The 50,984-nt window shown below is 33.3% G+C and overlaps 2 protein-coding genes across 7 annotated transcripts; one reads left to right on the top strand and one right to left on the bottom strand.

Annotated features, from left to right (window-relative positions):
- Window positions 1-8,914: 8,914 nt before the first annotated feature.
- LOC111375894 (small nuclear ribonucleoprotein-associated protein B'-like) lies at window positions 8,915-26,944 on the top strand. Of its 4 annotated transcripts, XR_002699375.1 has the most exons (4): window positions 8,915-9,908; window positions 11,059-11,151; window positions 25,431-25,540; window positions 26,756-26,944. XR_002699375.1 is itself a non-coding variant. In XM_022998808.1 (2 exons), exon 1 carries the CDS (start codon window positions 9,027-9,029, stop codon window positions 9,888-9,890), a length of 864 nt encoding a protein of 287 aa, XP_022854576.1. In that variant the 5' UTR covers window positions 8,915-9,026; the 3' UTR covers window positions 9,891-9,908; window positions 26,756-26,943. The 4 variants fall into 4 exon arrangements, 2 of the variants coding, with proteins under 2 accessions (XP_022854576.1, XP_022854575.1); XR_002699376.1 differs by lacking the exon at window positions 25,431-25,540 and having other exon boundaries at window positions 26,756-26,943; XM_022998808.1 differs by lacking the exons at window positions 11,059-11,151; window positions 25,431-25,540 and having other exon boundaries at window positions 26,756-26,943.
- Window positions 26,945-27,392: 448 nt separating this feature from the next.
- On the bottom strand, window positions 27,393-34,648 carry LOC111375893 (GDP-Man:Man(3)GlcNAc(2)-PP-Dol alpha-1,2-mannosyltransferase-like). 3 transcript variants are annotated; one of them, XM_022998805.1, is made up of 8 exons: window positions 34,322-34,646; window positions 33,881-34,245; window positions 31,159-31,445; window positions 30,441-30,627; window positions 30,014-30,082; window positions 29,715-29,908; window positions 28,055-28,164; window positions 27,393-27,954 (listed from the first exon to the last, which is right to left on the bottom strand). In XM_022998805.1, the coding sequence occupies exons 2-8, from the start codon at window positions 34,184-34,186 to the stop codon at window positions 27,710-27,712; spliced, it is 1,398 nt and encodes a 465-aa protein (XP_022854573.1). In that variant the 5' UTR covers window positions 34,187-34,245; window positions 34,322-34,646; the 3' UTR covers window positions 27,393-27,709. The 3 variants fall into 3 exon arrangements, 2 of the variants coding, with proteins under 2 accessions (XP_022854573.1, XP_022854574.1); XR_002699374.1 differs by having other exon boundaries at window positions 27,415-27,954; window positions 28,055-28,189; window positions 34,322-34,648; XM_022998806.1 differs by lacking the exons at window positions 33,881-34,245; window positions 34,322-34,646 and adding an exon at window positions 31,686-31,826.
- Window positions 34,649-50,984: the final 16,336 nt, after the last annotated feature.

Here is a 50,984-nt window from a genome sequence, read left to right as displayed (position 1 = left end):
TTGATATTTTAATTGCTTATTTTAATTTTTTTTCTAACAGTTAATTTAGTTATTTATTTTTAATGAAGTTTTAAAACTTATTTTAATTATTTACAAATGTTTAATTATATATTTAAATTGTTTATATATATCTTATTTAATATTTCATTTTTTAAAATTAATTTAGTAACACTTGTTTTTAAATACTTATTTTAATATTTTAATTATTTTTCTAACACTTAATTTAGTTTTTTAATTTTAATGAATGTTTAAATACTAATTTTAATTCTTTACGCATAATGCTTATTTCAAATTTACAAATTTATTTTAATTGCTTTGCACAAAAATAATTTGATTAATATTTTAATTTTCAAATTTAATTGCGTATTCCTTTTTTTTTCAAATGTTTATATATATATATGTTATTTAATATTTAATTATTTCTTTAATTATTTTACTATCACTTATTTTGATATTTTAATTGCTTATTTTAATTTTTTTTCTAACAGTTAATTTAGTTATTTATTTTTAATGAAGTTTTAAAACTTATTTTAATTATTTACATATGTTTAATTATATATTTAAATTCTTTATATATATCTTATTTAATATTTCATTTTTTAAAATTGATTTAGTAACACTTATTTTTAAATGCTTATTTTAATATTTTAATTATTTTTCTAACACTTAATTTAGTTTTTTAATTTTAATGAATGTTTAAATACTAATTTTAATTCTTTACTCATAATGCTTATTTCATATTTACAAATTTATTTTAATTGCTTTTCAAAAAATTAATTTTTTGGCTAATTTACTTTTCAAATTTAATTGCTTATTTTTATTATTTTACAAATGTTTAAATATTTTTTAAAATTCTTTAGATATATTAATTATTTAATATTATATTATTTCTTTTAATTTTTTTACTATTACTTAATATAAAATAATTAATTAATCTAAATTAGCAACTAATAAATATTTCGATAAATAATATAACATTTACATCTTATATTTACTAATAATTTTAAATACATAATAAACATTCAAATTAAGCAATTCAAATAAATAATTACATATTAGAGAACACAATATAAGCCATTAATAATTATTTAATTAACTTCAATAATTACCGAAAAAAAAAGAAAAAAAACCCAATGCTTAACCGACGGCCCAGTCAACTGGGTCAACTGGGCTGACCGGCCCAGCTTCCCAGTTGACTGGGCGCCCAGGTGCCCAGTTGGGCACCAGGCGCCCAGACGGCCCAGTTAACTGGGCGTCTAGGGCCCAGACGGCGTGCCCGGTCGTCCAGCCTTGCCATCCAAACCATTTCCGATCGAGGATATCGCCAGAAAACTCCATTTTCGGCAATCTCCATTCCTTCCCAAACAATAACAACCCAAATTCCACATTTACACAAGGATTTCTCAACAAATATGTATAAAATCATACTTTTTTCCAAAAATAAAAATATAAATATGATTTTTTTTGTATAAATTTCTTACCTTCTTCAGAGGGAAATGGCCAAGTGGGTCTCATGTTTTTCCTTATTTGTCGGTGACTGGGTCGACTGTACTACAGTATTTTCCAGTCTCGGCTTCGGCTTCGGCTTCTGCTTCTTCTTCAAGTGAGGGTAAAATTGGGTTTGTCTTCATTTTTTTTGGTTTTCACTGTTTTTAATAATTTTGCCTTTTTTTTTTCATTGGTCAAAGGCCATTTTGGAAAACTGGCCAGGTCAACGGGCCAACAGCCACTAATTCCTCCATGTTACTACCCGACATTGCGTTGGGCCTCTAGGAATGGTTCATGCTTGGCAAATAATTCTGACAAGTGGAAATTATACCACACCCCTATTATTTAATATATATTCAAAAATTACTGTTTAACATTTTTTTTATACCATAAATACCGTAAAATTTATAGTGTAAACGAAGTATGAAAAGTTACTTTACTCCTATAGGGTAATCATTTAGCTAGCCAAATTTATTCCACCAAACAAGCCATTTATTGAAGTTGATCACTTTCAAACCCCAAAAATGAAGTCTCTTAATATTCCTTTCGAATCACCTCCATCGAAAATCCTTCTCCAAAAATCCTTAAACTCGAATAAAAAATTGACCCTTCTCAAATATCAAGCGAGTAAAACAGGTGACAAAATCAATCCCATGGTGCAGATACCAACAACTGGGATTTGAGGAGTACCATGTTGCAGCTAGCAATAATTGAATTTTGAAGAATATATATATATATATAAACGAGCATGTCATTGAAACTTATAGTCCCTGCAGGTTCAGCAGGCAATTTGGTTTTTGTCAAGATATTCCTAATAATCTAAAAAAAGAGCTTCACACCGGAACCTTGAAGGAAGTTATCCAGCTATGGCTTTCTTGTACTCGCTTATGCACTAGTTCTAAAGTAGTGATAAGAAGATTCAGGGGTACAATCCCATATAAACCTTGGGAACATCTCTTTTCACGTGTTAATCGTTATTCATATTTATCTACGTGCATATCAGCTGTCCTATGCAATTACCATTTTGATTGTCTGTCTCAATTTTCCAAGCAGATGCTCGTATAGTTATCTCATGACACATTGTGTTTAGTTAATGGTAATGTACAGAACTTTTCATTCATTTTTAAAATAAGTTGGACTGGTATTTCTTTGGGTTGGTAGTAATGGAATGCTTTCATTATCTAAAATGAAGAACATTTCTCCCTTTTTTAGGGTTAGTCCGCTCACTATCTAGCTCGAAATAAAAGCATACCCCTCGATTTATTTTTTCTTTTTCCAGAAACAGGATTGTTATTTCAATGGTGCAAAACTGGATTAAACAAGAAAATGCACACTTATGAATGTTTAAAATATTCAGCATGAGAAAAAGTTCTTTCATATTGCAGCATTTATCTCCACAATGTGTTGTATTTGTTTGTTAAATTAGAAGCTGCTACGGAATTTTTCAGACTCTCAATAATGTTTTATTTTATTCAACCATGAATGCGGATTATGTTTCATAAAGTTTGCTGAGTAAGTATAAACGGGAAAATTGATGAAATGAGACAAAACTTCGATCCAAAGGCATATCAAAATATAACTCGACCTGTAAAATACTCCAATATGGTTTTGAGAAGTTGATTAAAGCCTACAATATGAGTTTTGACCTTGTACTGTGCAACTTCAGGAGTAACAAGGAGTTGAAGGGCGTTGTTATTGAATAGAGCTGTTGGAATAGTTGTTATGATGTTAAGTTACTTGTATGAACTAACATGTTTTTACAGATTCAGTTTATTCTCGAGGTCCTGAATTGTAGTTTTTATTTAGAGTCTGTTTGGGAGTGATTTTGAGAATTGATTTTTTGACCGTTAGAAAAAAAGTGGGATCCACTTGTGGGAGAAGAAATCAAATATGACAGCTGGAATAGTGAAATAACGATCAAAAAATTAATTTTTTGAGAGAAAAAATCGCTCCTAAACAGGCCCTTAAGTTTCAAAAACATGTTATGGTGTTTCTACATACTTTAATGATAGTTTCAGGCTTTTGATCCTCTTGCTTCATTTCCATATGACTCTAAGCTAGGTGTTTATTCATAATGATGGATTTGTTTTTTTGTACAACCTCTTCCACCAACCCCCCCAACGTAAAGTTTCGTCATGTGTCGCGAAATCAAATATTTTGAAATACACTAATATAAATCCAACCTTGAGACGTTTATATGATGCATTTTTCTCAATTTTCTTATACTGCGTAGTAATAGTACGGTTTTACATTCGGCGGCGGCCCGAGCCGACGAGCCCGATTGCCATCCCTAACCACACATTTCAAAAACTTCTATCACAATTTACTAAAAAATCTAATTTTAATCCCTACTAAACATACATTAATATAAAGGTGTTCTTTCTAGCAATATGTTCATTTATACTTTTTTAGCCATCATGAGTGTGATCACTCACGAGTAAACATCACAACAAAATAGCATAAATTTTTTATTTTTATTTTTATCGCTCATCCAACTATGCACCAATCCATAATATTATTATTATATTTCGAAATCAAACATTACAAGCATAAACTCATTACAATTGACACTAGCGCGCACCCGCGCACAGGGAGAGAGAGAGAGGATTCCTAAAAACACTGCTTGTCAATTCATAATTCAATGTTTCATTCAAAAAATCAAATACATACTTGAATTGAAAGGTAACTGCATTTTATTCTTGAATAATATTTAAACGTAAAAAGGTTTTAAAAAGTCTCACACGTTTGAAATAAAATGATAATAAAAATGTTAAAAACACTAAAAATCGTTCTTTTCATCAATGTAATCATCATCTAAATCAAATGGTGACATGTGAATGCTGAAAATCAAAATTATTTATTGACATATCAGCCGTAGAAAGGGGTGCATCAATGTAATGAAATCACTGGAAAGCACTTTACTTTGATGCAATCAATCTAGATTCCCTTGGAGCAAAATGTTGCATGCCCAAGAAAAATATTATTTTATAACAAAATAAACAACATAATTTAATTACACACCAAATATGTTTTCCACAGCTGATCTCTCTTGTTCACTGCCACTCCACATCTAGCACTCAATTCTCTCACTTCCTCTTAATTCTCACTCATACTCTACCATTTCTCTCTACACTACAAAATACAAGTGCTGATCCATATTTATTGGAATGCACGTCAGATCCTTCTTCTTCTACACAATTCATATGGTGGTGGAATAAATAATATAGCAAGCATTCTAGTTTCTTCTACTATGTCGATGGATGATTCTAGCACCTTCCAAAATTTGTTGCATTTTCCTATTTATTTTCTCCATGGTAGTGGGTGACCTTATTAGAAAATTATGGAGATTTTCATCTTCAAGGGTATTGTATCTTCACAGAATTCAAAGATAAGAATTTTGTCACCTACAGATGCAATGGTAGCGTTATGTGTTATAGTATAGTATGTTGATGAATCTTAAATGATATATTTCAAAGATTAACACATCACGTATTCACATATGTAGTCATTCAATTTATAAACGGAGCCAACAAAAGCAAAGATTAACACATCATGTTACGACTTTTCCAATGAGGCTCTAAGCATTACTAAATGACAGTTGCACAGCAAGAGAACTTAGACCCGCATTCCACATCATTCTACACATGTAGTAATTTGGTAGAGCCCCCATGGCCGAGCCCCATGGATGAGGCCCCACGGCTGAGCCACCATGGTCAAGCCCTATTGGCCGAACCCCAATGGGAGCCGAGCCCTCATGAATGAGACGAGGAAGGTAGAGGCATCTTAGGGAAGATCTTCATACAAAATCTTGTAATAAGTGAGTAATGTGACAACTCACTGCATAGACGACTTAACTCAATCAGTAAGTCAAGTCTAGTCTTACATGTCAAGCCTAAGACTGCAAATGGTCATAACATTAAATGCACTTGAGCCTAAGTCTGACTGATTGATACTTATGACAAGAGGCTCTAGCTGCTAAGATGAGGCCACATGTCTCTTCATGCAACGGCTCTTACTCACCCTCTTTTACTATAAAAGCTCACATTTGGTTTTATTTCAAAGGTAATGCAAGCTTAGACTTTGATACTATAACTTCACTCTTTGCATTATTTATTTACTCCCAATACTGACCCCCTTTTTATATTAGAGGCTTACGTTAAAAGCCCCCCCCCCCCACTCATATATTTCTTCCCAAAACTGACTTAATCGTCGAAGTGTGCGCGACTGGCTCCACCCTACCGGAGAAAGCCACGTATGGCTAACGATTTGTCTTAGTGTGCAAAAATACGGCTTGTTTGGACGTAAAAGATCTTGAGATCTATTGGCCACATTGGAGATACATTTTTGAGATCAACACATCACATATATAGTCATTTGTGATTGGCATCGCATCTTATGGCGACAACAATGAAACCCCAAAAAAATATATAATCTGTCACAATTGTTTTCACACTTTGAATTGTAAGTAACATTACAGAAAGAACATCTTAGATTAGGGAAAATTTGAATAAATGGAGGCCCAGAATTGATTCAATAATACTTTTCAAGATCCCCAAACTCAACAGCAGTATGTGCTTCCGTGAGGTGATAAGCACCTTCTATACACATACCAAAAGCTGGAAAAAGTTGGATATTAGTTGTGAAGCAATATCTCCAATTTCGACACATACCAAATATAGCAGATCTTGATTTCAGCCAAAGACGAATTTGGGTACCTTTTGCCCATTAAGAATTATAAATTTTGTATTGATTTTGGAGAGTAATTAATTGATAAGTTGAATGTTAAAGTGATTTGAAAAAACATCAGTTATATCATTTTTTGAAATCTAATTTTGAAATGTAGCATTTTTAAATTATTTATCTTAATAGTATTTTCTGGATTAAAAATGTGACATAGTATTATCTGTTTTTTATTTCGTAATGATGCAAACACGAAATTTTTCGTTCATACAAAACCCTTTGACTGAAGTCGGATGTTTCATGGGCCGTTAGATGCTTATTTAGTTCCTGTTTGACACTCATTAAATTACTTTATAGTTTGATACAAGATTATTTTTAATTACTTATTCATACAATAAAATATTCTAAACGTACCAAAAATTTTTTCCTATTTTTTAACCACATATTCTCCTAAATATACTATTCAAAACACTTTTTTTCCTAATTAATGAGAATAAAAAAAAGCTCTTATTTACCCCGTGCATGCAGCTCATATGACAACTCACAAAATGTATAACATTTTACCGTGTAAGGAAATAATGTCCTAAACACGTTTAATAGAAATTTAATTAAAAAAAGTTTGACTTATATTAACGTTGACTTCCTATCAGTTGTACCAAGCATATATGGAAGCATAAATGGGAGAGAAGAAAGTTTAGTGTGTATTGGTTTGTTGTTTTCAGTTTTTTAAAAACACCGAAAACGTGTTTGAACTGATATATTTTCGAAAAATGTATTTTCAAAAATAAAGTTAAACTTATAACATAAAACTCAATACGCATTTTTGAAAGATATAACTCAAGTTATCGGGAATTTTGAGACCTCACTTGGAGGTTTCTGAAAGATGAAGGATGTTTTGGAGCTATAGGAAAGTTAGAGGACTTACTAGAGGTATCTGAAAGATGAAGGATGTATTTATAGTTATAGGAAAGTTAGAGGACTTACTTGAGGTATCTAAAAATTGAAGGATGTAATTTGAATTATTAGAAAGTTGACGGTTGCAATAAAAGTTATCAGAAAGCTAGAAAATGTAATCAGAGGCATCTAAAGGTTGAATGAGCTAGATGATTTAATTAGAGGCATCCAAAAGTTGAAGGATGTAATTTGAGTTATAAGAAACTTTGAGGCCTTATTTGGAGGCTTCTGAAAGATAAAGGATGTATGCAGAGTTATCTAAAATTTAGAGGACTTAATATGAGGTATCTGAAAGCTAAAGGATGTAATTTAAGTTATTAGAAAGTTTGAGTCCTCAGGTTTTTGAAGGATAAAGGATGTATATAGACTTATCTCAAAGATGGAGGATTAAGTTAGAGGGTGTTTGAATGTTGAGAGTGTTTTCGGAGTTAGCCTAAACTTGGAGTCCTTATTTTGAAGGTATAAAAAGAAGAGGGATGTACTTGGAGTAATTCGAAAGTTAGAGGCTATATTTGGATTTTCCTGAAAGATGAAGAATGTATTTAGAGTTACTAGAAAGTCAGAGGACTTATATGGAGGCTCTTGAATGTTAAGGATATAGTTCATATTATCAAAAGTCGACAATGTTTTTAAAAGTGGACTGAACCAATCAATTCAAACAGGGAAATCGTGAATTGGCTTAAAATCCAGTCCGGGCACACTACAATAATCGAAAGAGGAAAACCCGATCAACAAACCATACAGTCGGGCGATTTATACATAGATAGAAAAATTGTTCACGGTTTGACTGGTTCCCATGCACTATGTTTATCAAAAATTTTAACTCGTTTCAAGTTCATAAATTACAGCCACGGGCCCGTACTATACTTTTTTGAGTTGGTGATGAGCACTCCTTTTTAAAAACATGTCTCTCTCCACATTTGCATTCGATTACTGATGTGGGACAAAGACTTCCAATTGCAAAACAAACAAATGGATTTATTTGAATAAAGACTATAGCAAATTATTTCAATTTTTGAAGTTTTAAAATAAATTATATTATAATGCATCTAATTAAAAAACGTAGATTAAATTTGCTTTGAATAAGTAAAGCTAAAATAAATATATTATTGTTGTAATACTTGGGCTTATTTTTTTAAATTTAATTTTGGTATCTATTATTGTTCCAAAACCTTTTTTTTTTAATTATTATATAATAAAAACATAGGTCATTGTTCAAAACTTATTGTTGTCAAAATAAATTAAAATGTTTAAAAAAATATATTTATTACTTTCGGTTTGATTTCGGTTGAATCTTTTGACCCTTGACCCTTTCTCTTTTTCGAGTCGATGTCCGATCCAGTTTTAAAAATATTGAAAGTTGGTGACCTCATTTGGAGGTTTTTGAAAGATGAAGGATGTATTTAGAGTCACCCAAATGTTTAGGGCCTTAATTGGATGTAACCAAAATTTGTGGATGCAATTCGAGTTAAGCAAAAGAAAGAGGCCTCATTTGGAGGTTTTTTAACATTGAATGTTGTATTTGGACTTAGCAGAAAGTTAGAGCACTCATTTGTTACAATTCAAAAGTTTAAGGATATAATTTAAGTTGGCCAAAAGTTGGATGCCTCATTTGGAGGTCTCTGAAAGATGAGGGATGTAATGTTTGTTAGCTGATAGTTTGATGCCTCATTTGGAGGATTCTGAAAGATGAAGGATGTATTTGGAATTATCTGAAACTTTACCGGAAAGTTGGAGGACTTATTTGGAGGCTTCTGCCCGCCTGTTTCATTTTAGCAAGCAGTGTTTTGAAAAGGAAATATAAAACCACTTTCCCCAAAACCCTACTCTCAGTCTCGCTCCTTCCTGTCTCCCGGAATACAGGTTAGAGAGGGAAAAGTGAGCTCAATTTTGAATCTGCAACAATGTCGATGTCTAGGAGTTCGAAGATGCTCCATTATATAAACTATCGGATGCGTGTTACGATCCAGGATGGGCGTCAGCTCATCGGAAAATTCATGGCCTTCGATCGGCACATGAATTTGGTACTTGGAGACTGCGAAGAGTTTCGTAAACTTCCACCTATTAAAGGATCCAAGGAGGAGCGCGAGGACCGCCGCACCCTTGGCCTTGTTCTTCTTCGTGGAGAGGAGGTCATTTCGATAACTGTCGAGGGCCCACCTCCCCCCGATGAGTCCCGTGTAAAGGCCGCTGGTGCAAACGCTGTTCCGGGACCAGGGATTGGTCGGGCCGCTGGCCGGGGTGTGCCGACTGGCCCGCTTGTGCAGGCCCAACCTGGGCTTTCTGGGCCTGTAAGAGGAGTAGGCGGACCAGCGCCTGGAATGATGCAGCCGCAGATCTCGCGCCCGCCGCAGATTTCCATGCCTCCGATTTCTTATCCTCCCCAGCAGCAGGCATCTGGGGTTCAGGCTCCTGTCCTAAGGCCTCCGTCTATGCCGCCCCCTGGTGGTTTCCCTCCGAGGCCTGGGATGCCGGGTGCATCGATGCCGCCTCCACCTCAGTTTAGGCCGGGGCCGCCTGGTCAGTTTCCGCCTTCACAGTTTGGGCAGAGGCCGATGGGTCCTCCCCCACCTCAGATGATGAGGGGTCCTCCACCTCCCGGAGCGCCTATGAGACCTGGAATGCCTGGCGCCCCGCCTCCTGGACAGATGCCGCCACGCCCAGGCATGCCGCCGCCACCTCCTGGCGGACAAGTTCACATGTTTGGTCCCCCCAGACCTGGAATGCCTCCTCCACCCAATGCACCTTCTCAGAATCAGCAACAGTAGTAATAAAAACTGTCTTAGGTAAGTAATTTAAATCCTACAAGGACTTCCTATTATAATGTATTAAGTGGTATAATATTATTTTGTTAGTTCTTGAGAACGATCTCAACAATAGTTGTTCTTATTATTGTTATTCATTGCTTATGGTCTAGTAAAAAAGTTAATTGATGTCTTTTTCTATATTAATATATTCCATTGTATCAGTAAATTGTTGATATGTTATTGTTGTGATTTAAATCTGAAATTGAGTATAACTAGTTGAATAAATTAGCTGCAGTCATGTGCTGTTTACTTGTAGTTTAGGTACGTAAAATAATATATGTATCTCAGATATATGAAGCTATATGTTGAACATTAGAGCATGAATGCCATTGTTACCTGCTTGTTTGATTGCGACTACAATAACACACAGACATCGTATAGGCAACAATTATTAGACGGTCAAAATTGAAGTGTTTGATTGAAGTTGGTTTGTGATGTTATCAGATAAGTTTTTCAGGTTATGTTGATTCTACTAACTTGAATGGAAAGAATAGAACGTTGCTCAACTAGACATTATTTTCATAACTGGCCCACAATCTGGATTTCGGGAATAGGAGCAGAGACATCTAATATTATGTCAAAAGATAAAAGGTAGTTAGCTCATTTTGCAGTGAGTTCTTAGAGTAGAGACTAGTCTTAAGGGTTTTGTGGGCAGTGCAGAAATTGATTAGAGAAAAGCAATCATTACAGTGTAAAGTGGCTGTCTTAAGAAAAATGAGCCATTGTATGGAACAAGAAATAATGTGGCTCTTCGGATTTTTATTCCTTTTTTTTTTTTTTTTTTTTTCAATTTGTTGAATTGGTCATTCCAAGTTGCATTTCTAAGAAAACTCTTTCAATAAAGAAGAAATTTTTTGAAACATTCTTATGTTCTCCAAATGTTAAAAGACAATGTATCAGCAATTAGAGGTAGCATTGCTGATATTCATCAAGCCCACTGAAAATAATATTGTTATCTCTCTTTTCCATTTTATAGGCATTCTTAGAACTTCTTTAATCTTGTTCCACCATTTATCATTTGCAAGACCATATCTTTTATTGAATTGGAGGCATTTATGACCATTTTAGCTTGTATATGTTGCACTTCTTTGTTGATCCATTAAACTTAATCTATCTCTCTTTGTTTCAGAAATATACAGATAAGATAAGGAGAATTGGCTGAATGATTGAAGAAAATTGAAATTAAATTGTATTGATTTCTCACACCATAAGCTGTACAGAGGTATGTGTATATATATATGCCAAAGACTATTCTAGAAGAATATTTACATGCAATACAGATTTACATAACAAATTCTCTAACTAATACTGAGTTTCTCTTCCTTCTCAAGAGAGTTCTTATTCTGTTATTTTTGTGTAGTGGTTAATTCCCAATGTGTCCTTCCTTTGCTGACTGTGTTGTTGAGTCTACTGTCTTTCTAATTCAGCAGCTTTGTCACCTTCCAATAGCCTCCTGCAAGATGGAGAGTATATGTTTATTAGTCCCATCTTGAGCATACACAAATAAAAACTTTGAGAGTTCAAGGCTTTGGTTAGAATGTCTGCAATATGTGACCTGCAAGGAACATGTTTGGTAACAATCTGTCCATCTTGAATTTTATCACGAACTAAATGACAATCAAGTTCTATGTGTTTGGTCCTTTCGTGAAAAACTGAATTGGCAGCTATATGAACAGCTGATTTGTTGTCACAATATAGGAAAGCTGCTTGGGGATGAGCTATCTTTAGATCTTCAAATAAGTACCTGAACCATGTTAATTCACAGCACAAATCTGCCATAGCTCTGTATTTTGCCTCCGAAGATGATCTTGAAACATGTTGCTTCTTTGATTTCCAAGACACCAATGATTTTCCAATTAACACACAATAACCTGTCACTGAACGCCTGGTATTAGGACAAGCTCCCCAATCCGAATCGCTATATCCATGTAACTGTAACGTTGAATTTGTTGGATAGAATACTCCTTGACCTGGGGCTCTCTTGATATATCTAAGGACTTTGTGCGCTGCATGGAGATGTGGAATTCTAGGACTTTCCATTAATGGCTTAACAATTGGACCGAGTATGAAATATCAGGTCTAGTTATTGTTAGATTCAATAATCTGCCAACCAATCTTCTATAAAGTCCAGGTTCAAAGAGTAGTTCCCCTTCATCTTTGATCAACTTCACATTTTGGTCCAATGGTATCCTTGCAGGGGTTGAACCAATTGTTCCTTAATCATTCAAGATATCAAGAGCATATTTCCTTTGGCATACATAAATGCCTTCTGCAGACCTGGCTACTTCTATTCCAAGAAAGTACTTTAGTTTATCAAGATCCTTGATCCTAAATTTGTCATGAAGAGAAATTTTAAGATGGTTTATCATACTAATACAATTTCCAACCACAATTAAATCATCAACATATACTAGAACTGCAGTAAAGGAAGCACCATTACTCTTAGTGAATAAACTATAATCTGCATTTGATTGAATATACCTTTGTTCGATGATAACTTTGGAAAGTTTGGCATACCATTGGTGTGATGCTTGCTTCAAACCATACAAGCTCTTTTTGAGCTTACAAACTTTCTTGCTTTCAGCTTTAAAGTAACTAGGGGGAATCTCCATATAGACCTCTTCTTCTAATTCACCGTGTAAGAATGTGTTATTGACATCAAACTGAAAAAGATGCCATCCTCTTATGGCTGCCACTGCTAGCAACGTTGTGACTGTGGCAAGTTTGGCAACGGGTGAGAATGTCTCGTGATAATCAATTCCTTCTTGTTGCGTGTATCCTTTAGCAACAAGTCTTGCTTTAAATCTTTCTATGCTCCCATCAACATTGAACTTTACTTTGTATACCCATTTACAACCTATTGCTTTCTTGCCAGGAGGTAGGTCAACTAAAACCCAAGTGTCATTAAGTTCAAGAGCTTCAATCTCAGTTTTCATGGCTGCATTCCACTCAGGGAAATTTTGGGCTTCTTGGTAATTTCTAGGTTCAGATTGAGAAGTGATAGAGGTAACGAAAGCTTTATGTGAATCTGATAATTTCTCATAAGAAACACAAGTGTTAAGAGGATAGTAATTACCTAAAGAGTTTTGTTCCTTCAGCTTGTCCAACCTTTGAGATGGGTGAAGGGAGGTGGCTTGATGGCATATGAAGTCCTGGAGATATGCTACTGAAAACAGTGAAGTGTTACACAGGAAATCCAGATTGACCCTTTGACATTTAAAAATTTATATCTCAGGCCACAATTATCCAAATTGAGTAATTCCTGCGGCCATATTTAGAAAACTCAAAGAGGAACACAGAAATATTTTGAGTCTCAAATGGATACTTATAGAGTTGGAAATAACGTTTTGAAGTTGACCCCAAAACCGTTTCGTTTCTGCCTCTTTCATCACTTGCAAGAAAACACTATAAAAATGTCTCTTAACATAACATAAAAGATATGATTACTAAATTTACTTTTAATGCCATATTACATCATGTCATGTACATGTTTTTATATAAAACCATAATAAAAACAGATGGAAAGCAGTCATCGAACAAAACATATAAAATGAAACTTTCGATGCAAAATATCTTTGTCCTTAACTCATCATCACTTATGCTAGCTAACTTCTATCAACCCAACGATTATGGATCTGAAAATTTAGAATAGAATACTATGAGTATAAGGAATACTCAGTAAGATACCATGCTTGGATTTTATCATGTTAATACTACATAAAAGAATGCAATCAAACACATACTTGCACCTTTCGGCTTGCCGGTGCCCTTCGGACTCGTCCTAAGGCATAAATAGATATCTAACTTTGTGGACTTGTCCATCATATGCTTATTATGGCTTTTCATGCATAACTTAAGTATAAATATTACCATGAAATCATACCCCTTAAGCATGGAAAGTATCTTACCGTAAAACTTGAAGAAATTTCGATTGAAATATGAATTGAAAGTGCTAGGCTTTACTTCCTTTTCGTTTCCTTCCTTCTTGTTGGTTTTTTCTCTCTATTTGTGTGTATAAATGTTTTGCAAAGTGAAGGAAATCTTTTTCTATGGCAATGAGCATATATATATATATAAGGATAAGGATAATGGATTGATCTTTGTTTTTTTTTTTTTAAATCTCCACCGTCTCACCTTCTCTTTTACCTCCATTCTTTTTTTTTGCTTCTACACATGTTTGGCCTATTGCATAAGTGTATGGTAATGATAAATGACAAGTGGGTTGATTATAGGGTAATAAGTAGCCACAAATTCTAGATTTACTGTCCTTCATCATCGAGCAAACTAGCAACTGACTTCCAACCAACGATCAAGGTAAATTTTTTTTTTAAATTTTATGAGTTTTCTTATACAACGAACTGCTATATCTATGGCTGGATATAGGAATACTTTGAATCAAGTCATGGTTGAGATTATGAAGTCATAAACACTTATATCTAAATATTTATTAGAGTCTTGTAGAGAGTAACATAATTAATCAATTTTTGTCCTAGTTATGACACGAACGGTAAGAACCCCCACAAGGACAGAAGCTTGTGGTTTTGCGAAGAAGCGGGACATATTATTGGCATTTTACTATAATTATCGTATGCATCCGCTCCATAGCCTCGAACAACATCTTGATCTGTTAGACTGTATTATTGAGATGTTATGGAAGATACACCATAGCTTAAGGGATAAGGTGAAGATACAGAGGTTATATGAAACTGTTCCAGAACCTTGGGCCTCAGTCATAAATGAGATTGTGTTATGGTCTGACGATGACCTTTCGTATGAGGACCTTATATATTTGTTTCGAGAAAGTTATGGAACTAGTCGTGATTTACAGCGAAACTTTAAGAAGACTATAACCTTATCCATGAATATCAGTTTACGAGCTACCAATTCTAGGCTAGATAAGGGACCGTTGGCTAAGTGCTTTTCAAGAGTTCTAGATGAAAGTTTTCCCGTACCATTACCAGATAGTTCGGAGCAAAGCACGTTAGAAGAAGACCCAGAGGAAGACCCCGATGAGGATCCAGAAGAAATAGAAGATTAGACACCATCTTATCTAGATATCTTTGTTTTTGGAATAGGATAGGATGTAGTATGTATCTCTGCTTTTGAATGTATGTACCATACCTCAACATGGTTTTTGTTTGTGAAAAATAATAATGTATATATATGAAGGAAAGTTGCCTTGGCCTTCGGATTTTTTTTTCTCAAATTAGTATTTCGTTCTGAAGTAATCCTAACTGGATGAACATTTTTTTTCATTCAAAGGAAATGCCTCCAAAGCGCAACCACGGCAATGCTAATGCTAGTTCTAGTGGTGGCGAAGTTAATGTTGCAAACTTTGCACGAGAACTGCTTGCTGTAATGCGAGAGTTGGGACAGCAACAACAGGCACCACCTTTGACTGGGCAACGAACCCTAAATCAACAAATACCAGTTGATTATCAGGAACCCAACCAACTAACTATTCAACCTCAAATAGTACCTAACTCGAGGGATCGAACTGCAATGGTAGAGCAGTTTCGTAAAATGAACCCTCCATCGTTCGAGGGAGTATGGATCCCTTAGCAGTTGAGGATTGGTTACGAGAACTAGAACGTATTTTTAATTTTATAAGATGCGAAGATGCTGAAAGAGTAACATTTTCAGTGTTTATGTTAAAGAAGGGGGTTAGCCATTGGTGGGACATGACTACCAGGTCATTAACACCTGTTGAAGAACAAGCTATAACTTGGGCGAGGTTTAAGGAACTTGTAGAAGAAAAATTCTTCCCGGCAGCTGTGAAAGATCAAAAGGAGATGGAGTTCCTCAGACTCCAGCAGGGAACCGTGACCCTCGTGGAAGATGAACGCAAATTTGAGGAATTATCAAGGTTTGCTCCACATCTAGTGGATACTGAGGAAAAGCGGGCTAGAAGATTTGAACGTGGACTTCAACCTTATATTCGTGACATAGTGTCAGTTCTCGAGCTAAGCACTTATCGAGAGGTCCTGAAGCGAGCCCAGACTATTTCTTATCAAAGAACTCAAAACGTTGGAAATCCTTACCAAGTTCAAAATTTCTCAGGTAAGAGAAAGTGGAACTTTGATAGATAGAATATCGGTAAAGGAAAAGGGAATAATGCACCAAAGAAAGGAAAGACGGATATAGTAGGAGTTAGTGGTGAAAAGCGTTGTCCTAAGTGCGATAGACCTCACAAAGGAGAATGTCTATTGGGAAAAAATGTTTATTTCAAGAATGGGAAATCAGGACATTTCGCTAAAGAATGTCTCCAGAATCAGACACAGAAGGCTGGAGATGATAAAAAAGGAAAAGCAAGAGTTTTCTCCTTATCCAGGCAAGAAGCAGAACGAGACCCTAATGTCCTCGCAGGTATCATCTCTGTTTCCAATATTCCTGCATTTGTACTTATAGATTCTGGAGCTACACATTCGTTCATTTCTTCTTCTTTTGTTGCAAAGTCTAAAGTGGAATGTGAATTCCTTCCGTATGCTTTAGAAATATTTCTCCCATCTGGAAAGATACTTGTCGCTAACCAAATAACTAGAGATCTTAGGATGGAAATTGATGGTAGAGGTATAGCCGTAGATCTAATTCCATTAACGATAAAAGACTTTGATGTTATCCTTGGTATGGACTGGTTGTCTAAAAGCCATGCAACTATTCATTGTACCGAGAGAATGGTGGTTTTTTGAAGACCAGGCGAGGAAGAGTTCCGTTTTGTTGGAACTGAGGCAAATCCATCGTCTCATATAGTGTCAACAACTCAGAGTGAAAGGATGACGAGAAAGGAATTAGGTCAAAGATTTCTAGTATCGATGACCGATATTAAACAAGATAAGTTGTCAGTTGAGGATGTTCAAATAGTTCGACACTATAAAGATATTTTTCTAGAAGACCTTTTAGGCCTACCACCAGATAGGCAAGTAGAGTTTACCATCGATTTGGTACCAGGAGCAACACCTATTTCAAAGGCTCCATATCGTATGGCACCGTTGGAACTACAAGAGCTGAAGGTACAGTTGAAGGAGCTTCTTGATAAGGGTTTCATTAGACCAAGTGTATCACCTTGGGGTGCACCTGTGTTATTTGTGAAAAAGAAGGATGGAACAATGAGGCTGTGCATTGACTATCGAGAATTGAATCGCCTCATTATCAAAAATAAATATCCACTTCCAAGAATAGAAGATTTGTTTGACCAGCTTAAGGGGGCTACAGTATTTTCAAAGATCGATCTAAGATCAGGATATCACCAATTGAAAATTAAGCCAGATGATATCCCTAAGACGGCTTTTAGGACGCGTTATGGTCATTATGAATTTTTGGTGATGCCTTTTGGATTGACTAATGCCCCGGCAGTATTTATGGATCTAATGAACAGAGTGTTCCATGAATATTTAGACTAATTTGTTATAGTTTTCATTGATGACATCTTAATCTATTCGAAGAATAATGAGGAACACGAGAAACATCTAATGACTGTTTTAGAAACTCTAAGAAAAGAGAAGTTTTATGTCAAATTCAAGAAATGTGAATTCTGGTTGGATAAAATAAGTTTTCTGGGGCACGTAATCACAGCACGATGAATTGAAGTAGATCCAACTAAAGTGGAAGCAGTAAATAATTGGGTAAGACCAACCAATGTTAGAGAAATACGTAGTTTCTTGGGATTGGCTGGTTACTATAGAAGATTTATCGAGGGATTTTCTAAAATAGCAGGACCATTGACCCAATTGACTCGAAAAGGGATAAAATTTCAATGGACAGAGAAATGTGAACAAAGCTTCCAAGAGCTGAAACGAACATTAGTCACAGCTCCAGTGTTAACAATACCTGACGGACCAGAAGGATTCGTTATATATATTGATGCTTCGAAACAAGGCATATGATGTGTTCTAATGCAAAAAGGAAAGGTGATAGTCTACGCTTCCAGACAATTGAAACAATATGAACAAAACTACCCAACCCATGATCTAGAATTGGCTGCGGTAGTTCATGCCCTCAAGATATGACGTCATTACTTATATGGAAATAAGTGTGACATTTATACTGATCATAAGAGTTTGAAGTACTTTTTCACCCAAAAGGAATTAAATATGAGGCAGAGAAGATGGCTAGAGCTAGTAAAGAATTATGATTGTACTATCCTTTACCATCCTGGTAAAGCTAATGTAGTAGCAGATGCCCTTAGCAGAAAGACAGTTGGACAATTAGCAGTACTAATCACTATGCAGGATCAGTTGTTAAGGGATTTCGACAACTTACATCTAAAAGTAATTGTTCCACCAATCCAAACTATCACCAGGATAGTGGCTCTAACGATTCGACCAATACTTAGAGATCGAATAAGATTAGCACAAGATGGTGACACTTTCTTGCAAAAGATCAAATCTGAAGTTGGTACTAGGAAGCGAAAGGATTTTGAATTAGGTAGTGATAAAACTTTACTCTTTAAGGGGAGGTTGTGTGTGCCGAAAGATGAGGGATTGAGGAAAGAAATTCTTGAAGAAGCACACTTAACTCCATATATTGCCCATCCAGGATGTACAAAAATGTATTGTGATCTAAGGAGTATGTTTTGGTGGAGAAATATGAAACGGTGCATAGGTCTTTTTATCAGGAGGTGTATGACTTGTCAACAAGTGAAAGCCGAACATCAAAGGCCATTTGGATTGTTGGAACCATTAACAATTCCACAATGGAAATGGGAGCATATAACTATGGATTTTGTCATGGGTTTTCCAAAATCAGCTAGGGGAAATGATGCTATGTGGGTTATAGTGGATCGGTTAACAAAGTCAGCTTATTTTCTACCTGTAAGAATGAATTTTAGTATGGATCAATACGCGCAGTTATACATCAAAGAGGTCATCCCTTTCCATGGTATCCCAACCTCAATTGTATCGGATAGAGATCCAAGATTTAGCTCAAAATTTTGGAAAAGTTTGCAAGAAGCTATGGGAACCAAGTTAAATTTCAGCACAGCTTTTCATCCACAAACTGATGGACAATCGAAGAGGACTATACAGACTTTGGAGGATATGTTGCGTGCATGCGTCCTTGATTTAGGGGGCAGTTGGGAAAATTATGTACCACTGGTAGAGTTTGCCTATAATAATAGCTATCAAGTTACGATAAAGATGGCACCTTACGAAGCTCTTTATGATAGAAGATGTAGAGCTCCCCTGTATTGGGATGAAGTAGGTGAACGAAGAGTTTTAGAACCCGAAATAATTGAAGAAACTAGTTGAGCGGTTGATAAAATAAAGGCTAGAATTAAGGCAGCCCAGGACCGACAAAAAAGTTATGCCGATAAAAGGAGAAAAGATTTGACATTTAATGTTAGTGATAAAGTTTTCTTAAAAGTGGCACCGATGAAGGGAGTTCTTCGTTTTGGGAAGAAAGGAAAACTTCGACCAAGATTCATAGGTCCTTTTGAAATTTTACAGAAAGTTGGAAATGCAGCCTATCGAATCGCTCTACCACCAGATTTGTCAGCAATTCATGATGTGTTCCACGTGTCAATGCTTCGACAATATGTGTCAAATCAAAGTCATGTGGTTAGTTACCAACCATTGGATATCAAACAAAACATGACATATGAGGAAAAACCAGTAGCAATATTGGATCGCAGAATCTAACAATTAAGGACAAAAGAAATTCCATTAGTGAGAGTTCAATGGAGGAACCATAATGTTGAAGAATCAACTTGGGAAAGAGAAGAGGAAATCAAGACCAAGTATCTAGAACTTTTCAACTAAGTTCAACTTTGGTGCATTATTCCCTTTTCCTTTACTGTTATTCTATCTATCAAAGTTCCACTTTCTCTTACCTGATAAATTTTGAACTTGGTAAGGATTTCCAACGTTTTGAGTTCTTTGATAAGAAATAGTCTGGGCTCGCTTCAGGACTTCTCGATAAGTGTTTAGCTTGAGAACTGACACTATGTCACGAATATAAGGTTGAAGTCCACGTTCAAATCTTCTAGCCCGCTTTTCCTCAGTATCCACTAGATGTGGAGCAAACCTTGATAATTCCTCAAATTTGCGTTCATATTCCACGAGGGTCACGGTTCCCTGCTGGAGTCTGAGGAACTCCATCTCCTTTTGATCTTTCACAGCTGCCGGGAAGAATTTTTCTTCTACAAGTTCCTTAAACCTCGCCCAAGTTATAGCTTGTTCTTCAACAGGTGTTAATGACCTGGTAGTCATGTCCCACCAATGGCTAGCCCCCTTCTTTAACATAAACACTGAAAATATTACTCTTTCAGCATCTTCGCATCTTATAAATTTAAAGATACGTTCAAGTTCTCGTAACCAATCCTCAACTGCTAAGGGATCCATACTCCCCTCGAACGATGGAGGGTTCATTTTACAAAACTGCTCTATCATTGCAGTTCGATCCCTCGAGTTATGTACTATTTGAGGTTGAATAGTTAGTTGGTTGGGTTCCTGATAATCAACTGGTATTTGTTGATTTAGGGTTCGTTGCCCAGTCAAAGGTGGTGCCTGTTGTTGCTGTCCCAACTCCCGCATTACAGCAATCAGTTCTCGTGCAAAGTTTGCAACATTAACTTCGCCACCACTAGAACTAGCATTAGCATTGCCGTAGTTGCGCTTTGGAGGCATTTCCTTTGAATGAAAAAAAATGTTCATCCAGTTAGGATTACTTCAGAACGAAATACTAATTTGAGAAAAAAATCCGAAGGCCAAGGCAACTTTCCTTCATATATATACATTATTATTTTTCACAAACAAAAACCATGTTGAGGTATGGTACATACATTCAAAAGCAGAGGTACATACTACATCCTATCCTATTCCAAAAACAAAGATATCTAGATAAGATGGTGTCTAATCTTCTATTTCTTCTGGATCCTCATCGGGGTCTTCCTCTGGGTCTTCTTCTAACGTGCTTTGCTCCGAACTATCTGGTAATGGTACGGGAAAACTTTCATCTAGAACTCTCGAAAAGCACTTAGCCAACGATCCCTTATCTAGCCTAGAATTGGTAGCTCGTAAACTGGTATTCATGGATAAGGTTATAGTCTTCTTAAAGTTTCGCTGTAAATCACGACTAGTTCCATAATTTTCTCGAAGCAAATATCTAAGGTCTTCATACGAAAGGTCATCGTCAGACCATAGCACAATCTCATTTATGACTGAGGCCCAAGGTTCTGGAACAGTTTCATATAACCTCTGTATCTTCACCTTATCCCTTAAGCTATGGTGTATCTTCCATAACATCTCAATAATACAGTCTAACAGATCAAGATGTTGTTCGAGGCTATGGAGCGGATGCATACGATAATTATAGTAAAATGCCAATAATATGTCCCGCTTTTTCGCAAAACCACAAGCTTCTGTCCTTGTGGGGGTTCTTACCGTTCGTGCCATAACTAGGACAAAAATTGATTAATTATGTTACTCTCTACAAGGCTCTAATAAATATTTAGATATAAGTGTTTATGACTTCATAATCTCAACCATGACTTGATTCAAAGTATTCCTATATCCAGCCATAGATATAGCAGTTCGTTGCATAAGAAAACTCATAAAATTAAAATTTTTTTTTTACCTTGATCATTGGTTGAAAGTCAGTTGCTAGTTTGCTCGATGATGAAGGACAGTAAATCTAGAATTTGTGGCCACTTATTACCCTATAATCAACCCACTTGTCATTTATCATTACCATACACTTATACAATAGGCCAAACATGTGTAGAAGCCAAAAAAAAAAAAAGAATGGAGGTAAAAGAAAAGGTGAGGCGGTGGAGATTAAAAAAAAAAAAAAAACAAAGATCAATCCATTATCCTTATATATATATATATATCCATGTCCATTGTTATAGAAAAAGATTTCCTTCACTTTGCAAAACATTTATACACACAAATAGAGAGAAAAAACCGACAAGAAGGAAGGAAAGGAAAAGGAAGTAAAGCCTAACACTTTCAATTCATATTTCAATCGAAATTTCTTCAAATTTTACGGTAAGATACTTTTCATACTTAAGGGGTATAATTTCATGGTAATATTTATACTTAAGTTATGCATGAAAAGCCATAATAAGCATATGGTGGACAAGTCCACAAAGTTAGATATCTATTTATGCCTTAGGACAAGTCCGAAGGGCACCGGCAAGCCGGAAGGTGCAAGTATGTGTTTGATTGCATTCTTTTGTGTAGTATTAACATGATAAAATTCAAGCATGGTATCTTACTGAGTATTCCTTATACTCATAGTATTCTATTCTAAATTTTCAGATCCATGATCGTTGGTTGATGGAAGTTAGCTAGCATAAGTGATGATGGGTTAAGGACAGATGTTTTGCATCGAAAGTTTCATTTTATATGTTTTGTTCGATGACTGCTTTCCATCTGTTTTTATTATGGTGTTATATAAAAACATGTACATGACATGATGTAATATGATATTAAAAGTAAATTTAGTAATCAAACCTTTTTTGTTATGTTAAGAGACATTTTTATAGTGTTTTCTTGCAAGTGATGAAAGAGGCAGAAACGAAAAAGTTTTGGGGTCAACTTCAAAACGTTATTTCCAACTCTATAAGTATCCATTTGAGACTCTAAAAATATTTCTGTGTTCCTCTTTGAGTTTTCTAAACATGGCCGCAGGAATTACTCAATTTGGATATTTGTGACTTGAGATATAAATTTTTAAATGTCAAAGGGTCAATCTGGATTTCCCGTGTAACACTTCGTTGTTTTCAGTAAAACGTCCATACCACATGATCTTGGAAAATTTTCATATTTTAACCTAAAAAACTACTTAAAATTATCTTTCTAATGCCGCAAATTTCATGTGAAACGGAGTTGGAATGAATTTTATAAAAATTGTCAAACTTGTTGCCCCAACTAACCTTGGTAGTGCCAAGTCCGTATATGTAAAGTATAATTTCTTGTCGACATGCACTTCTACCGGCTATTGAATTTTATAAGAACTATTTTACTAAATTGAAAATAAGTTTCCAACATGTAATACTTCTATTTAATAGTATTTACATGTACCAAAGGCAGAAGCTATTATGTTTAGTACGTGATCCTCGAAGCTTAAGTTCGGTGTGTCACAGTGAAAGGTCGAGGTTCGGTTGAAGGGTGGCACCACCGCCAGACAACAATCCCAGCCACCGCAGAGTACAGGTTCAGTTTGTTCTAGGGTCCAAATAGCAGCAGCTGCTCTACCAAGCTAGCTTAATGCACATTCATGTGATCCTTAGACAAGAAGAGTTGTTGAGGTCTAGATTATCAGTGTTAGTGTCAGGTTGGGATTTATCATGGTCAGAATTTTGTAAAAAATCTTCCATGGGTTGAACGGTTTGGTAATTTGTTTCTGGCATATCAATGTCATGACTAGTGTTTGGGAATGTGGTAATTGTTTCATTGTGAATTATGAGATCTTGAGTGGAGCTGATATTGTTTTGATCTGTTTTTGATGGAATTTTCTTTGAAAGGAAAAATATTCTCATAAAACACTACATTTCTAGAGACGAAAATTTTCTTGGTTTCGAGGTCTAGTAGAGTATATCCCTTGACTCCAAATGGATAGCCTATGAACACGCATCTCTTTGCTCTAGGATCAAATTTGTGTCTTCCATTGACAATGGTGGTTGGAAAGGCAAGACAGCCAAATACTTTGAGATGATTGTAAAGTGGTCTTTCGTTGAATAAGATCTGATAAGGGCTTTTGTTTTTCAATATGGATGGAGGAGTCCTATTTATGAGATACACTGCGGTTAAAACACAATGGTCTCAATATTTCAATGGGATTCCACTTTGAAGTTTCAAGGCCTTAGCTATGTTAAGAATGTGCTGATGCTTTCTTTCAACAATAGCATTTTGTTGGGGTGTTTCAATACAAGTTTTGTGGTGTATAATGCCTTTTTTAAGGTAAAATTCCTTCATATTGAACTCCCCACCATTATCCGTTCTAATGATTTTAATTTTAGCTTCAAATTGTGTTTCAACCATAGCACAAAAGCCTTGCAGTGCACTGGTAGCGTCAGATTTTAGTTTTAAGGTATATACCCAAGTGCGTCTGCTAAAATCATCCACAATGGTTAAGAAATATTTAGAACCATTACTACCAATTTCATTACAAGGACCCCAAATGTCACAATGTAGTAATTCAAAACACTTACTAGTTTTGTGAGTGCTCTTAGGAAAAGGTAACTTGTTCATTTTAGATAAAGGATATATAGAGCAAAACTTATTACTGGGGGACTTTGAAAATTGAACATCACCATCTACACTAAAGATAGAGTAAAAAGTGTGTCCTAATCTGTAATGCCAAACATCAAAACTTTGGGTATTAGAGGTCACTGAAGCGGAGATTGGAAACTGGTTATGTAACTTACCTAAGTAATCTGATAAGGCTGAAGAAGAAACGTCCTTGAGCATCATATGATAAAGCCCTTCCTTCACTTCACCCATGCCAATCGTTTTCCAAGCTGAAAGGTCCTGGATGAAACAATAACGAGAGAAGAAGATCAAGCGCAGAAAGAACATCTTCAAGTATCATAACATCAGTGACTTTAACTGTTCCTATGTGGGTAACTGGGACCGTGTTAACATTTGGTAGAGCAATAGATTACGCAACTTCAGCATAAATGAAGTGGAGCAGATCATATGATCTGTTGCTCCTGTATCAAGAATCCAAGGAATGTCCATTATGTTAGATTGCTTTGATTTAACAACTGACATGCATAGAGATATACCAGAGAGTTGATGTATGTTTTCATCAGTAGAAGTGGAGGCAATAATGTTTTGAGCATTATTGACTGAGTGGGTTTGAGAGTTGTTGACTGGTTTGAGGAGAGCCATTAGCTGAGAAATCTGTTCTTGACTTAAGTACACCTGAGATTTGTTGTTCCCAACCTCGTGTGCAGGAGATAGAGTTGCAATAGCTTGGTTTGCTGATGCCTTTTCTTTTCCATTGAACTTGTGGCCTGGAGGATAGCCATGGAGTTTGAAACATTTGTCTACTAAATGGCCAGGAACTTGACAATAAGTGCAAATTGGTTTGTTTGGATTTGCTTTGAAACATCTTTCAAGCGAATGCCCTGCGATTTTGCAAAATGTGCAGTAGTATCTATCCCTCCTTTGAGTGTTTTGTTTCCCTTTTTCTTTAAAGCTCTCCCTTGTAAGAAGTGTCATAGACTCATGTGAAGACCCCTCAGTTAATATTTCCCTCCTTTTCTCCTCTTGTTGTATTATTGAATAAACTTCATTCAAGCTGGGGAACAATTTAATTAGCAAGATTTGTGCCTTGATCCCTTTATATGAATCGTTCAAACCATCAAAAATTTCATTACCCAATCCTTTTGTTGATTTTGAATAACAATCTTTGAACTCCCACAACTACAATTAGGCACAGCTTCATAATTCATGAGTTCATCTAGAAGAGTTTTGAATTTGGAGAAATAGACACTTACGGGGTTTTCATTTTGTAGTAACATACTTATTGCCTGCTTAATTTCAAAAATTCTAGGTGCATTTTGTTGAGCAAAACGCTGTTTTAGCTCAATCCATAGTTGGTGCGCTGTCTCGGCATATGTGGTGCTACACTTGATGTCAACAGCCATGGTGTTTTGCATCCAGGTAATCACTATATCATTACAACGCAGCCAGTGCTCCATGAGTGGATCATTTGGATCTGCAGGCTCTTTTAGGCTTCCATCAATGAATGCTAACTTGTTTTTTATTCGTAATGCCCTCTTCATTGAACGAGCCCATGAGTGATAGTTATTAGCATCCAAAGTATGAGTAACAAGCATGGCTCCAGTGTTGTCATTGCTCCCAATAAAATATGGACTGTTTGGCTGGGTAGGATCATGATTTACAATATTTGATGGATTACCAGACTGATTAACATTTGAATTTTGGGTTTGGATTTGATCTGTGTTTATATTTCCAGCATCAAAATCCTCCAGAACCTGGCTCTGATACTATTTCAGAAATATAAAGATAAGATAAGGAGAATTGGCTGAATGATTGAAGAAAATTGAAATTAAACCCCCGTTTGTTTGGTGCACATTATTTGGGAAAATAATACATTTTTTTCCATCAAATCAGTCTACAATATTTGACTTCAACACTGTAAGGTAGGACCTATGATGTGATGTTTAAAATGCATTTTTGTTGGAAAAATATGGAACAAACGACCCCTAAATTGTATTGATTTCTCACACCGTAAGCTGTACAGAGGTATGTGTCTATATATATGCCAAAGACTATTCTAGAAGAATATTTACATGCAATACAGATTTACATAACAAATTCTCTAACTAATATTGAATATCTCTTCCTTCTCTAGAGAGTTCTTATTCTGTTATTGTTGTGTAGTGGTTAATTCCCAATGTGTCCTTCCTTTGTTGACTGTGTTGCTGAGTCTGCTGTCTTTCTAATTCAGCAGCTTTGTCACCTTCCAATACTCTGTTCCTGCACTTTTTGTCTGCCGAATTGCATCTCGTCTTTCCTTAAAGAATATCACTCTTCTTTGATGTAGTGGTTGCCATGGCAAACATTTTTATACATTGTGAATTCCTCAGTATAAAAAGTTCTAAAAGAATCTTTCTGCTGTATATTTGAACCTGTTCTCTTAAATTAGTCTAAGTTTATACGACAAGTTCATATCTAAAAGAAATGTCTGATATAATCCTAATTGGGAGGTGTCGCCGTCGGCTTTATTTCTTTGTTTTTTTTCATTCGATTGATAGGATTGCATTCAATTTCTTCTGTTTCCTATGATTACTGGATGCTTTTGTTTGAACCAACCTTGATTAACAATTAACGTACGATTATTTCATTTTGTAGTTCTCCTGGTTGGTGGTTCGAGTGCTGTGAAGATATAAAGTCAAAGGCAATTTTATGAGTAGCTAGCTTTAAATTTGCTATGCTTTCTGTCTGTAAATATACTTCCTTTTTGATGTTGCCTTTGTACGGTTTTACCATCAAAATATTTATCAGAGATTTTGCATAGTGCGCATATTAATAATAACAATCGAAAAAGAGTTGAAAACTAAAAATTGTTAAGATTCATGAACTCATTCAGTCCCATTTAGGTTGACACTAAACTAGATAATATAATCATGCAAATTGTAACAATAGAACATCCACCTCGCTATCACCCAGGTTCTTCTCATGGAATAGATTAAAATAATCAAGAATTATGAAATCTTATTAGAACCTTATCACAATCCACCGTTTTGGGCAGCCATTTAAGGCCCGTTTGGCATGACTCAGGAGCTTTTGAATGCGTTTGACTCATTTTATGAAAATGTTTTTCTATTAAAAGTGTTTTTGGAGAAAGCTAGTCTAATGTGACTTCTTTTAAAAGTATTTTGGAATGGAAAGCGCTTTTAAAAATTAGTTTTCAAACAAATTGAATATGGGCAGAGCATAGGCTAGTTGAAGAGAAATGATAGACACGGCACACTATATCACTAAGGGGTTAATTCCAAACAAAACACATAAATTCATAAATTTAGTATTCACATTCATCCTTTAAATATGTGTATATGAGCATTCAATAATGCCAGTCTAACCTGTTTGCTGTCAGCTCTTTCAACATTAATATAAACTCAGCTTCACCATCACAACATACATCTAACTTCAGTTTTCCATATGCATAACCAATCTGTTCGAGGGAGGAGCAGTGTATTATCCATAGCACTCATTAGAGCTCTCTTCTGTTAAGGATCATTTAAAGATGAACTCCCAGAATGTGTTTGTCTTGATCTTTTTACGTGTGACAAATATAGTTTTAGATCATCTAGAGGCATGAAACAAGATTGGTCGGATAGCGGCCTTGAAATCTTCAGAAAATCTTCGTTTGGAGAACCTCAAAGCTCGTCTCCTAGCAGCAGCAGCCATCTCAAGCCGCTCTGTTTCAGGCATTGTCATGATTTTGAGGATAGCATCTGCATAGTCTTGCACACTCTGAGCTAGAAATCCTGTTTGCGTTCCTTCTTCTGGTAAGACAATGTCCATCTTTGGGCCAGCTGAATTATGGGCTGATAACATAAAAAACCCGTAAGTTGATTGCCAATACAGAAAATGCGAGATAACTATTACATGAGAAGATAACAATAATATGCAAAATTGGAAACAAACCAACTGGTATGGCACCAGAAGCCATGTACTCCACTACGCTTATGCCAAAATGCTCATCTACCATGGAGTGAATTCCCACAGCTGCACCTCCCAAGAGTTTCACCAGCTCGCTGCAGCAACCCAAAAAGTATATATCTATAATATATTAAAATATCACATCAAGAGAGAATCATTTTTTGGACGATTTTAACCCTCTACAATTCAATTATTTCAATAATACCTTACTTTTCATTTTTCGATATATAATAAATATTACAAAATTATTGTCATTTATTAACTGTGTTATTAATTATCAATTAATTAATATTCACATTAATCTAGATTCAATGAATTTTCATTTGATTAATCTTGAATTACATAAATCTAGAGTCTTATAGATGAATTTATTCATATTCATCTTTCTTGAAATTTTAATGGGTGTTTAAATTTATGTATTAACAATTAATTTTCATGTATCAAATGTAATATATAAAAGATTGTTCATTTATGGTAATTCGTCATTACAAAAAACTTGAATCATAAAAATTGAGTTTTGAGAGTACAATTTGAATATAATTTTCTTTTCTTAAAATTTTATGCTAAATTTTATTTTCTTTAATTCGTTCGAGACTTATCAAATCATTTAATAAATTGGTACCAAATATTACTTTTACATCACTTATAAAGTATTTTAGAATAACGTGCAATGCACGTTTAACTTTGACTAGCAAATACTAAAGTCCATATCCTTATCAGTGCCCTGAACAGATTGCTAGTGATAAGCTGGAGGAAGGTGAGGATGGTGTCAACTCAATATGTCCAATGTTGGTAAATAATCTTAAAAATGGGATAAAACTAAGTAGCACAAATATATGATATTAGTTATCCCCTGTTTGGTACAAATTAAAATTCATATTTTAATATAAGTTAAAGTGAACAACTAATTTTAATCACACATTTCAACGACTTTCATCAAAATCTACTAAAAATCTGATTTTAATCTCAACCAAACAGAGGCTTAAGAACATTTGACAATTAATTTTCATGTATCAAATGTAATATATAAAAGATTGTTCATTTATGGTAATTCGTCATTACAAATTTGACAAAACATCAAGGGCGGAAGCACCTATTGTAGCTAGTTATTGATGACATGTTGTTAACATCTGCACAACTTGTAGGAAGCTAAACTTAAATCATAGAACGTGATGCTCAGTAAGAGAAAATTTGGCATCTAATTATTACTTATAAACTGGACAACATACAAACTTAACCAACATGATAGTGTCAACTACAAAAAACTCTTTGGCCAAATCAATATGGAAAATAGGATAATTCCCCACAATAAGAATCACAAGTTTTCTGTGTATACCTGGCCATCATTGCTATGAAGGTAACTCTTTTGTTTTGTGCATTTGCTTTGAGCCATTAAGTTCATTGTATAAGACCATTACAACTTATAATGCAAGTAAATAGTTAGTATTTTCGCTTGTAAATAAGTTGTAAAATTCCACTAAATATCTAAAACAGTTTAGTGGTATAAAGTGCATGTTTGGTATATAGTGTTACATTGGGTTAGATAATGCAATGACCTAGATTTTAATTTTCTGTCCTTCCTTAATATCGACTAGTGTTGTCTAATACACCATATCAAGCATGCTAAAAGAGTAAAATCACAAACCTGTACAACACATTTTTATGGAACTCCACATCACCTTCCACTTTCAGCTCATTAGCTCGATCCCTGAGGTGTTGCAATCTTTTCTCATCTGCTTCATTTCTGCAACTACCTACAAATTGGAGCTTTGGTCTGGGCAGATCTGCATCTAAATTTTTTACAGCAACTGCAAATGCCTCAAGTTGAAGGGGGTGTGCCTGTAAAATATGAATCATGATCAAGCACAATTCTAACAAAACTTAAAACGTTCGTAGAAGAGAAACTTCTCAAGTACATATATCTTGATTTCATAAAATGCCCACCTTCTCTGGACGAAATTGAGCGACAGATATAATCTTTGGTGGTTGCATTGGCCTTTCTAATGGTAGCACCTGCATGGACGTTGCAGGTTAGTATTTACACTTTTACAAATCAAGACTTGCAGTATAGCATCCAAAAATTCTCTTTTAATCACGCATAGTATTTCTTTTTGCTTCCTTACAATGACCTTAATCATTTTAAATGCATGAAGTGATCAAAGTCCAGTTGGGATAAGTAGTTTAAATCCATCAGGAGCCTTCGAAGACTGGCTGTTCATAACTTGGTAAGAGTTGATAAACAAATTTTATTACACAAAGGTTCACACTAGAAACTTATGACACACAACTTATAATGATATATCAAGCACCTATTTCCAGAGCCTTTTTTACAACATTGTCAAACTAGAAAATAAGTTTCCAAAATACAAACCTGAAGCCTGGAAGTATCACACGGAGGATAAACTAGCTTAATACGAGCTGGAATTCCCCAAAGCTTTTCAATGTGGGATTTTGTCCATGAGGAATTCACCATTGCAATGTGTGCACATGAGCCTACAATTCCATACATCCAGCTGAAAATCATGTAATAGATGACTTTGCACCATGACAGCAGTGCACTGAAAGAAAAATATTGGTTAGCTTCATGAATTTAGTAGACAAAAAGAAGATGAAAACTAATAGGTTCATCAAGATTTGAACTGGCTTCATTGGGTACGCAATTTGTAAGTACTGTTACAAAATCAAAACAGATATTTGAAAAGCAAGATCTCGATAATCAATTGTCCCAACGAAAAACTCAGAAGATGCAAATGGAGGGGAAAAGATTATATAACTCCAGATTATTAAGAAAATAGATGTTTCTAGCCCGTACATTTAGGACGATTGGAAATAGCCATTGACGGAGTGTGCTTAGTCAGATCTGTGATAAGATTTTTCTCTCCATATCTCAACTTAGATTATTCACACTATACTGAGATGCCATATGCATGCGATTACCAAGCTTCCTCAACAACTAATGCAGTAAACAGCAACCATCTTTTGGGTAAAATATCAGAAAGAAAAGAAAAACATTACTATATTTCAAATTTGAGCTCATTCCTCAGGACAATCGTAATATACAAGCTTTACATTAGAAGTTGAAAAAATACCTCTTAGCAATGGAAGCATCATTGTTGTACATAGAATTTTGTGCATGAACACGAGTTAGCATGTCTAAACTGATTGTCGGGTAATGTGTGTAGCTAATAACTTTGCATCCAAACAACCGCGCTATGGGATAAGTAAATGCATATCCACTGGTATCTAAATAATACAAAGGAGTAAACTTGCACAAAGCTTCCCATGAAAGGTACACTGAACCAAAGCTCTGACCAATCATAGTGAATCGAGGATACATGGTTTCTTCAACCCATTTCCTCTTATAAAGATGCACCACCTGAAAAGCAGCATATTCATAAATCTTAAGAAACCAATAACTAATATATTCTACTAAACGCATACTAAGCAAGTCAGAATATTGAGAAGTACAAAAGATAGAAAAGAAAAAAAGCTAGGCACAAAAACCGCTACATTCTTCAGTTTTTTGTCTATTTTTGTGCCCAAAGCTCCAATTTGCTACTTAACCAAATGAACAATTAGATATAGCAAATTATATTTGAATGTTGATATTTCTTACAGTGGCCCTGTTTAGCATGGCTTCTTCTTCTCAAGCATTTTTGTCCCATCCAAGCAGTTTTGCAATGATCTCCCAAATTGCTTAGGTAGTGTTTGATAACCTCCAATTCCATGGAAAATGGAAATTCATTTCCACCTTTTGCCAAAAATGAGTGTTTGATAGGTAAAAAATTATAGGGAATTTATTTTCCATGATTCTAGCCACCTAAGCAATTTTCCCACTTTTCCTTGAATTGGAATTCTCAACAAAATGGTGAGAATTCCAATTCCAGTTTACTGTAGCAGAATTTTATTTATTTATTTATTAATTATTTGTTTATTATTATTATTATTATTTTTGACAATGGAAACAAATTCTAAGAATAATCGTAAAAAAATATTTTCCTTTAATTGAAAATTTCCACGTAAAACAAAACCAAACGAACACCAAAAGATAGATGATTTTCTTGATTTTTTTTATTTTTTTGTTTTGTTTTGGGGGGTTGGTAATGGAAACAAATTTTATTCTCAAAACTAGTAAAATCTATTCCTTTAATTGATAAATTTCATGTAAAACAAAACCAAACAAACACTAAAAAACACTTTATTTCAACATTTTTCGCTTGGAAAATTGTATCAATCAAACACAATAATTTATAATTCCTAAAAAAACAATTTCTAGACAATTCAATTCCCTATAATTCGTTTTCAATTCAATTCAATTTCATCTTTATAATCAAACGGACCCTTAGAATTTTTTTTTTTGCTTTTTTATGTACAAAACACACATGGCATTTTTTCAATTGCGGCAAAGTTTAGGACATTTTCTCCTTGTCTTTTACTCTTTTTCCCAAAATAACTTACAACCTAGTAAGCATGAACTCGGACGTGTTTGACATGTGTCTGGGTGTGTGCAACACATGTCGTGGTGTTGGATTTTGATAGCTTAGGAAACCAACACTCCGGCAGCATGTCTGTGCTCATAATTTCCAACCACAAAACCATACTACTAATCACATCTCTACTTTACCCACAATCGGATCGGTCCTCTCCTCTCTCTTACTTCTCACTTTCAACCTAGATGTATGTCAACCCTCCAACAAAGTTCCTCTCCTCGCTCTTACTATTCATTTTCAACGTAGACGTAGGTCAACAATCCACCAACACCAAGGTTTGACCCATCTTCAACCACCAGAGACACACAACTGGCCAAAACCCCTGCAGCCATTTCTCATTCTAATCATCATGCCCCTGCTGTTGACTTTCCTGCCTGTTTACTCGTATCCACTGTTTCGCCACTGAGAACATTCCTAATTGCCTCCCAAGCCACCAATCTTGGTTCTATTCATTCAAATGGAAACAAAGAGACAAGAATAGAAGCACACCACTAATGTCAACATTAAGAATGCTCTTCCATCACATTGGTTTTCTATCTACAATTGAATGTCATTTAGTTATAAAAAAAAAAGGTACGTTTCAATTTTGACTACCTACTCTTTCCGCACCTAAAACATTCATTGTCCATTTTAATATAAACAAACCCCTCACTTCGCCAATGAGAACATTCCTAATTGCCTCCCAAGCGACCAATCTTGGTTCTATTCATTCAAATGGAAACAAAGAGACAAGAATAGAAGCACGCCACCAATGTCAAAATTAAGAATGCTCTTCCATCACATTGGTTTTCTATCTACAATTGAATGTCATATAATTAAAAAAAAAAAAAAAGAAGTTCGTTTCAATTTTGAGTTTCTACTCTATCCGCACCTAAAACATTCGTTGACCATATTAATATAAACAAACCCCTCACAAATCTCAAATCCAATCTACTACGAGTCTGATATTAATAGGATATAAGGACTCCTTATATCTATTAGGCTAAATTGAAGCAGTGTGATCTCCATTATTTTAACTTATTTCAGCAATTCTTAGATTATTTTAACTTATTTCAGCAATTCTTAGATAAACACGATTCATACAATTACAAGCTAGTACGTCATTGCAAAACCCAAAGGGTGAAGTTACTCGTTCATTCTATCTACTTAGAAACTAAAAACAACCAAAACCACAATACTCAAGAAACTCATATAAAACATGCATGTGTATAAATTAAGTATTGTTCAGAGGACTGGAAAAGCAGAATTTACACAGGTTAGTGTAGGATTCCATTGCATACCTAGTACCTAAGCATGTATATGGGTACGAAATGAAATGCACCTTCGGAGAGTGGAGTAATTTGACCCCAAAACGATCGAGGGCTCGGGCAGAGAGGGATTTAGGGGAGGCATCATGATCACCGGTATAGATGACGCAGTCAAGATCGGGTGATTCTTCTTGGATTGCTTTGACGGCGCACCAGAGAACTCGCTCACCTCCACCGCCATCATTTGTGTAAGGATGGAAGAATCCCACAGCTTTCTTCCTGTTCCTCCGGCAATTGATTATGGCTGAGAAGAGTCGGATAACAAATGACAATAGCAGGCTTCCAAGCGGTAAAGTCGAGAAGAGTAGCCATTTAGCCATTCGATAAAAATAACCAGTTCAATTAAAATCTTCAAACATCAAATTCAGTAAATCCACACCTGATTTTCAATCATCAAAAAACCCTAAAATCAACACAACAGAATAACTTCAATATAAACCAGCAAATCTTCTTACCTGGCTGGCTGGCTCAATCCCACGTCTGCTTTATGAAGCCAGAATCGAGAAAGAAGGAAAAAATAGGAATTTTATCAAATTCGGTATATAGGGGTGCGAACTTCCTGCTGAAAATGGCGGTGATTACGTTGAAAAAATAAAGAACGTGTGAGGTTTGAAAATGGACAAAAACTATGGATTGCATAAAAAATGAAGAGCTTGAGAGGGATCGGAATTGGGTCGTTTCTTGTTTCTATACTTTCACGCTATCACGATTCGACGGCGGCCGGGGCGGTACTGGTGGAGGTCTCGGAGGAGAACGGTCGAAAACACCAAAGATTTCATACAATTTTTTTTGGTAAAATAGCAATGGAGGTCCCCAATCTTTGACTCTTATTTTACTTTCATTCTTTAACTTTAAAATGGACCATCTATTTCCCCGTATTTTATTTTGACAGAAGTTAGGTCCCTATGGTGCATTTGGTAGACCAAAAGCGTTGGGCTAGTGGAAGCACTTATCATGCTAGATTCTTTTTTACATTATTTTTGATATTGTGTCATGCGATGTCGTGATGACCCATAATCGACAGTTAAAAAAACACACTTTCTCATCTAACGCTTTTTGAATTTCAATGAAATGTACACCAAGATATCAATCATGGAATGTAAGCTTAGACTTCTTCTTTTTGTTTACAGATCTTATTTGTTTAATGAAGATAAATTGTATATGTATAATATAATACTCGTATAACTTTAATTCAAAACCATAGGTCCTGAGGCTAATTTTCACAATCAATTTTACGTGGTCTTTCAATAAAAAAAAATTCAATTTGCATATGCATAAAATAAATTACTCTATTTTTGACAAACCTTTAATCTAGTAATGCACGAGTATATTTGAAATGGGAGTGGGCTTGGATGTACACCAGTACTTCATTTTGGTTGACATATAAGGGATTGGATTAGTGCCATGAGTCGTGGTTTTTGAACAAAGTCGTGTCAATGTCATAGCATTTTTCTAGTGGATGGACAATGCAAGACATGGTTATTGATGCAGGACAATGTTACGGTACGCAATGGTGTATGCATAGTATTACACCTCCCTCACATGGAGACATGGGGGAGGGCCCACTCTATGTGAGGAGGTGTAATCCAATATATCATTATTGATGCAAGAATATGCTTAAAACGACAATGGACTTAAAGGGAGTTGGCTTGGAATTAATTCCCGAATTTGATTCTCGGTTATATGGGGTGGCCAAATGGGAGCTTTTTATTTTATTTTGTTTTATTTTTGTAACATATAATTTTGTGACATATATCCCCATTACTTTAAAAGAGAGGATCCAACATTTCCTGTTCAACCTGATGTAGCGGTTTCACGCTTAACTGATTTTGTACTGTAACTGAACTCGTTATGCACTATTCATCGCCAAAAAAAAAGAAAAGCTTTTCTGGAAATAATAATGAAATATGGCAGCATTATTGCTGTCTTTATTGACTTTATAGAACCATTTGCTGACGGTTACTGTAGTTTCGCTTAAAAAATATCATTTCACTTCGTTAGATGTTGTAACTTCCAGAAATAAAATTAATGAGACCACTTTATTGCCTCCATTGTTGACTTACACAAGTGAGTTACTATAACTATCCCTACCAAAAAAAATTCTTCCCGTGCATCATGAAAGAGTGAGACAAAAATTATGCTAGCGAATTGTACGAATTTTTTATCATGCCAGTTACTATTAGTTCAGGAAGCATTTCATTATTGCCCATTTGACCCTTACATGCATACTGAAGAGCCATTCACTCCTAATTAGGTACAACAATTTTTTTGCTTGTATAATTGATCTTGTGTTTTATACCACATAATATTTTTATTATAAAAATTGTCGCGAAAAAATAATAAACGTTAATAAATAACTGATTTTTTTTAAAGAAGAAAGACGAGTTATACGTATTTTTTAAAATACACATTTGAAGTACGTTTAACTATTTTTGATATTCATTTAAATCATTCAATGCGTCTATGACATAGTTCTTGAAATGAGTTTCGAGAGAATATAGAAGATTTATGCATCCGAAAATAATGAAATTTCAATAAATTATAATTATATAATAAATTATGGGAATCAAATAATGTTGTTATAGACAATATTTTAGCCTTTAATGTGACTCTTGATACTATGCAAAATGAAGATCCTGAACCCAGTCGGTTAAAGACTATCAAAATAAAAATGATTGGTCAAAATAGAAAGAAGAAATACGGGCGGAATTGAATTCTTTGAAGAAACGAAAAGTGTTTGTATCTGTAGTTCGAACACCTGAAAATGTAATCTATATTGGATACAAATAAGTTTTTGTACGAAAGAGGAGTGAAAATAATGAAATTACAAGGTATAAAGCTCGACTAGTAGCTCAAGGTTTCTCACTAAGATCAGGACTTGATTACGAAGAAACATATTCTCCCGTAATAGACACTATCCCTTTATTTGTAGGGTTCACTTGATAGTGACATATATATGAAAGTCCCTGAAGGACTTAAGGTACCAGGAACAAACGATACATTCCCGAGAATCATGTTCTCAATTAAGATGCAAAGATCATTATATGGATTACAATAATCAGAACGCATGTGATATAATCACCTTAGCGAATATTTGTTGAATGAGGGTTATAAAAGTGACGATATCTGCCCATATGTTTTCATAAAGAAAACAAATAGTGAATTTGCAATTGTGGCAATTTATGTTGATGATTTAAATTTAATTGGAACTCTTGAAGAACTCAACAAAATTGCTGATTATTTGAAAAATGAATTTGAGATGAAGGGTTTAGGAAAATCAAATTTTATCTTGAATTGCAGATTGAACATTTCGCAGTTGAATTATTTGTTTACCAATCTACGTATGCAGAAAAAATTTTAAAACATTTTTATATAAATAATGAACATCCATTGGCATCACCTATGGTTGTTTGATCACTTGATGTGAAAAAAGATCCATTTCGTCCACTTGAAGATGGAGAAAATGTTTTTGGTCCTAAAGTATCATATCTTAGTGCAATTGGAGTATTAACTTATCTTGCAAATTGCACTCGACCCGACATAACTATTTCTATAAATCTCCTTGCAAGATATAACTCTACACTAACTCAAAGATATTGGAATGATGTTAAACATATTTTTCGTTATTTAAAAGGTACCACTGATTTGAAATTATTTTATTCTCAAAAGTTGGGATCTGTTTTAGTGGGATATGCAAATGCAGATTATCTATTTGACCCACATAAAACCAAATCACAAATAGGTTATGTATTTACATGTGGAGGAACAGTTATATCATGGAGATCTGTGAAACAATTATTGATAGCTATATTCTCAAATCATTCTGAAATTATTGCAATCCATGAAGCGGGCCGATAATGTTTGTGGTTGAGAAACATGCCCATCATATCCAAGTATCATGCGGATTAACTTCAACAAAAGATAGTCCAACAATTTTGTATGAAGATAATGCTGTTGACCTATGGTTGATTTCATTTTCAATGATTTTGTTTGAAAATAATGCAGCTTGTATCGCACAACTCAAGGGAGGCTATATTAAAGGCAACAGGACGAAGCATATTTCTCCAAAATTCTTTCATACACATGAATTTCAGAAGAATTGTGACATTGATATTCAACAAATTCGCTCAAGTGACATTGTGGTAGATCTATTAACAAAAGTGCTGCCAATATCTACATTCAAGAAATTAGTTCATGAGATTGGAATGCGTCGACCTAGAGATTTTCAGTGATCAACATCAGGGGGAGTAGCTATACTCTTTTTCCTTCGCTTAGATTTTGTCCCATTGGGTTTTCCTAACAAGGTTTTAATGAGGCAGCATTTAGTTTTAATACTCCAAAATAACTGTACTCTTTTTCCTTCGTTTGATTTTTTTTCCATTGGGTTTTTATTAAACAAGGTTTTAACGAGGCAGATATTTTGTAATATGTCATTCAAGGGGGAGTATTGTAAATAGAAAGTCCATTAAAGTTTATTGGTGAATGACATTTGTACCCCTGTAGCCCTAGAAATTATTACCATTGTATCGCTAATTCTTACCTATAAATATAGGGTTTTGGTTTTCAATAATATACACAAAAAGTTTATTGAGTTTTCTCTATTCTCTTTTCCTCTCATTTTATAACAATATATATATATATATATATATATATATGTATATATATATATATATATATATATATATTAAATAATCAATTATCATAAATTCTATCTTTCTTTGTGTTTAACTTATTTATATCATTATTAAAAAAGTAGTATATTCTTGAAAAAGGTATTTGCACTTACATTACATAAATCTTTCTACTTCTTCATATTGAAAAGTTTTGATAGTTGAATCAAATTTCTTGAATAATTTCCTTCATCAAAGTTTTTCATATTTCTTTGTGCTCAACTTATTTATATCAATTTTCAAAGAGAGATATATTCTCGAAGAAGTTCTTTGCACTTATATTGCATAAAATTTTCAACTTCTTCATATTGAAAACTTTGATTAATTGAATCAAATTTGTAAAATTATCATATTCATCAAAGTTTGTCATTTCTCTCTTTGTACTTGATTTATTATAATCATTCATTAAAAAAGAGATATTTCTTGAGAAGATTATTTGATTTACATTGTATTTAATTTTTTTTCACCTTCTCATTGAAATACTTTGATTGGTTGAACTTAATTTTCAATTGTCATTTTCATCAAAGTTTTTCATTTAATACTTGAGCTATCATTTGTTACTATTCATTGAAGTGTTAGTCACTCTTAATACTTAATTTGTTTTGTATTATTTATCAAGAGAGAATTTGATTGTAAAATCACTTTGATAAAGTGTGGGTCGTGTTGAAGTCTCGGAAAGCTCAACATTGTGTAAGGATTGGTGCTCCTTGTTGTAAGTCACCGTGTGGATCATATTGAGGTCCCGTAAAGCTCAATAGTTTGGGTCGTGTTGAGGTCCTGGAAAGCTCAACGTTGTAAATGATCGGTGCTTCTTGTTTGTAAGTCACCAAAAGCTTTGTAGAAAGTTGGATTGCACCACAAGTTAATCAATATAGTGAAAAAGACATTGCTTGTGTTGGAGAGCTTGGCAACGGGGGACGTAGATCAGTGCATTGGATCGAACCTCCACAACATATCGTTTGGCTTCTATTCCTTTTTACTTATAGTTTTTACATTTGTTTATTACTCAAATCATTATATTGTTCTTTGCTTGTTATCGTGTTTGTGGCTATTTGGTTCATTTACTTTTATATTGGTTTAAATCTAGAATTAATTTTCGAAAAAGCTTATATAACCAATTCACCCCCCTCTTTGCTAGCTATCCTTGGGTTTTCAAATGCAGGTTGTATTGCACAATTCAGAGGAAGCTATATCAAAGGTGACAGAACGAAATATATTTCTCCAAAATTCTTTCATACACATGAGTTTTAAAAGAATGACGATATCGATATCCAATAATTTCGCTCAAGTGACAGTATGACCGATTTATTCACAAAAGCACTGCTAACATCTACATTCAAAAAATTAGTTCATGAGATTGGAATGCGTCGACTCAAAGATTTTCAGTGATCAACATTAGGGGGAGTGGCTGTACTCTTTTTCCTTCGCTTAGGTTTTGTCCCATTGGGTTTTTCTAGCAAGGTTTTAATTAGGCAGTATTTATTTTTAGTACTCCAAAATAACTGTACTCTTTTTCCTTCGTTTTGATTTTTTTCCCATTGAATTTTTATCAAACAAGATTTTAATGAGGTAGATATTTTGTAATGTGTTATTCAAGGGGGAGTGTTATAAAAAGAAAGTTTATTAGGGTTTAGAGATGAATGACAATTACACCCCTACAGCCCTAAAAATAATTACTGTTATATCCATGATTCTGTCTTATAAATATAGGGCTTTGGTTCTTAATAAAACACGCACAAATTTATTGACTCCTCTCTGTTCTCTTCTCTTTTCTTTCCTTTTATAACAAAATGTAATTTTTGTTTACTTATTTATTTATCTGTGCTAGACATTGGTTGTACCTTTATTTTCAACCATTACAGCGACATCGACTAATTTTGTGATAACACAAAAAAGAATCAATTTAAGAGATTTATTTGGCTAAGTTGAGATGTTTACTTATAAGTAAAGCAAAAGTTCATAAATTATTTTGAAAATAAAAAAATTACTCATTTTGTCTGTAACATAAACTTTTTTACCTTAAAAAGAAAAAATAAAAAATATCAAACTTAAGCACTTTTAGAAACAAAAAATTATGTATTAATCGTGCTCATCATATTAATCCACTGCATAATTATTTTAAATTAAAAACTAAAGTTACATTAGTGTGTGGATATATATATACAACTGGAGGAATAAAAATTCTCCTTTTAAATGTATCGAGATAAAAATCTTTTTTCTTTTCTTTATATATTTATATCTAATAATTAAGTGAATTATCATCAATATATATATATATAATATTTAAGTTTAATCACTTAAAATCAAAACTCCTCTATATATATAATTTTATTCAAACTATAATAAATATTATTTTATATATTAATTAATCTATCATTATCTTAATGCAACTTTTAATATGTTATATTATATAATTATAATAAAATTACATCTATATATATGTGAGCTTTGATTTTAAGTAGTAAACTTAAACTAAATAACGTAATTTAATAATTAAACTAATTTGATTAATGTAAAATTATAAGTACTCAATTATAAAACAATGAGTATTATACTTAAATGAATATTAAATGAAGTTAAATTATATTTAATTGCACTATATTAAATGATATTTAAAAGTATGAGCCTATCCACCATAAGGAACTTAAAAAAAAAAAAATATTTCAAAAAAAAAAACATATATTGTATTATTATTATGATTATTATTATTATTTTAAGTTCCTTATGATGGATAGGCTCATACTTGTTCGAAAAAGGAATTCCCTTAAAATGTCAAAGTCACGACTAATCCACACCCTTAAATTTATTTTAGATTATATTCATAAGGTTTTATCAATAGGACCATGCTATATGTACAATTTTTTTTTTTTTTTGACAAAATTCCTTACTCACGACTCACAATAGGAGGTGGGAACCACAAGCTGACATTTTTTAAATTCAAGCGAGACCTGTTTTTTTGTGAGAGCGTGGAACACATTTTGTACAAATGTGTTTGTACACATCTCTTTATCCTTATCAATATTGATCTGACACAAGCTACATTCGATATATAAAATCAAACAACTCTAGATACGTCATATAACATATCATATTTAACATTTACCCCCTCAATTCTATTCAAAATTGTTCAATTTAGTCTTCTATACCAAAATAGCATTGCACCATTTACTTGATTTAGTATTTGGTCTTCTCTTTCTATCTATTGATTTCATTTGAGATACAATGGAATACGGCATTGAGTGAATCTAACTATCTAATAAAATATAATGATATACACTTCGAAAAGTCTCTAGTATGCTTGACAAATTAATGTGAACAAGATTGAACTAACGCCCAAAAATATTATCGGGTGGGCCACAAATTATTGACTATTTGAGAGTAACTTCAAGTATCCACAAGAAGTGGATTAGGTTTTTCTAATTACCTTTTTTCTTTCCCTATCATCAAAACCATGACAAGAAAACAAACATAAAAGCCCTAATTTTTGAGGACAAACATGACTAATTACATCCTAATCTACTAAGATAACATAATTAATTATTCAAAAGCCCTCCAATTGTTTTCACAATCAGTGCTACTGCCACTTAATCGAATCTTAACCAAATCATTAGAGGTCACACTAACATTTCTTAATACAACTTAGCACGTTATATCTTCACCGATAGACTTCCATTATTAGAAAATTGTGAATGCAAGTCTATTTCATTACTGCTATATTAAATCCCCAAAAATGAATTTATAGCAATATATATATAGATACACACACTCAAGCTAAAAGTTAGTCGAATCCTATTGCCCATACTAAACTCTCTCTTCTTCGAATTCTCCACTTATTGGGACTGAACGAACTAGTGGAGGCGTTAATGTGCAAGTGTGAGATGCACCTCTCTATTCCATCTCTTGAGCACCGAGCACCAAAGAAAACCCCCTTCCCATCGGACTATATATATTATGATGATACATCTCAATAAATAGATGCCACATGCATAAAATGATGTGCTAGATACGTCATAAAAATATTTAACTGCTCAAAACTAATTATTCTCAAATATTATTGCTAATGCAGAATCTCTACTATTGTCACATAAAATCGTGGAAAAACATTATTTATGTTTAAAGATAACATTGTATACATTTTCACTAAAGTCAAACATCTCTTTTATGGAGAAAGACTCCGTCGTTCTGAAAACGAACCAATTAATAGTCCTTTTGATACAACAATGAATACTTTGATTATGATATATCTTGCGCTTTGATGTTTCACGAAGGGTGAAAGGAAAAGTTCACACCATGCTCATATTTGGTGTAACTAAAAATTAGATTTTTCGTAAATTTAAATAAAAGTTGATGATATATACGCTTAGAAAGTTAATAAAAATTGTGGGTCTCATAAAATTAATGATTAAAATTAATTATTAACTTCTGACTTAAATTTTTATCAATATTTTTAGTTAGACCAAACAGCAACTATGTATTTTTCTCCAGCATAATAATGTAGGATTAGGCCCCCCTTTTTTTGTAGGCAATGTAGAAACCAATTATTCATAGAAATATAGGTGCTTGACAATTGAGGCCACAACTTGCCTTCATGACCAAGTCACCATCACAACCAATCCTTTTCGTAAATTCCTTACAACTTGCATTTAAGAACGTTGTCTTAAAAGGGTTTTTTGATTTACAAATAAATAATATGTTACCTTCCAAAATATATGTTAGCAAACTTATTACAGAAAAGAAACTGCATTACTTTTGACGAATAATCAGCTATGAATTAACATCAGAATCATGTTTTGAACTTTAGAAAAACGAAACGATAAATTTTATTTCTTATAATTCGCTGTTGATATTTTTTAAATTTTAACAACAAGAATAACATTTAAAAAAAAAAATACGTTTTTGAATGTCGATTCTCTTGTTGGTGGATTGTCAATTTCAGGTTTTATTGTATACAGTCATAATAATAACGCAGCCATTTTTTTATTTTGCTCTTATTTACAAATTGTTTGTTAAATATTTAAGCCACTTTTTATTCATATATATTGAGAAACATACATATCTGTCACTCATTTTTTAATTACAATTTAAGCCATTTATAAAAATTTGCAAATCTGCTTTTTCTTAATAAATTTTTTCTATTTGCTTGCCATGCACATCTTATGTTGTAATATGTAACTCATATAGAGTAAGACACATTTAATTAAATAAATAGAGCGATGTCAAGTAAAACGAAGTGGAGTGAGGAGAGCTGAGTGCATCGAATGAAACGGAGCAAAATATAGGTATTTTTGAATTTTCCCTAAAATCTTGTACGAACTAGGGTCTGTGTGTGTGTGTCTATTAGATGTAAACCTATTATTCATATATAACAAAATCATAGTTGCTTCGCTCCCGTAGGCATAGGCCAATTGTAGAATCACATAAATGTGTGTTCTTATCTTTCTGTTGATTTCACATGGTTCTATCACTATCATTTCACAAAACACAACACCTTGTTACAAGGTTCCAGCATTCAAATTATTTGGACATTCAATATTAACCTATTTTGATAATTTCTTGCGAGCGTTACTCACTAATTATGAATAGAAACTGAATTTTGGAAAGAAAAATTATTTATAATTAGTTATAATCCACAATTATTTAATATATGTCTCATAATCAGAGGAGATTATCGATCGATTAGGCAGTTAATTTGACCTAGGACTATAGATTAGTTGAAATAAATATATTAGTTTTTAACTTGATTAGGTTGCTCATATATAATTCTTGTTTGGTAGTAATTTTAAGTTTAAATAAATAGTGTATCATATGAAACGTGTGGTATAATAAATTGATTGTTAAATTATGAATTCTACGATATGAAAATATATTTGAAATGCATAAATTATAAGTTTTGTCAAACATGCTCTTAAGTATTTCTTGATCTTTAAAAAGGAGTTAAACTTAACTAATTATCTCTATTCATTACAAATATTAATTCCATAAATTCTTTGATGTCAATATATTTCTTTTGATATGACTCATTATATTCTATTGTAGCAAACTGATATTCCATATTAAATGTTAACCCATTAGAGGAATATCATAGTTCTTTTCCACAAGTCCCCATCGAAAAAAATACTATATGATTTTGGTTCCCCTTCAAGGGATAATAAATAGTCTCTAGGTCACTTTTCTTTAATTTGATGCAATCATAACCAACTTTAATTTGTTTATAAATCTAGTCACTTTAGTTTGTTGCAATCATATCCAACTTTAATTTGCTTATGGATCTAGTGACTCATCTTCAATTTGCTACAATCAACTCACCTAGTTTCGATTTGTTTACACGTCTAATCACTTTTTTTCACTAATGCAAGTTTACCAAACGTAATAAACTAGCCTCGAAGATAAAAATAATGAAAAGCTGAACTGTAGAAAAACGTATTTTCATTTGTAATTTTTAAGAAAACATTTTAAGATGGATGATTTGCACTATTGTATTATGTGCATATGTATAATAGTCATTTGTTAGTTTTAATGTCGAGAACAACATATAACACTATTTAAACTAAAGGACAATTCTTAGAATGATCAAATTTGTAAGCAAATCGAAGTTGGATGTCTTGATTGCACTAAATTGGGGGATCTAATTGCACCAAATTAAAGATTAGTGACATAAATGCTTCTCTATTCAAAATTGGCCCACATTTAGAACCTATTTGGGAGGAATTTGGAGAATTGATTTTTTGACTGTTAGGAGAAAATTGTGGTCCATCTGTGAGAGTATAAGTCAAATATGACGACTGGAATAGTAAAATAACGGTCAAAAAATCAATTTTTTTTTTGGGAGGGGGGAATCACTCCCAAACAGGCCCTTAATTTAAACCAGTGAAAATTAATTCCAAGGTTTACATGCCATGGAAGACTTGATGTGTAGAATTTTATCGAGATCTGGATAAGAAAGACTTGAGTAGCTTGATAAATTTAAGAAAATGCAAACAAGGAAAGAAATAATACTAATAATAAAATCCAAGCTGATATGAATCGCATCAGACTTAAAGATTGCACTCAGAGGCTGGCAAGAAAGAGGTGAAGGATGTGCCTAAGGGCATGTGGAAACCGGTTTCATGGGATGCAACAAGGTCGATCTTGTGATAGTTAGGTTTTAGGGCTACTTTTGGCAATTAATATTTATAAAGACTATGAGGAAGCTATGAACTTCCTAAATTTGGTGTACGGTTATAAATTTACACAATTTCTACTTCAAGTAGTGACTTCAAAAACAACTAAGAACGATAGAGACTTCACTATATGTATAATGACTAGGAATCAGGCGCATGAATTTTAATCAATTAACTTTTTATTCTACTCTCTACCTCCAGAGAGTTTATTTTTATTGTATATACCAGCGTTCATCCTGAGCCAGGATCGAACTCTTCATGAGATTCATAATTGCATTACTTATAGCTTCCTTGTTCGCAGACAAAGCGGATTCTGAATTGTCTTTCACTCCAAGGTATAACTTGTATTCATGCGCTTCATATTCGCCTAGAGTTCGCTCCTAGAAATAGTCATCCCTACCCCCTCATGTCAATCCCACGAGCCTCTTATCCATTCACATTGAATCACGGTGGGGGAGCAAATCCAAATAGAAGAATCACATTGGGTTTAGGGATAATTAGGCTCGAATTGGTGACTTACATCACGTCAAGATGATACTCTACTGCTGAGTTATATCCCTTTCCTGCCCCCCATCAAGAAATAGAATTGACTAATTCTAAGTTAAAGATTTGAAAAACTCAACGCCATATATATATATATATATATATAAACTTCCAATTCTTTATTCAAGAAAAACAAGTGGTGTTGGGTAATGTTAATAACACTTGATAAAATATCACGTGTGAGAATTACTAAAGTACAAATACAATTGTAACTAGTCAAGAAAGTGCCCACAGTTTAATGGGGGTCATCCAGTGGTGATTTGATTTCTCGTACTAGCCAAATATATCTTACATATATAAAAGAGTCAAGGGGCTGGACATGTCTCGCCAATATATATCGTCCTGTACATTTATTTATTTATTATTGTGTTGGGTGAACTAGACATAGTCATACCATTTCTCCATTTTTTTCACTCAAGCGATCATTCCTCTCCATTCCTTTGCTCTTCTTCATCTTCTTTCCTTTCTTTCTAGAAATCAAAAAATTCTGAAATATAATTTGCTCAATTGCACATGCTGTTATTATGGGTTCATCAGTTCCTTGGATATCGACTTACATTCTAGGTATTTTTGTTCTATTTTTTAAGTATAATCTAAAAGAAAATAGATTGTATACATTTAATACATTTTTCTTTTTAATTGAAACTATCATTACAAGTTTTTGTATACATAAGGTTCCTTATTCTCCTTCGTTGAAATCAAATCGAAATCGAGTTACAGAGGACTGGTTTATGTAAGTTTCTTTTTATTTATCTTTTTGTTTTGTGAATTTATTTTTATTTTTATTTTTTATTTTTTTGTGAATTGATAGAATTTAGGAGAATTTAATATTTTAATTTGATTTGAATTGGCAGAGAAGTCTAGATTTTAAAATGATGAATTTGAATCAAAATAATTGCAGTTGAACAAAGCTCCATCCAGCATGAGCAGGATATCCGTGTAGCTAGCTCTTGTTTATTTGGGTTTTTTATTAGATGATTAATGTTTTGAAGTTTGGAGATTTCTTTTCTATCAAAGGGTTTATAAGATTTTTGATTTGATGTTTCAAAATTTCATGTCTAGACATGTCTAAATTATTCAATATCACAAACAGTATATGAAGTTAATGTCTTGGAGAAGATGACATCTGAATTTGTCCATCTGTTCTTGTTTAGACCTCCATCCATTTTTAGGAAAAGCCTTCATCATGGATGGGAATGGAGGTTTCTGAGGAAACTTTCAATCTTGGATGGAGGTTTTAGATTTTTTTATTAGATGATTAATGTTTTGAAGTTTGGAGATTTCTTTTTTATTAAAGAGTTTAATTGATTTTTGATTTGATGTTTCAAAATTTCATGTCTAGATATGTCTAATTTATTCAATATTACAAACAGTATAGTAAGTTTATATCTTGGAAAAGATGACATCTGAATTAGTCCATCTATTCTTATTTAGACCTCTATCCAAGATGGAGATTTGAAGAAAAACCTCCATCAAATTTTAGGAAAAATCTCCATCATGATTGGAGGTTTTCTCAGAAATCTAACCTCCATCCATGATTGGTATTTTCTCAGAAATCTCCAGTCATGGATGAAGGTTTACGATTGGAGGTTTGAGGTTATGTTTTCTCCATCTTGGATTTTTTTTTTCGTTTTTGATTTTTTAATTTGTTTTGTTCATGTTATAGATAATTTTTTTTCGATTTAAAATTCTTTTAAATTCTTTTCTCTCCATAATAAAACTTAATTTTTTCAATTTTAATAAAATAATATTTATATATTCTTTATTTAACTTTCGTAAATTTCTTTTATTTAATCTGTTTTGCTTTTATTATATATTTTTTGAAAATTGTTTTAAAAATTCTTTTTTCTTCATACTATAAATAAATTTTCTTTCGATTTAAAATTCTTGTTAATTCTTTTCATTTTTATGATAATTTTTTTTTTCAATTTTAATTAAAATCTAATGTTTATTTTTTTATTTTAATTATTTCAATTCAATTAAAAACTTTATAATAATTCCTTTTTTTTCAATTTTTCCATGCAATTTTTTTTTAATTTGTTAAATTATTTAGTTTCTTTTATTTATTAGTATTGGATTAGATGAAGTGAAATGGTGTGTGAAAATGGAGAAATATTGGAGTGGAGGTTATGGTTGCAATGAAGTGGCATGTGAAAATTGAGAAATGATTGAAAACAGTACGATGTAGTTTTTGCTCCTACGATGAAAAAAATTTTAAAATTTCTTTTTAATTGCTTTTCTCTTTATGATAAAACTTAATTTTTTCAAATTTAATTAAATAATATTCATATATTCTTTATTTTATTTTCATAACTTTCATTTGTTTCTATTATATATTTTTCGAAAATTGTTCTAAAATTTCTTTTTTCTTCACATTATAAATAATTTTTTGTTTGATTTAAAATTCTTTTTAATTCTTTTCGTTTTATGATAGAACATAATTTTTTAATTTTAATTAAATAATATTAGGATTTAATTAGATCCGATGACAACAAAATCAAGTCCTTGGAAGAAGATTGATACATGAAATTGCATTTAACATTTTAAATTATAATTTAAGATTCTGCATGGTGTCTGTCAACATGAAAAATCATTTTTAATGTAATAGTGTAGATATTGTTATATTGTATATCTTGGTGATATTTAATTATTATAATCATAATATGGATTATGGGCAAAGCACGAATCGGCTAAATCATATTTCAGGCAGAGCTAATATATATAGAGAAATATATTTCCCATAAAAAAGTTTTCCACAAACTTTTGTTTAGGGAAATGCCTGATGCAAATAAATGCAAATTCTCAAATGTTCACATGAAAAATAAAAAATACAGAGAAAATTGACAAAAAATAAGTCAATTTCAAATCTTTCAAATTTATAAATGATTTTTTCTGAAATTTACATACACTTATTTTAAACATTAACCAATTAACATGCAACACACGTTCACCTACTAGTGACAAAAAAATGAGAGTATATACATCGATTTATAAGTTTTTGACAATGATGCTAATTCTTTCGATTATTATTGCTATGGTAGAGAGTGTATTTTCTGAAAAATGATTGCATAGTAGAATTGGAGATCGGTGCATAAATGGTAGTCACATTGTGTTGACCTAAATGATTGACTTCTCGTTTTGATTGTCATAAATAAATTGTGTTTACTTTTAACACATTGAATTCGAGTGTTGATAGTGATTATTACAAAATTAACAAAAATGAAGACTCGAAAATCAAGATCAAGAAACTTGCACATTGACAAATGAAATTGGCTCTTGAAGATCAACATGGAAACAAAATTGGCGATTGCCGAAAGTAGAGACAGAAATCGAGCCTTCACGTCAAAAATTACCTTGGAGAGAAGATCGATCATCAAATTTCAAGACATTAGATGTAGATGCTTTGAATTTATATGTAAAGATAAAACATTTCAATTATTAACATCGACTATAGCTCAAAATAATTTTTATGTACGAAAAAAAATTCACGTTACAAAAGATATTTGTGTAAAAATTAAATTTTAAAAGGTAAATAGTTCGACTCAACAATCAAATATCTACAAAAATACATATCTTTACAAAATAAGTGAGAAAGTCCTGCAACAAACCACTTTGATCAAACTCATCACGAAGGAAAAATGTTCGGGACATCTCTGCCCATCTGGATGTTTGGATCACCAGTGGTCACTTTTTTTTACCATTTTGCCTCTAACTCAAACGGCTAGTTTTTAACCCGTCCAGACTCCAACTAGACATCTAGATCAAGTGTCAGGATGGACAGATTTTTTGCTCGTTTGATTGCTATAAATACCACTTCACTTCCTCATTTGTAATAACTTTTTTTGAGCGTTTAAATGAGGCTTTTATTTTTCTCAACTACCTTGTTTTAATCCTAAGAAGATCAAAGTACCTATTTTTTGAAAAACTTTTTGAGGGATCAAATTTGTAAAAATCTTTTATCTCATTAAAGTTTTTCAATAACTAACATTTGAATTGTACTCATTGCTATTTATTGAAGTGATAGCCTACCTCTCTCTTGATACTTAATTGACCATATCATTTAATAAGAGATAAGCTTTTACTTGTAATATATATATATATATATTTTCGTTTGATTGTGGGTGCTGTTGAGGCCCCGTAAAGCTCAACGTTGTAAAATGATCGGTGCTCCTTGTTTGTAAGTCATCAGAAGCGTTGTAAGAATTGGATTGCGTCATAAGTCAATCAAACATAGTGAAAAAAGGCTTTGCTTGTGATGAAAAGTTTGGTAACGAGGGACGTAGATCGTTGATTGGATCGAACCTACATAACTATATCGTTTGCGCATTCTCTTCCCTTTTACTTATTTTACTTGTACATTTAATTTATTGGTTATTTGTTTGAGTTTGCAATTATTTTTGAACAAGTTGTTAAATAATCAATTCACCCCCTCTTAGTTAGCTATTCTCGGACTTTTTCACATTATTTATATCGAGACAGATATATTTTTAAATATTAATGATGAAATTATTATACAAAAATATCAAAATTTGAAAATTTGAAAGAAACAATTATAAGGTATGCCATTTTTTTAGTTTGGTGATTATATTTCCATCATAATTTCTATACGATACATCACATTTTAATCACAGTTAAGTTCCTTAATCTTTGCTTATTGTAGCAGTTATTTTTTAAGTTTTTTTCGTTGAATTTTTATCTTGAACATTTCATTAATTAATACATATTATCCTTGATGATGATATATA

The sequence above is a fragment of the Olea europaea genome, unplaced genomic scaffold, assembly GCF_002742605.1.
Source record: "Olea europaea var. sylvestris unplaced genomic scaffold, O_europaea_v1 scaffold1429, whole genome shotgun sequence".
Classification (NCBI taxonomy): domain Eukaryota; kingdom Viridiplantae; phylum Streptophyta; class Magnoliopsida; order Lamiales; family Oleaceae; genus Olea; species Olea europaea.
This window is presented reverse-complemented; position numbering and strand designations above follow the sequence as displayed.

Coding starts and splice junctions, on each gene's coding strand:
- LOC111375893 (XM_022998805.1), bottom strand. CDS start 34,186: ATGGCTAAATGGCTACTCTTCTCGACTTTACCGCTTGGAAGCCTGCTA. Junction 31,446..33,880: donor AATTACTCCACTCTCCGAAG/GTGCATTTCATT, acceptor GCTGCTTTTCAG/GTGGTGCATCTTTATAAGAG. Junction 30,083..30,440: donor GTGATACTTCCAGGCTTCAG/GTTTGTATTTTG, acceptor ACGTCCATGCAG/GTGCTACCATTAGAAAGGCC.
- LOC111375894 (XM_022998808.1), top strand. CDS start 9,027: ATGTCGATGTCTAGGAGTTCGAAGATGCTCCATTATATAAACTATCGG.